A 70,551-nucleotide genomic window follows, 5' to 3' on the forward strand; every position below is an offset into this window, starting at 1 on the left:
TGAACAGCACTCCCAGCTGTGCCCCGAGACAGAGAGCAGCAGCTGGGATCTTTCTGGGTGCGCCTGCACGCGAGACCTGCCATTTCAAACTCATGGAGAGGAGTACTGAGGCTTGAACTTTGAAAACAGGAGTTGGAGCTAGTTGTCTAGAGCAGCTGGGCATCACCCTTCTGATTTGGAGCAGAAAAGATATCATTTGAGAAAGAATAGCCAGACTTCCTTGCTTCTCTCTCCTCTTCTTCATCCGCAGAGGAATTAGGTGACCTGCACTTCACAGGGCACCAAGGCTCACTGAGTGTCCCTCTACTTCTGCAGGCAGCTGAATGAGCGAAGAGTGAATTCACGCTTTAGAGAGCAGCGAAGATCATCTTGCCATGAAACCGTTCACAGATGAAGATGTAGAGATCTACATCCAGAGCAAGGTAAGGAAGGCTCTATCCATCCAGATTTTCTGTCTCACACGCTAGGTGTTGATTCCAAAGGGTGCCAAACTTGACAGTTAGTTTGCTCGCTTGCTGTCTTCACCTCAGAGGCAAGCTTGAGTGAAGTTTCATGAGAGCTGCATTTCCAATGAGATTTCCAGGTTTCTGTTGCAGAATGTTACCAGGGATCATCTCAGCTGCTAGCCTAATTTTTCAGTGTGCTCGGAGCTGGGGATCTTTAGCCTGGAGAAGAGAAGGCTCAGGGCTGACCTCATTGCTGTCTACAACTACCTGAAGGGAGGCTGTAGCCAGGTGGGGGTGGTCTCTTCTCTCAGGCAAGCAGCAAGAGAACAAGGGGACACAGTCTCAAGTTGTGCCTCTAGGGGAGGTCTAGGCTGGATGTGAGGAGGAAGTTGTTGGCAGAGAGAGTGATTGGCATTGGAATGGGCTGCCCAGGGAGGTGATGGAGTCGTCGTCCCTGCAGGTGTTGAAGCAAAGCCTGGATGGGGCAGTTAGTGCCATGGTGTAGTTGATTGGCCAGGGCTGGGTGCTAGGTTGGCCTGGATGATCTTGGAGGTCTCTTCCAACCTACTTGATTCTATGATTCAGATGTTCTGAATTTTTGCTCCTGGTCTGGAATTCCAGATGTGAGTCTAAGTGTTCCATCTAAGGAAAGATGTTTGCCTTTTCCCCATGCCCTGTGGTCTTAGCTTGCCAGAAACAAGCCCAAAACTACATATTGAATTGCCTCTAAGAAAGATGTGTGTGGAGCTTAGAGACAGATTATTGTTAGACTTCACCCATCCGTCTGTCACCTTGCTTTCTCTATATGCCATGACTGAAATAACATCTCATTAGCACATGCAGGCTGGGACTATATTTTCCATTTTGTGAGAGATTCCAGAAGGTTTTTTCCCCATTACGCAATGAAGTAAAGCAGAATAAAATCATGAATGGAAAAAAATTGCTGTCTAATAAAAGTAGCTCTAAGTGAGCCATAACAATTTCTTTTAAGGCTGACACGTTTTATCACGGTGCTTAGGTAGATCCTATTTTATAGTCCTGCTTTCCTCAACACAATGCAAGGCAGTAAAGTGAGAAATCATTTCAAAATGGAAAACAGTAATGATTCCTTTTCTGTACAGGATGAAATCCTCCAGTGCCACAAAAAGGGATGGTGAGAAAGGTTTGTTTTATCTATGGAAATGTTTTGGTGACAAGTAGGTGCAATTCAGAGTGGTCATGAGGAGGAAGTTGTTCAGCATGAGAGTGCTGAGAGGCTGGAATGGGTTGCACAGGGAGGTGGTTGAGGCCCCATGGCTGGAGGTGTTTAAGGCCAGGCTGGATGAGGCTGTGGCCAGCCTGCTGTAGGGTAGGGTGTCCCTGGGCATGGCAGGGGGGTTGGAATTAGATGATCCTTGTGATCTCTTCCAACCCTGACTGATTCTATGATTCTAATTCTGTGAGAGCTCTCATTTTTACCCATGTACTTTTTGTGCACTCTGCGTAAGTAGTTCTGGATGAATAAGTAATGAGGAATAGGTTTGTGAGCTTCATTAACAGTAGCTAAACCTCCTTCTCACTTTGGTAAATGTGTAAGGACCTTTCATGTCCTTTACTTGTGTGATTCCTTTGTTCCTACTGTTGAAAATTTCAACAGTTCCTACTGTTGAAAATCCTTGCTCAGATTTTGACCAACCCTTTATGCTCCATTCATCTTTAGTCCTAAGTGAAGATTCATGTTCATCCTACATTTTTCTGGGTTGTCCATAATTCACCTCAGCCCTTTGTGATGGTTTGGATGTTACCTGTCCCCCCCTCCCTCCCCCCCTACTTAAGAAGAAAATCACCCAGACTAGATTCAGCAGCTCTGGAAATTGATCAAGCTTTATATTTACAGCTTAGCACAGTATACAAGCAGGTATTTACTATATATATAGACATATACAAGTTAAAAAGGTAATAGAGAAACTCAGCAGCCCTCCCAGAAACCAGAGTCCCCAGGAAGGGCTCTCAACCACCCTTCCACCTTCATCCCACCCCTCTAACTTACCCCAGACTTTGCCTTACATTCAAAGATGAGTTTGGGAGGTCAGCCAGGCAGGTTAGGAAGCAGAAAGATTAGTTAGCAAGTTAGGGAGAAAAGTGCATGCTGCCAGAGCCCAGAGAGAGACTCTGTTATCTATGTTTGTGTTCTTGTTCTTATTCATCTCAGCAAGCCTATGAGTGCAGCAGACATCACCATTGTGTCCTTTTCACAGCCTATCATCTAATTCCTCTCACCAAAATATCCCAGCTAGGCTCAAACTAGCACACCATTCCAAGAGTCAAATCTTGCATTGAAATAATTTACAATAAATAATCATGTTACCAATTCTTGAACTGAGGAACTGTGCGTTAAGTCAAACAAACACCTAGTCCCCAGCCAGACTGGCTTTGGACAGATACTTTCTCACCATCTAGGAGTAGATTCTCATCTGTACTTCAGATATGAAGACAGTAAGGATACTTTTATCATATAATAAGGCCATCTAAATGCTGCCACATACACTTACAACTTCACTAGAGCACAGACAGCTCTTGGAACAGAGCATATCCTGGGTGGTTAGTATATGCAGGAGAATAACTGAAAATACACTATCAAATTGCTGAATCACAGAATCAGCCAGGTTGGAAGAGACCTCCAAGATCATTCAGTCCAACCTAGCACCCAGCCCTATCCAATCAACTAGACCATGGCACTAAGTGCCTCAGCCAGGCTTTGCTTCAACACCTCCAGGGACATTGACTCCACCACCTCCCAGGGCAGCCCATTCCAATGCCAATCACTCTCTCTGGCAACAACTTCCTCCTAACATCCAGCCTAGACCTCCCCTGGTGGCACAACTTGAGACTGTGTCCCCTTGTTCTCTTGCTGGTTGCCTGGGAGAAGAGGCCAACCCCACCTGGCTACAGCCTCCCTTCAGGTAGTTGCAGACAGCAATGAGGTCAGCCCTGAGCCTCCTCTTCTCCAGGCTGCACACCCCCAGCTCCCTCAGCCTCTCCTCACAGGGCTGTGTTCCAGGCCTCTCACCAGCTTCATTACCCTTCTCTGGACACATTCCAGTATCTCAGCATCTCTCTTGAACTGAGGAGCCCAGAACTGGACACAGCACTCAAGCTGTGGCCTGACCAGTGCAGAGTACAGGGGCAGAATAACCTCCCTTGTCCTACTGGCTACACTCCCCAATCCAGGCCAGGATGCCATTGGTCTCCTGCCAACCTGGGCACTGTAGCTGACTGATAATAATTTTTTCTTTGTAATGAACTCTTTCCCTGTCATCTGACAGTATTGGCATGGAAATATCAATTAATGCTTAGCAGTCTTTGGTGTTTACCAGCTCTGTCTTGTGGCCACGGGAATGGGCTGCCCAGGGAGGTGGTGGAGTCGCTGTCCCTGGAGGTGCTGAAGCAAAGCCTGGCTGAGGCACTTAGTGCCATGGTCTAGTTAATTGGCCAGGGCTGGGTACTAGGTTGGAGTGGATGATCTTGGAGGTCTCTTCCGACCTGGTTGATTCTATGATTCTGTGTGGTAAGTTGGTTGTAACAAAGAGAATGAGAAATGATCTTCCCAGGGCAGCACAGGCAGGAATGTTTCAGGAGGCCTTAAGCTGATTGTCTCTTTGCTGAGGGCAGCAAAGACTGGAGTTACCTGTAATTTGATGTGTCTTTCTTGGGGCCGACAGGTGGAACCGCGACATTGTCTGGTTTCCAAAGCAGTAGAGGAGGTGCAGAAAATCATCCAGCAGCTGACTGCAGAGATCAGCTATAAGGCCACGCGGTTCCAGGCTATCTCCAACTCTGGCATTCATAATGACAATATTAAGGTATGAACAAGAGCACTGATAAACTCTCAGGTGGCTTCTAGGTAATCAGTAAGTGATTTCTGCATTGTGTAAGTGTGGTATGGACAGGGACCTCACCCACAACACCACAGCTGGTGGCATGACACTTCACTGTGAAAGTACTGAGACAGGAGAATAGTGAAGAGGTGATTGGCTAGAATCAGCACAGCCTCACCAAGGGCAAATCCTGCCTGACAAACCTGGTGGCCTTCTATGAACAGGTCACAACATTAACAGATGAGGGGCAAGCAACTGAGGTCATTTATCTGGGCCTGAGCAAGGCCTTTGACACTGTCCCACACCACATCCTGGTCTCCAAGCTGGTGACACATGGGTTTGATGGGTGGACCACGAGATGGATAAAGAACTGGCTTGATGGCTGCACCCAAAGAGTGGCTGTCAATGGCTCCATGGCCAAGTGGAGGCCAGTGACAAATGGAGTCCCTCAGGGATCAGTCCTGGGACCAGTCTTGTTCAACATCTTTATCAGTGACATGGACAGAGGCATTGAGTGCAGCCTCAGCAAGTTTGCTGACGACACCAAGCTGTGTGGTGCAGCAGCCAGGCTGGAGGGAAGGGATCCATCCAGAGGGACCTGGACAGGCTGCAGAGGTGGGCACAAGCCAACCTCATGAGGATCAACAAGACCAAGGGTAAGGTCCCACATCTGGGTCAAGGCAATGCTAAGCACAAATCCAGGCTGGGCAGTGAGTGGCTGGAGAGCAGCCCTGAGGAGAGGGACTTGGGGGTGCTGCTGGTGGATGAGAAGCTCAACATGAGCCAGCAGTGTGCACTTGCAGCCCGCAGGGCGAACCAGAGCCTGGGCTGCATCAGGAGAAGTGTGGCCAGCAGAGCAAGGAAGGTTGAGCAGGTCGTCTACTGCATTCTGCTGAGACCCCACCTGGAGTACTGCATCCAGTTCTGGAGCCCCCATTGCAAGGACGAGGAGATGCTGGAGAGTGTCCAGACAACGGCCACAAGGGTGGTGAGAGGGCTGGAGCAGCTCGGCTATGAGGACAGACAGAGGGAGCTGGGGCTGTTGAGCCTGGAGAAGAGGAGGCTCCCAGGTGACCTTCTTGTGGCCTTCCAGGATCTGAAGGGGGCCTACAAAAAAGCTGGGGAGGGACTTTTGAGGCTCTCAGGGAGTGACAGGACTAGGGGGAATGGAGCAATGCTGGAGGTGGGGAGATTCAGAGCGAATATGAGGAGGAAGTTGTTGAGCATGAGAGTGGTGAGAGGCTGGAATGGGTTGCCCAGGGAGGTGGTTAAGGCCCCATGGCTGGAGGTGTTTAAGGCCAGGCTGGATGAGGCTGTGGGCAGCCTGCTCTAGGGTAGGGTGTCCCTGCCCATAGTAGAGGCATTGGAACTGGATGATCCTTGTGGTCCCTTCCAAACCTGACTGATTCTGTGATTCTCTACTTGTGGCTGCCTGAATCATGAGCACTTACGGACATCTTACAACTAGAGGAGCATCAGAGAGGGCTCTTTTTACAGCTGCTGCTTTTATGAAAAGCATCTATTGCCAGAGCTGTCAATCTGCAAGCAGAAGCCAAAGCTCTTTAGGAGGCAGAATGAAAAACTTGTGCAGCAGTAGCAAAAGATGCTTATGCCTTCCTAAACTATAACTCATATTTTTCACAGGTGGAAAACCTGTCAACTCACTTTAAAAAAAAATCAAAGCTCCTCTTTCTGCTGTGAATTTCACTAAGGTCTATCAGAAAAAATATTTTTTCTTGGTCATGGATTGGAACTTCTTTTTTTTTTTTTTTTCTGAGCAGAAATATGCTTATTAGTGGGAGAAATTGAGTGTGTTCTATTTTAGACCATCATATATTAAAATAGTGACATGCTGTCCCAGCTGTGACAGGAGACTGGTTATTTCTTGTGACTGATTCACACAGGAATGACTAGTATGAGAACAGAAGAAAAAAGTCCCAGCAGTGGCAACTGCAGATGAAAATGAACTAGTTCATCTGAGCCAGGTTCCATGCTCTGAACTATGTCAACCTTTGAATCAAAGAATCAATCAGGGTTGGAAGGAACCACGAGGATCATCTAGTTCCAACCCCACTGCCACGCCCAGGGACACCCTACCCTACAGCAGGCTGGCCACAGCCTCACCCAGCCTGGCCTTAAACACCTCCAGCCATGGGGCCTTAACCACCTCCCTGGGCAACCCATTCCAGCCTCCCACCACTCTCATGCTCAACAACTTCCTCCTCATGGGCACTCTGAATCTCCCCACCTCCAGCTTTGCTCCATTCCCCCATGTCCTGTCACTCCCTGAGAGCCTCAAAAGTCCCTCCCCAGCTTTTTTGTAGGCCCCCTTCAGATCCTGGAAGGCCACAAGAAGGTCACCTGGGAGCCTCCTCTTCTGCAGACTGAACAGCCCCAACTCTTTCAGCCTGTCCTCATAGCAGAGCTGCTCCAGCCCTCTGAGCATCCTCCTAGTCCTTCTCTGGACATGCTCCAGCATCAACATATCCCTCTTGTAATGGGGGCTCCAGAACTGGATGCAGTACTCCAGGTGGGGTTTCAGCAGAGCAGAGTAGAGGGAATTAGATAGCATTAGAATGCAACCAGTCACTGATCAAAACATAGCAAACATCTAAAAGCATGAGGTGACTTTTGCTGCTGGATGGGCACTGAGGTGGAGGCAGAATATAATCATCCAGTCTGCAATGTGGCTTTTGCTCCAGGAACTCCCCCACACATACTTGGATGTATATCTTTTCTGGAATTTCATGTATCCCAGGGCATGTGGACTGTGGATATGCCAGTAGGAATGACCACAGTGGTGTAAAACAGTGCCACATCCTGGTCCACGTGTTCCTTAGTGCCACAGTCTGCCATCCACCTCTCATACTGGAACAAACCTGCTTGGCTAATGAGGTCTGACAGGACCAGGGTCAGGGTTAAACTGCTGCTCTGGAGAACAAAGCAGAACAAAACCGAGGCAATCTATTCTGAGCAGTAATTTGATATTAGGGTAGGCTGAGCTGAACAACTTCTGCTTGGAAGAAAGCCTTGAACTGTATTTTCATTAAAAGTAATGGGTTTGTTATTCCTACTTAACTGAAACTTACTGATTCAAAGCTGTACATACTTGAGTCAGATTAAGAGAGGTTCGCCTTGCCCTCTACTCTGCCCTGTTAAGACCCTATCTTGGATACTCTGTTCAGTTTTGGGCTCCTCAGTTTGAGAGGGGCAGGGATCTGATGGAGAGAGTCCAGCAGACGATTAGGGGTCTGGAGGGCTGCCTTATGAGGAGAGGCTGAGGGACCTGGGGCTTTTTAGTCTGGAGGAAAGAAGACTTAGAGGGGATTCAATAAATGTTTATAAATATCTGAGTGCTGTTTGGGAAGGGAGGAACAGGCTCTGCTCACTTGCTCCCTGGGATAGGACAAGGAGCAGTGGGTGTAAGTTGCAGCACAGGAGGTTCTGCCTCAACACAAGGGGGAACTTCTTTCCTGTAAGGGTCACAGAGCACTGGAACAGGCTGCCCAGAGAGGCTGTGGAATCTCCTTCCCTGCAGACTTTCAAAGCCTGTCTAGATGTGTTTCTGTGTGATCTGTGTATGGTTCTGCTCTGGCAGGGGGGCTGGACTCAATGATCAGCTTGGGTCCCTTCCACGCCCTAACATCCTGTGAGCCTGTGAAACCACTGCTATAAATCTGTGCACTTCACACAAGGAGGGCCTGACTATCTTCATCCCCTAGGGATGGGGCAGCAGAGAACAGGTGTTGAAGAAAAGCCTGGCTGAGGCACTTAGTGCCATGGTCTAGTTGACTGGATAGGGCTGGGTGCTAGCCTGGCCTGGATGATCTTGGAGGTCTCTTCCAATCTGGTTGATTTTAAATGCATTCTATATGCAGGTTAATGAGAAGATGTTTTTTTCTTCTTGGGCCTCTTCTGCATCCGAAACAACAGAATCTTTAAACAGCATTGCTAACATAACCTAGAGGAGACTTGTGTCAAAGGAAAACCTGTGTATTAATTTTACTGTCTGGAATGTTTCCTTGTGTCAAAGGAAAACCTGTGTATTATTTTTCTGTGTGGAATTTTGCTGCTGACTCTCTGTTTTATTTTCCCCTGTCAGTTGAATCTGCAGTGGGTTTTCAGAACTCCTGGTTTAAAAGGAATTAGTTTAAAACAATTAGTACATAGTTTCTATGTTCTATACTGCTTGAGAAGCTACAAGCCCCCTTCTAAACATGCAGGCTTGAGTGGGGAATAGATAAGAAAAGTCTTTAGATATTCAGTGTTGCTGTGTAACATGGTGGGGAGGGGGGGGCAAAAATTCAATATCTTTAAAAACCTGGGAGAAAAAATGGGGAAAACTCCAGAATATTTTCTTGTTAACATTTTTAAGCATTTGTTTTAATTGTAGCCCACCATTTGTGCTGCTGTCCACAGTGCAGGGCTGATGAAAAAGCTGTGGAGGCTTTGGTAAGGTGTGATGAGATGGTTAGAGCCCAGAGTAGTTCCTAGAAGAGCACTGCCCAACACTGTTCAGCTCTGTAGTGGTGGGGGGAGGTGGGATTTTCCTCTAGCTGATGGCCTCAAAGGAAGCTTGCAGCTTTGCTCTCTGAACAAATGACATGGCACATGCTTTCTCTGTTCTGTGTACTTCTTGTTTCCTTCTCTGCTTCTCTCAGGATCAACCAGCTTTACTGGCCAAGTGGTCAGCTATGCTTCGGGGCAAGCGTCCATTCCACCCATCCATCCAGGTACAAAGCCTTCCTGTCACCTGCTGTCTGCCAGTCAGTGTGCCTGCTTCCTCCTCACCCACCACCTTCTTCAGACAGCTTCACCTGATCCTCTTGTGACTATTCCATCCCCTCTGCAAGGGACTTGCTTTTTTGCTTGTAATATAACCATTTTATCCCTACTCTAATGCTTCTACCTCCTTGGCATATCCTGAGCAGAACTACAGGAATGTATTTTGTTGGCCCAGCATAATGTAGGCAGGTTTTTAATACAACAAAATTGGCCAGCAGTTACACACCCCAGAATTTGATGCACCTCTTCAGAAGAAGACTCCCTGGGGGTCTCTGGCCTCCATATGATGTGCACATTGGTTGTGTGACAGAGCATAGGTGTGGGACTGGGATTTGTTAGGCTGAGAGGTTACCATCTACCCATCTTTAAAATGCCACCCCCAACCTTGTGGTTTCTGGTGGTGCCTGGTAAGCCCCAGCTGTAGGAGCCTTGTGACTTGTATTTCAAGGCACTCATGCAACACCCAACTGTAGAATCACGTTGGTTGGAAAAGAGCTTTAAGATCATGACTCTCATGATATTTTAGTGAGCAAGCTCAGGAAGTGTGGCATGGAAGAGCAGGCAGTGAGGTGGATTAGGAACTGATTACAAGATAGAGTTCAGAGGGTGGTGATCAACAGTGCCAGGTCCAGAATGAAGAGCTGTAACCAGTGGTGTCCTTCAGGGACCAGTGCTGGGACCAGTCCTCTTCAACATCTTCATCAATGACATTGATGAGGGCACAGACAGAGTCTGCTCAGCAAGTTTGCTGATGACACCAAGCTGGGAGGCTTGGCTGATCCAGCTGAAGGCTGTGTGGCCATCCAGAGAGACCTGGACAGACTGAGAGCTGGGCACAGAGGAACCAGATGAAGGTCAACAAGGACAAGTGCAGAGTCCTGCACCTGGGGAGGAATAATAAATTGCCCCAGTACAGGCTGGGAGGTGATCTGCTGGAGAGCAGCTCTGTGGAGAGGGACCTGGGAGTGCTGGTGGAGAACAAGTTAACCATGGCACAGCAATGTGCCCTTGTGGCCAAGAAGGCCAATGGCATCCTGGGGTGTATTAGGAGGAGTGTGTCCAGCAGATCAAGGGAGGTTCTCCTGCCCCTCTGCTCTGCCCTGGTGAGACCTCATCTTGAATCCTGTGTTCTGTTTTGGTCTCCCCAGTTGAAGAGGGACAGGGATCTGCTGGAAAGGGTCCAGCAGAGAGCTATGAGGATGATTAGGGCACTGGAGGGCATGGCTGATGAGGAGAGGTTCTGGGACCTGGGGCTTTTTAGTCTGGAGAAGAGAAGACTGAGAGGGGATTAAAGCAATGTTTATAAGTATCTGAGGGCTGGCCAGGAGTGGGGGGACAGGCTCTGCTCGCTTGCTGCCTGGGATAGGACAAGGAGCAATGGGTGTAAGTTGCAGCACAAGAGGTTCTGCCTCAACACAAGGGGGAACTTCTTTCCTGTAAGGGTCACAGAGCACTGGAACAGGCTCCCCAGAGAGGTTGTGGAGTCTCCTTCTCTGGAGCCTTTCGAGGCCTGTCTGGATGTGTTCCTCTGTGATCTGTGCTAGATTGTGTGGTCCTGCTGTGGCAGGGAGGTTGGACTCGATGCTCTCCTTGGGTCCCTTCCAACCCCTAACATCCTGTGATCATTGAGTCCAACTGTTAACATAACACCAGCACAGCCACTAAGTCGTGTCTGCACCCTTTTTTAACACCTCCAGGGATGCTGATACCAACCCTTCCCTTGGCAACCTGTTGAATGACTGATAACTCTTCCAGTAAAGAAACATCTGTGACTCTTTGCTTTAAAACCTGTTGTGTACAAGTCAGCACCTTGCTATAGGAAGGGATGGCTGTTTTTATCTGAACATAATGTAGCCAAGGCAATGAGATGAGCTGTAGCTGCATGAGAGCTGTTGTATCTTTTCTTCATGGAGCATTAGACCTTGTTCCTGAGGTGCTCACAGTTTTTCTCAGCCATACCAAACCTGACTTGTACAGGTCAGCTTGACCTGCAATTTGATGCTTCCACATTCCTCCTGCATTTAGGCAGTTTATGTTTGACAAAAGAAAGGCTGTCTTCTGTTTCCTCTGCCATTTCTGTGCCTCTTGCTGGCCATGTTTTGTATTTCAGATGTCTTGTCAAGGAGCATAGACCAGCTGCTCCCTGTGGGGAAAGGAGCTGGGAGGGGAGCATGAGAACATGGCAGCACCTGCCCTATGATCCCTGAATAGAGGCCCTAGGGAGAGCAGCTGGGGTCAGCCAAGATTCTGGATCATCAGGCAAGTTTGTGCTGATGAGGCAGGTCTAAGATCAAACCAGGAGCACTCATTGGTGTCAAGATCAGGCCCTGCAATTGTAACTGCAGTCAGATGCAGCCTACTGATCGCCAGGCAAGTCCAGAGTGGCCAGCTTGATCTGAAGTCAGAGGAAACAGGTACAAACCTGAACATGAGACATTCCATCTAAATTTGAGGAGTAGCTTCTTTGAGGGTGGTAGAGCACTGGAACAGTCTGCCCAGAGAGGCAGTGAAGTCTCCATTGTAGAGTCATTCAAAACCCACTTGTGCAACCTGCTCAAGGTCAGCCTGTTTTGCAGGGGTGTTGGACTAGAGAATTTCCAGAGATCTGTTCCAACCCTCACCATTCTCTGATTCTGTGACAACAAGGTCTATGGCCAGGCACAGGCATAGCTCTCACACAGCTGGAGACCAGCACTCCTATGATGTAGCCCAACATTGAACTGAAACAGAGGTCCTACGCCCACAGGCATAGGTAGAGTCCCCAGAAAGACTACTTAGGGCCATTAAATGTTGTTAGTGCCCTGAGGGCTCTGGCACTTTTAAATCAGCTAAGCTACCAGGAAGGCTAACAGAATGTGTTGGATTATTCCAGAAGAGGGACAAGTGAGCTTCATTCAGCTCCGGTGTGTCCACCCTGCAGCAACAGCTGTCACTTCACATCCTGCTCCTACCGCAGCTTCTCCTTGTTAATGCCAATGTAAGTTAGGCTCAGTAGCAAGTGGAGTTGAAAAGCTTCTGAGTCAACACAGTAAAAGTCTGAAAAGAGTTTGAACACCCTCACTGAATGTCCTCATCACCACATGCTTCCAAAGTAGTCTTTGGATGTGTCTAGCTAATCCCCTGGGTCAATAGGAAGGTTTCATGGTCTTGGTGTCACCTTATTCACTCTTTGCAAGTACTGATTCAGCGCTAGTTGTATTGGGCATGAGAAGAAACTTCTCAACTGAAAGGGTTCTCAAAGACTGGAACAGGCTCCCCAGTGAGGTTGAGTCGCCATCCATGGAGGTGTTAAAAAGACTCAGAGGTGTGGTGCTCGAGGCACATGGTTTAGCACCAGACTCACTAGAGTTAGATGGTGGTTGGATTTAATCGTCTTAAAGATCTATGAAAATGGTCATCCTCAAAAATAAGGCCAGTTACTGTCTTGAAACAGACCAGCTTCTGTGTTTAATACCCAGCAGTTACTATTTCCATCTTTACACTGTTGCTGTCTTCTGCTTAGCAGGAGATGCAACTTCACACTGTAGGGCTGGCCGAGAGTGCCACTGCCCATGGAGGCTTGGGCATGTCACGTCACTTGCCTCATGCCTCTGTCTTTTCAAAGGCAGTCATGCAGAGTGAAACATTTGTACAACTACCTGAAGGGAGGTTGTAGCCAAGTAGGGGTCAGTCTCTTCTCCCAGGGCTGGATGGGTGGGCAGAGGCCAATGGGATGAGATTTAACAAAGCCAAGTGCAGGCTTCTACACTTTGGCCACAACAATCCCAAGCAGCACTACAGGCTGGGGACAGACTGGCTGGAGAGCAGCCAGGCAGAAAGGGACCTGGGGGTACTGGTAGAGAGTAGCTGAAGATGAGCCAGCAGTGTGCCCAAGTGGCCAGGAGAGCCAATGGCATCCTGGTCTGGCTCACTATCAGTGTGGCCAGTAGGACAAGGGAGGTTATTCCGCCCCTCTACTAAGCACTGCTCAGGCCACACCTTGAGTGCTGTGTCCAGTTCTGGGCTCCTCCATTCAAGAGAGATGTTGAGATACTGGAATGTGTGCAGAGAAGGGTAATGAAGCTGGTGTGGGGCCTGGAACACAGCCCTGTGAGGAGAGGCTGAGGGAGCTGGGGGTGTGCAGCCTGGAGAAGAGGATGCTCAGAGGTGACCTCATTGCTGTCTCCAAGTACCTGAAGGGAGGCTGCAGCCAGGTGGGGGTTGGTCTCTTCTGCCAGGCAACCAGCAACAGAACAAGGGGACACAGTCTCAAGTTGTGCTGGGGGGAGGTCTGGGCTGGTTGTTGTGAGGAAGTTGTTGGCAGAGAGAGTGATTGGCATTGGAATGGGCTGCCCAGGGAGGTAGAGTCACCATCCCTGGATGTGTTGAAGCAAAGCCTGGCTGAGGCACTTAGTGCCATGGTCTAGATGATTGGATGGGACTGGGTGCTAGGTTGGCCTGGATGATCTTTGAGGTCTCTTCCAACCTGCTTGATTCTGTGATTCTATTCTATGATGAAATGAGTGGGCCAGAGCCTTGTTTTACTCGTAGCTGTAGGGGACTTTGCCAGAGATCAGAAAAATGCACTTTTTCCTTAGTTGCTACTGTTGAGTTCTAGGCTTAGCTCTAGTAGCTGTTCTGAGGTAGTAACTCCCATTATTCTGTTGCCTCTTGCTGGATTTCAATTCTTCCTCTTTGGTGCTCTCCCGCTCCTTGGAAGCTGCTGTTTGTTGCACCTCCTGCAGCTGTGCGCTACAAACAACAAGGAATAGGCAAAACCATGTCAGGTGTTATTGCAAATCAGTGAGCTTGCTTCTTGTCTTCTGTGGGCCATGGCTGTCACATCAGACTCCTAAGACAATTGTCCTTTAGTTTGTGTACCTCCAAAGAAACCCTCAGACAGGCATGCAGCTGGTCCTGGCTATGTTCAGTTGTTCCCACTGTACCATGGCTTTTCCTTCTCTCCAAAGCCCACACTTTTACCTGTACTTCCTTAGCTCTCTTTACTTCAGGCTCACAGATCTGCCCTTGTCTCCTCTCTCAATCTCTCTGAACTCTCCTAGGTCTTAGCACCCAGCCAATTCCTCATCACAGTCCCTCTGCGTGGCCTGACTGGCTACAGGGAATGCCAGGTACGGCACTGGCGTTATTACACCGTGCGTGGAGCCAAGCTCCTCTCCTCCGTGCGAGACCCTGAGGAGCTGCATCAGTGGCTGGAGGTGGAGCAGTTCTCAAAAAGCCTTCAGCAGTGGCACGAAAAGGATGTGAACGTCGAAGGTGATCTGGTTCCAGCCAAAGTCCTTATCGTCTTCCGGGAGCTGGTGGAGAAGTCAATTATCTCCTGTAACCTTTCCAGTGAGTTTGGTGGGGAGAGGTGTAAAGAGAACTGGTTGTCTTCTGCAGCTGAGAGAGGGGGAACCATCATGCACTGAGTTTTTGTTTAGCTCATGTGGTCAGAAGTTAAAAACCAGCAAACCTTTCCAAAGTGTGCTAGTTTGAGCCTAGCTGGGATGTTTTGGTGAGAAGAATTAGATGATAGGCTGTGAAAAGGAAACAGCGGTGATGTCTGCTGCACTCATAGGCTTGCTGAGATGAATAAGAACAAGAACACAAACATAGATAGCAGAGTTGCTCTCTGTCTCTGGGGCTTCATGAACTTCTCTTGAACTTATTGCCTGACTAATCCATCTGCCTGCTGATGCCCCAGACTCACCTTTGAACGTAAGGCAAAGTCTGGGGTAAGGTAGAGGAGTGGGAGGAAGGTGGAAGGGTGGTTGGGAGCCCCTCCTGGACACTCTGGTTTCTGGGAGGGCTGTTGTGTTTCTGTATTACTTTTTAACTTGTTTATTTCTGTCTGTAGCTGTAGATATTATAGATACTTGCTTGTGTATTGTGCTAAGTTGTAAGTATAAAGCTTCATTCAGTTTTCCAGAGAGGCTGAGTCTAGTCTGGGTGATTTTCTTAAGGGGGGGGGATGGGGATGGGGACAGGTAACACCCAAACCATCACACAAAGTCAAGGAGCATTTAGCCCCACTGCATTGATGCATGTAACCTGCACTGAAGATACAGTTAAGTGGTCAAACATTGGGATAGGCTGCCCAGGGAAATGGTGGAGTCACCATTCCTGGAGGTGCTCAAAGAACATGTGGACGTGGCACTTTTGAGACATGGATTAATGGGCATGGTGGAGTTGGGTAGATGGTTAGACTTGATCTTAGAGGTCTTTTCCAACCCTAATGATTCTATTAAGTAGTTCTTTGGCTCTTCATATCTGAGTCTGGAGAAGAGGAGGCTCCCAGGTGACCTTCTTGTGGCCTTTCAGGATCTGAAGGGGGCCTACAAAAAAGCTGGGGAGGGACTTTTCAGGATATCAGGTAGTGACAGGACTAGGGGGAATGGAGCAAAGCTGGAGGTGGGGAGATTCAGACTGGAGGTGGAGAGGAAGTTGTTGAGCATGAGAGTGTTGAGAGCTTGGAATGGGGTACCCAGGGAGGTGGATGAGGCACCATGCCTGGAGGTGTTTAAGGCCATGCTAGGTGAGGCTGTGGGCAGCCTGCTCTAGGGTAGGACATCCCTGGGCATGGCAGTGGGGTTGGAACTTGATGATCCTTGTGGTCCCTTCCAACCCTGATTGATTGTATGATTCTGTGATTCTATGAGATGTTGCTTCTTTCTTAAAAATTGGGGTGAGATGTCCATCAGCATCACCCTGACAGACCTACCAAGATGCAACTCTGATTTTCAGAACATTTAGAAGTTTGTTTGTGTGATGGTTTGGGTGTTACCTGCCCCCCCCCCCCCCCCCCCACTCTTATGAAAATCAGCCAGACTAGACTCAGCTGAGCTGGAAATTAGAACACAGCTTTACATTTACAGCTTAGCACAATATACAAGCAGCTATTTACAATCTATACAGCTATAGACAGAGATAGACAAGTTAAAAAGCAATACAGAAATACAACAGCCCTCCCAGAAAACAGATTCCCCCTCCTGGGATCACCTCCCAACCACCCTTCCACCTCCTTTCTACCCCTCTACCTTACCCCAGACTTTGCCTTACATTCAAGGTGAGTTTGGAGGATCAGCCAGGGGGGTTAGGAAGCAGAAGGATTAGTCACACAGACAACATGCTGGGGAGAAAATTGTAGGCAGCCAGAGCCAGAGAGCAACTGTGTTATCTACATTTGTGTTCTTGTTATCCATCTCAGCAAGCCTATGAGTGCAGCAGACATCACCATTGTTTCCTTTTCACAGCCTATCATCTAATTCCTCTCACTAAAATATGCCAGCTAGGCTCAAACTAGCACAGTCTGAGGAACAATTTTTTCTACTGCAGCACCTGAACTATGTCTACACTATTAAGGAAGAGAGTATAGGAAAATTTAATGCAGGACAGTTGCGTAAGTCTGAGGTGAAAGTGCTTGAAGAGTTGTGTAAGGCAGATAATGTTCTGGGGGATCATCTTGGAGGTATCTTCCAACCTGGTTCTGATTGTATGAAACCTTAACTGGTTGTGGCTTTCCAGCATGGTGTAGTGGGAACTAAGTAAAAGCAACAGAACAAGGGGACACAGTCTCAAGTTGTGCCGGGGGAGGTCTAGCCTGGATGTTAGGAGGAAGTTCTTGCCAGAGAGAGAGATTTGCATCCCTGGAGGTGTTGAAGCAAAGCCTGTCTGAGGCCCTTAGTGCCATGGTCTAGTTGACTGGATGGGCTTTGGTGCTCGGTTGGACTGGGTGATCTTGGAGTTCTCTCCCAACCTGGTTGATTCTATGATTCTACTTAAGCAAAGTTGGACAAGTAGTCTTTTCCCACTCCCCAGGCTCCACTAGTCCTGTTCAAAAGAACAGAACTCAGCAAGTTACCTTTCAGTAGCAGTGGTGATCCCTCCATGAGCAACCCCAAAGTGTTCATAGCTGCAACATCTGTAGCAAGATGCTGCCTTAACAGTTATCCTCAAGCTTAATTCTTAGCATCCTAGAGGCATGTGATACACTTCAGCTAACAAGCATTTGGATCAGTCCAAGCTGAATAGTCTGTATCCAACTTCTCATGTTAAGGTCCTGTGACAAGATCTAATCCAGATAGTGGTGACTTTTCTCATAGCATGTGCCTGATCCCATTTTATAATCAGGTTCCTTGCCTGGTGAATGTGGGGCAGGCTGTGCATGTAGTCTACCTGGACTGCAGCAAAGCCTTTGTCATCGTCTGCCACAAGAAGCTCCTGTCCAAGCTGACAGCTGGTGGCTTGGACAGATTCACTCTGATAGGGGTCAAAAGCTGCCTGGAGGGCTGGGCCCAGAGAATGGTGGTGAATGGTGCATCAGTAAGTTTGCAGATGACACCAATCTAGGAGCAGGTGTGGATCTGTTGGAGGGTAGGAGAGCTCTGCAGAGGGACCTTGCCAGGCTGGATGGGTGGGCAGAGACCAATGGGATGAGATCTAACAAGGCTAAGTGCAGGGTTCTGCCCTTTGGCCACAACAACCCCAAGCAGTGCTACAGGCTGGGGACAGAGTGGCTGGAGAGCAGCCAGGCAGAAAGGGACCTGGGGGTGCTGGTAGAGAGTAGCTGAAGATGAGGCAGCAGTGTGCCCAGGTGGCCAAGAGAGCCAATGGCATCCTGGCCTGGATCAGGAAGAGTGTGGCCAGTAGGACAAGGGAGGTTATTCTTGCCCTGCACTCAGCACTGGTCAGGTCACACCTTGAGTGCTGTGTCCAGTTCTGGCTCCTCAATTCAAGAGAGATGTTGAGATACTGGAATGTGTCTAGAGAGGGGTGACAAAGCTGGTGAGGGGCCTGGAGCACAGCCCTGTGAGGAGAGGCTAAGGGAGCTGGGGGTGTTTAGGCTGGAGAAGAGGAGGCTCAGGGGTGAGCTCATTGCTGTCTACAACTACCTGAATGGAGGCTGTAGCCAGGTGGGGCTTGGTCTCTTCTGCCATGCAAGCAGCAAGAGAACAAGGAGACACAGTCTCAAGTTGTGCTGGGGGAGGTCTAAGCTGGATGTTGTGAGGAAGTTGTTGGCAGAGAGAGTGATTGGCATTGGAATGGGCTGCCCAGGGAGGTGGCGGAGTCACTGTCCCTGGAGGTGTTGAAGCAAAGCCTGGCTGAGGCACTTAGTGCCATGGTCTAGTTGCTTGGCCAGGGCTGGGTGCTAGGTTGGCCTGGATGATCTTGGAGGTCTCTTCCAACCTGCTTGATTCTGTGATTCTGTGTTTCCAGGATGATTTTTCTCTGCAGCAGTCTGATGTGGGTCTCCTGTATCCCAAAGAAATGGGAGCCATTTCCACTCATCTGATAGCACACTGAATTTTAGTTACAGGAGGAAACATTTGAAGTCCAGCTCAGCTGCATCACTGCATTCTTCCAGGAAATATGTTTGTTATTACAGAAAGGTTGATGGCAATGAAATTCTGCCATTGAGGTTCACAGGAAAGAGCAGATGGAATAGGCTTGCATCTGAGGGTTTAGTTGTATGAAAGGGATTGTGCTAAAGTGAAAAACCTGATGCTGTGTCTAGCAGCAGTACCTCAAGTTGTAGAGCCACTACCAAGGGACCTGGGGAGCGACGTTTGGGCTGATGATTCAGCTGCCTGTTTTTTGTAAGGCCAGCTGGAAGGAAATTTACACAGAGGAGATGAGCTAAGATGGAATCAGGAGATGTAATTGCCATTTTTATTCCTTTCTGTGAAGACTGAACTTCACCACACAGCACAACTAAACTTACAGAAAAACTTCCCTGGTTTCTTTGCTTCCCTACTTTTGAACTCTTTGAGTGCCAGCAGAACCAGAGGTTTGAGGTGTCTCACTCTTCATGGGTGGAAAACCAGGAGCCCAATTCCAAAGCCAGGCTTGGAGATGCTGTGATTGTATTTAAATGCTGACACATCAGCTGCTCTAATACTTTTCAGGTGTTTGGGAGTCCTCCTGTGGGGCTTGAGAGCAGTATGGTTCTTGCTTTGGTGTCAGACCTGGCTCAACAGGTTTTTAATATGCAGATTTTACTGAGTGTTATCAAGTTCTCATTGGGAAGTGCTCCATTATTTGCAAGGTAATTCACCTCTGTGCTTCCTGGAGGAAGCTACCTGAAGGGAGGCTGTAGCCAGGTGGGGTTGGTCTCTTCTGCCAGACAAGCAGCGACAGAATCAAGGGGACACAGTCTCAAGTTGTGTCAGGGAGGTCTAGGCTGGATGTGAGGAGGAAGGTGTTGGCAGAGAGAGTGATTGACATTGGAATGGGCTGCCCAGGTTGGTGGTGGAGTCTCTGTCCCTGGAGGTGTTGAAGCAAAGCCTGCCTGAGGCACTTAGTGCCATGGTCTAGTTGATTGGACAGGGCTGGGTGCTAAGTTGGCCTGGATGATCTTGGAGGTCTCTTCCAACCTGCTTGAATTTATTATTCTCTTCTTTCACCAAGGAGACTTCTTTTGTCCAATCCCTACAGAACTTACTCTTTTTGCCAGTCCAAGCAGTTAGCCCTTTCTGTATGACTGCTTTGCACAACAGGGCATGAATTCCAGCATTGTCTTCTGTGGAATTGCATCTCCAGAAATAAAACTTTGGAATATTCCACAAAACATTCTGAATGACTGCCAATAGTAAGTCATTTGGTCTGAAGGAATAAGGTGATCTTTAGACATGTTCATCTGGTCCCTTCTAATTTGCAGTGGGCTCCTTGTTGAGCTGTGCCATTAGAGATATCAAGTTGTGCCAGTGGTCTATCTAGGCTGGTCCTAGGATTTAAGAGGACCCACAGATTGAAACAAAAGCAAGGTAACTGAGTATAAAATTGAATCAGAATCAACCAGGTTGGAAGAGACCTCCAAGATCCAATCTATCACCCAGCCCTGGCCAATCAACTACACCATGGCACTAAGTGCCTCAGACAGGCTTTGCTTCAACACCCCCAGGGACGGCAACTCCACCACCTCCCTGGGCAGCCCATTCCAATGCCAATCACTCTCTCTGGCAACAACTTCCTCCTAACATCCAGCCTGTAGTTGTTCTTCCTTCTCCTTTCTGTTCATATTCTCCAGAGTAAATTAGGATGATGACCATTAGGAAGACATTCTTTACTGTGAGTGTGGTGGAACATTAGAACAGGTTGTCCAGGGAGATGGTGGAGGCCCCATCCTTGGAGACATTCAAAGTCAGACTTGAGGGGGCTGTGAGCAGCCTGGTCTGGTTTGGGATGTTCCTGTTTACTTCAGGGGAGGTGGACTAGGTGACCTTTAAAGGTCCCTTCCAACCCAATGCATTCTATGATTTGATGATAAGTTTTTCTCTTGTATTCTGCTTAAAGCACTGAAGAGAAACTGTTTAGACAGAAGAATAGAACTGCAAGGCTCTAGACAGCATCTTTCTTGGCTTGTGGAAGAGAACCTTGTCTTCTTTTTTTATCTTCTCTTGCTCTTCCTTCACAGGTAAAGTGACTGTGCTGGAGAGCTTCAGCTCAGTGGTCCGGGTGGCTGTGGAAACATCAGAATCCCAGGTGGAGGTGGAGCTGGTCCCTGCTGTGGAGATCCCAACTTGCTGGCCTGAGAAAGCCCAGTGGCCTCGTTGCCTTAAGCGTTGGCCTTCCCAGGAAAAAGTGCAGTGCATCAAGGTGAAGAGGTTTTTAAACCCACTATTGACTCTGTGCCAGAATTTACCTCACGGGTGTCTGGCAGTGACTTTCCAAGTGAAGGACTGCATGGTGGTGGCAGGCAGCAGCACAGTTGGAAGAGATATTCTCTAGAGAAGCAACATTTCAAAGTATCCTGACAGATTTTATTGGGATTTTTTACCCCCCTTATTATGGTTTAACCACAGATGGCAATTGAGCACCTTGCAATTCACTTATTCCCCCCACCCAGTGGGATGGGGGAGTGAACTGGAAAAAAAGAACCAAAGCAGAAGTAAAGCTTATGAGTTGAAATAAAGACCATTTAACAGGGCAGACAAGGGAAGGAAAACAGCTATAGTAATAACAGTTATTATTACAGAACATAGAAACCAAAGTGATGCACAATACCACTGCCTACCACCTGCTGGCCAGTGTTCAGCTGATTCCTCAGCTGTGGTGCCTCTGGTTGTGAGCAACCCATGAGCCATCTATGTGCCCTTGTGACCAAGGCAAATGGTATTCCTGCCTTAGGATGAATGCCCAGCAGGTCAAGGGAGGTGCTTCTGCCTCTCTGCTCTTCTCTGTTCTGCCCTCTGAGGCTGCATCACAGGCCCTATGAGGAGAAGCTGAGGGAGCTCGAGGTGTTTAGCCTGGAGAAGAGGAGGCTCAGGAGTGACCTCATTGCTGCCTACAACCTGTAGCCAGGTGGGGGTTGGTCTCTTCTGCCAGGCAACCAGCAGCAGAACAAGGGGACACAGTCTCAAGTTGTGCCGGGGGAGGTCTAGGCTGGATATTAGGAGGAAGTTGTTGCCAGAGAGAGTGATTGGCATTGGAATGGGCTGCCCAGGGAGGTGGTGGAGTTGCCATCCCTGAAGGTGTTGAAGCAAAGCCTGGCTGAGGCACTTAGTGCCATGATCTAGTTGACTAGATAGGGCTGGGTGCTAGGTTGGACTGGCTGATCTTGGAGATCTCTTCCAACCTGGTTGATTCTATGATTCTGTAATCTGGAGTATTGTGTCCAGTGCTGGGCTCTCCAGTTCAAGATGGACAGGGAAGTACTGGAGAGAGTCCAGTGGAGGGCTGTGAAGATAATGGAGGGACTGGAGCATCCCTTTTATAAAGAGAGGTTGAGAGCCCTAGGGCTCTTCAGCCTAGAAAGTACCAAGAGGGTATAAGTATCTAAATGGTGGAGGTCAATAGGATGGAGTTGAGCTCTTTTCAGTGGTGTCCAGTGGTGGGAAAAGGGGCAACAGGTACAAACTAGAACACAGGAGGTTTCACTCGAACTTAAGGAAAAGCTTCTTTTCTTTGAGGGTGTCTGGCCAAGAAGGCCAACAGCATCCTGGCCTGGATCAGCAATGGTGTGACCAGCAGCAGTAGGGAGGTGCTCATGCCCCTGCACTCAGCACTCATGAGACCACACCTGGAGTACTGTGTCCAGTTTTGGTCACCACAGTATAGGAGGGACATTGAGGTGCTGGAGCAGGTGCAGAGAAGGGCAATGAGGCTGGGGAGAGATCTGGCAAACATCACCTATGAGGAGCTGCTGAGGGAGCTGGGCTTGTTTAGTCTGGAGAAGGGGAGGTTAAGAGGGGACCTGATTGCCCTCTACAGCTACCTAAAAGGAGGTTGTAGTGAGGCTGGAGCTGGTCTCTTCTCCCCAGTTACTAATGATAGGACAAGAGGAAATGGCCTCAAGTTGTGTCAGGGGAGGATTAGGTTGGCTGTTGGGAGGAAGTTCTTTTCTGAGCAGGTGGTCAGGCACTGGAACAGGCTGCCCAGGGAGGTGGTGGAGTTGCCATCCCTGGAGGTGTTTGAAAGGAGAGTGGATGTGGCACTTGAGGCTGTGGTGTAGTGATGAAGGCTGCTGGGATGAAGGTTGGACTGGATGATCCTGGTGGTCCTTTCCAACCCTAGCGATTCATGGTGATGAGATGTTGTGCTGAGGGATTTGGTTTAGTCAAGGACTTGTCAGTGTGAAACTAATGATTGGACTCCATGATCTTGAAGGGTTTTTTCCTTTTCTTTCCTGAGCAGGTGGTCAGGCACTGGAACAGGCTGCCCAGGGAGGTGGGGGAGTCACTGTCCCTGGAGGTGTTGAAGCAAAGCCTGGCTGAGGCACTTAGTGCCATGGTGTAGTTGAATGGACATTGCTGGGTGCTAGTTTGGCCTGGATGATCTTGGAGGTCTCTTCCAACCTGATCAATTCTATGATTACTAGCACTGCTGGTGCTGTACCTGAATCTCCTGGGAATAATAGCGTTCAGCACACAAGGAAATAAACCAAAGCTGCATGCCAGAAATCAAACTGCCTGTTTGTTTAGCTAAGAATTAGGATGGGAGCATGATTCTTGTTTACTGGCTCTGGTAACCCCATTTGGAACACGCTTTGTGAGATGTCATGCATCCTTTTTTGCAACATCTCTCTGCCTTGCTCAGAGAATTTTGGCTCTGATCTGAAGTCACACTTACCCCTTTTGTTCACAGTCTCTTGGGTTTGACCTTTTGGCCCGCTCCAATTATCACTGGCAGCTGTGCTTCTCCCGTGCTGAGCACATACTCATGGAAGGACTTGATGAAGATGGTGGTTGTCGCATGAAGTGCTTCAGGGTCATGAGGCAGATGAAGGAAGATGTCTGGTGTGCTGGAAATAAGCCTGTCATCACAGCTTATCACCTTCAGGTAGGCATCACTATGATACCCAGATACAGTCTCAGTATCTGTTGCCATGGCTTCTGTGCACTACTGTCAAAGTACCACGGTGTAAATCACTGTGGCATCTACGTGGATTCTGAGGTGACTTGTCAGAACTGCTGTACCCTTTCATTGCTTTAAATGGCAAGAAGTTCAGTAAATAGACATTCCAAGATACTAAAACCTGGAGAAACGTTATGATTGCAGCAGCATAAATCATGTTAGAGTCAAAGTCTCTGCTCCCTTTCAATTTCTTATGGGTAATATTGCCTTTGACTGGATCATTTCCTCCTGCTTCTTGACTATCCCAGCCATGGATATCCATTTATCTGTCTGGAGGAAAATTGTGCCTTTGTGGACTTACACCAAACAAAATTCTCTTGGGTGAATGTTATTTCATGAAGGAGGTGCAGGCTGCAGTTCTGGTATTGTTTCACCCAAGATGGGAAGAGAAGAAAGAGATTAAGGGGTGGTAGGATTCTCCCTGTGCATACTTCAGGATTCAAGATGGCTCAAAGTAATATTCATGAAAGAAAGATAGAAGGTTCTTCTCTGACTGTCCCCATGTCTGGCAGCATGTGGACTACAGGCAGCATGATTTATGAGACAGCAGAACAACTCTCTTTTCTGGGCCTCTCTCTTCTTGGAGCCTCTAGGGAATGGCTTCTCTTCTCCCACCTTGAAGCCTCCAGCTACTAACTGTTTGCTATCCTGAAGAGATGCAATGCCAAGAGTTGAGGAGGCTGATTATAGCTTAGCAGAATGCAGAGCTTCCTGGTGCCTGTACGAACAACCTGGTGGGAAAACCTGTCCTGGGTAGGAGAAAGTAGGAAACCATTGAACCATTAGTAACAATCTCTTTCTCTGGCTTACGAAGAAGAGGAGCAAAAAGTGCTGTTGCATGGACCCTTGATCGAGGTAAAAAGCTCTTTAGAAGCTCTTCAGTTCTTTACATGTATTTCAGGCTTTTACTGCACAAGAGGAGTGGTTTACCAGGCAGAAGGAGTGCTGCAATACTGCTAATGTAAAGGAAACATACAGAAAAAACAAGTGACAGAAACAGTCAGTGAATAGACTGAGGTCATTTACCTGGACCTGAGCAAGGCCTTTGACACTGTCCCACACCACATCCTGGTCTCCAAGCTGGTGACACATGGGTTAGATGGATGGAGCACCAGAGTGGCTGTCAACGGGTACATATCCAAGTGGAGGCCAGTGGCAAGTGGAGTCCCTCAGGGATCAGTTTTGGGACCAGTCTTGTTCAAGATATTTGTTGGTGCCATGGAGAGAGACATTGAGTGCAGCCTCAGCAAGTTTGCTGACAACACCAAGCTGTGTGGTGCAGCAGCCAGGCTGAAGGGAAGGGATGGCATACAGAGGAACCTGGACAGGCTGGAGAGGTGGGCACAAGCCAACCTCATGAGGATCAACAAGGCCAAGTGCAAGGTCCTGCATCTGGGTTGAGGCAATGCCAAGCACAACTCCAGGCTGGGCAGTGAGTGGCTGGAGAGCAGCCCTGAGGAGAGGGACTTGGGGGTGCTGCTGGTGGATGAGAAGCTCAACATGAGCCAGCAATGTGCACTTGCAGCCTGGAGGTCCAACCAGAGCCTGGGCTGCATCAGGAGAAGTGTGGCCAGCAGGTTGAGGGAGGTGATGCTCTCTCTCTACTGCACTCTGCTGAGACCCCACCTGGAGTACTGCATCCAGTTCTGGAGCCCCCATTACAAGAGGGATGTGGAGGTGCTGGAGTGTGTCCAGAGAAGAGCCACAAGGATGATGAGAGGGCTGGAGCAGCTCTGAGGACAGACAGAGGGAGCTGGGGCTGTTGAGCCTGGAGAAGAGGAGGCTCCCAGGTGACCTTCTTGTGGCCTTTCAGTATCTGAAGGGGGCCTACAAAAAAGCTGGGGAGGGACTTTTCAGGATATCAGGAAGCAACAGGACTAGGGGGAATGGAGCAAAGCTGCAGGTGGGGAGATTCAGAATGGATGTGAGGAGGAAATTGTTCATCATGAGAGTGGTGAGAGGCTGGAATGGGTTGCCCAGGGAGGTAGTTGAGGCCCCATCCCTGGAGGAGTTTAAGGCCAGGCTGGATGGTTCTCTGGTCAGCCTGCTCTAGAGTGGGGTGTCCCTGGGCATGGCAGGGGGGTTGGAACTGCATCCTTGTGATCCCTTCCAACCCTGACTGATTCCATGATTCTATGCTAAACCAGCAGCTGAACAGAAGCTTAGTGTTGGGTTTCTTCACATTATGAGGTTCCACCTGTTGGAGGTATCTGACAATTTGAAAAGACTCCACATGAAAAAGGCCCTTTATGACAGAGGGAATCCTGCCCCAGAGACGTTCTGACAGCCTTAGAGGACCAAGCAAGCACACTTGTTAAGCTTACCTCCAAAAGAATTAAGTCCAAGACCAGGAAGTCCAGAAAGTCTTAGGCACGCTTTGAAAGCTAACTCTATGCTTCTGATAGGCAGCTGGTAGTAAGGGAAGGGTCAGTAGATGCTGGGCATGGACGACCTGTGTGGCACCTGACTGGAAGTGCAGGCCTATTTCCCTTGCCTCCAGAAACTGCATTGCAGCTGCTGCCCATGGATCTTGCTGAAGCAGTATTAGTGTAACGAAAAGGTAACTGCTCTGCCAGTCTCCAAGGAGTAGCTCTTCCAGGATTACAGCTTGAATTCCTCACTATGTCTTGTGTGCTCTGGCAACATTACAAAAGTCTTTCTGGTTCTTGCAGCTGTGAATTAAAAAAAAAACCTGTCCACTTTTCCAAAGCTGTCTGGGAAGAAACTTGTCAGCAGTATAGAATCACAGAGTTGTTTTGGTTGGTAAATGTAAGTACCTTGAGGAAAGTCTTAGAATCAGAGAATCAGTCAGGGCTGGAAGGGACCACAAGGCCACAAGGATCAGCTAGTTCCAACCCCCCTGCCACATCCAGGGAGGCTGCCCACAGCCTCATCTAGCCTGGCCTTAAACACCTCCAGGGATGGAGCCTCAACCACCTCCCTGGGCAACTCAGTCCAGGCTCTCATCGCTCTCATGCTGAACAACTTCTTCCTCATGTCCAGTCTTGTCTTACAACTAGTGTGACCAGCAGGATCTCTACTCAGGACCACAGAATTGTCAGGGTTGGAAGGGGCCTCAAGGATCATCTAGTTCCAACACACCTGCTATGCACAGGGACACCTCACACTAGATCAAGTTGCTCAGAGCCTCATCCAGCCTGGCCTTAAAAACTTCCAGGATGGGGATTCCACCACCTTGCTGAGCAACCTGTTCCAGTGCCTCACCATCCTCGTGCTGAAGAACTTCTTCCTAACATCCAATCTGAATTTACCCACTTCTAGTTTTGCTCCATTCCCCCTGGAACTATCACTACCTGACATCCCACAAGGTCCCTCACCAGCTTTCTTGGTATACCCCCTTAAAGTGTCCAGAGGAAGGTGATGAAGCTGGCGAGAGTTCTGGAACACAGCCCTGTGAGGAGAGGCTGAGAGAGCTGGGGGTGTGCAGCCTGGAGAAGAGGAGGCTCAGGGCTGACCTCATTGCTGTCTACAACTACCTGAAGAGAGGCTGTAGCCAGGTGGGGGGTTGGTCTCTTCTGCCAGGTTGGTCTCTTCTGCCAGGCAACCAGCAGCAGAACAAGGGGACAGAGTCTCAAGGGAAACTGATGGAGCAGGTTCTCTTGGGGCCAATAACTGCGCACCTGAGGGATGGCAAAGAGCTCAGGTCCAGCCAGCATGGGTTTAGGAAGGGCAGATCCTGCCTTTCTAACCTGATCTCCTTCTATGATCAGGTGACCCGCTTGGTGGATGTGGGGAGGCTGTGGATGTGGTCTATCTGGACTTCAGCAAGGCCTTTGACACTGTCCCCCACAGCAAACTGCTGGCTAAGCTATCAGCCCATGGCTTGGATGGCAACACTCTGTGCTGGGTTAGGAACTGGCTGGAGGGCCGGACCCAGAGAGTGGTGGTGAATGGTGCCACATCCAGCTGGCAGCCAGTCACTAGTGGTGTCCCTCAGGGATCAGTGCTGGCCCCCATCCTCTTTAACATCTTCATAGATGATCTGGATGAGGGCATGGAGTCAGTCATCAGCAAGTTTGCAGATGACACTAAGCTGGGGGCAGATGTGACTGAGTTGGAGGGCAGAAGGGCTCTGCAGCAGGACCTTGTCCGCCTGTACAGATGGGCAGAGTCCAATGGAATGGGGTTCAATAGCTCGAAGTGCAGGGTGCTGCACTTTGGCTACAACAACCCCATGCAGAGATACAGGCTGGGGTCGGAGTGGCTGGAGAGCAGCCAGACAGAGAGGGATCTGGGGGTACTGATTGATACCCGCCTGAACATGAGCCAGCAGTGTGCCCAGGTGGCCAAGAGAGCCAGTGGCATCCTGGCCTGCATCAGGAATGGTGTGGTCAGCAGGAGCAGGGAGGTCATTCTGCCCCTGTACTCTGCACTGGTTAGACCACACCTCGAGTACTGTGTTCAGTTCTGGGCCCCCCAGTTTAGGAGGGACACTGAGATGCTTGAGCGTGTCCAGAGAAGGGCAACGAGGCTGGTGAGAGGCCTTGAGCACAGCCCTACGAGGAGAGGCTGAGGGAGCTGGGATTGTTTAGCCTGGAGAAGAGGAGGCTCAGGGGTGACCTTATTGCTGTCTACAACTACCTGAAGGGTGGTTGTGGCCAGGAGGAGGTTGCTCTCTTCTCTCAGGTGGCCAGCTCCAGAACGAGAGGACACAGCCTCAGGCTGCACCAGGGGAAATTTCGGCTGGAGGTGAGGAGAAAGTTCTTCCCTGAGAGAGTCATTGGACACTGGAATGGGCTGCCCGGGGAGGTGGTGGAGTCGTCGTCCCTGGGGCAGTTCAAGGCAAGGTTGGATGTGGCACTTGGTGCCATGGTCTAGCCTTGGGCACTGTGGTAAAGGGTTGGACTTGATGATCTGTGAGGTCTCTTCCAACCTTGGTGATACTGTGATATTGTGATACTGTTTTGCTGGGGGAGGTCTATGCTGGATGTTAGGAGGAAGTTGTTGCCAGAGAGAGTGATTGGCATTGGAATGGGCTGCCCATGGAGGTGGTGGAGTCACCATCCCTGGAGGTGTTGAAGCAAAGCCTGGCTGAGGCACTTAGTGCCATGGTCTAGTTGATTGGCCAGGGCTGGGTGCTAGGTTGGACTGGATGATCTTGGAGGTGTCTTCCAACCTGATTGATTCTATGATTCTAAGGGAGGGGCAACTGATGTTGTCTACCTGGGCCTGAGTAAGGTATTTGAGTCTGTCCCATATGACATCCTGGTCATGTGGAAAAACACAGACTGGATGGATGGAGCACTGCTGGATAAGGAATTGGCTGGATGGTCACACACAGAGAGTGGTGATCAAGGGCACAATGTCCACCTGGAGACCAGTGCCAAGTGACATCACTCAGACGTCAGTGCTGGCATGAGTGCCACTTAACATCTTTGTCAGTGACATGGATAGAGGAATCGAGTGCACCCTCAGCAAGTTTGCAGATGGCACCAAGCTGTGTGGCACAGTCAACTTGCTAGAGGGCAGGGATCCATCCAGAGAGACCTGGACAGAATGGAGAGGTGGGCCCAGGCCAATCTCATGACATTCAACAAGGCCAAGAGTAAAGTCCTGCACCTGAGTTGGTGCAATCCCAAGCACAACTCCAGTCTGAGTAGTGAATGTCTGAGAGCCAGCCCTGAGGAAAGGGTCCTGGGGGTCTGGGATGATGAAAAGCTCAACATAAACCTGCAGTGTGCATGTGCAGCCCAGACAGCAACCATGTGCTGGGCTTCAGTAAGAGCAGTGTGGCCAGCAGGGCAAGGGAGGGGATTCTCCCCCTTTACTCTTCTCTCCTCAGACCCCACCTGGAATACTGTGTGCAGTTCTGGAGCACCCAACACAAAGAGGACATGGAACTGTTGGAGCAAGTCCAGAGGAGGGCCATAAAGATGATCAGAGGGCTGAAGCAGCTCTGCTGTGAGGACAGGCTCTGAGAGTTGGGGCTCTTCAGCCTGCAGAAGAGAAGGATTTGAGGAGATCTTAGAGTAGCTCCCAGTATCTGAAGGGGGCCTACTGGAAGGCTGGGGAGGAACTATTTACAAGGTCTTCTAATGACAGGACAAGCGGCAATGGATTTAAAGAGGAGATTGAAACTGGATGTTAGGAAGAAGTTCTTTCCAGTGAGGGTGGTGAGACACTGGCACAGGTTGCCCAGTGAGGTTGTAGCTGCTCCCTCCCGGGAGGAGTTCAAGGCCAGGTTGGATGAGACCTTGAGTGACCTGTTCTAATGGGAGGTCTCCCTGCCTATGGCAGGGGGTTGGAACTGGCTGATCTTTGAGGTCTCTTCCAACCTAAACCATTAAAAAAATCCCAATAAGCCTTGAACTACCAGAGGCACTCATTACATGAAAGACATTTGGGTGCTGGAATGGGTCCGGAGGAGAGCAACAAAACTGATGAAGAGTCAGGAGAACAGGTTTTGAGTAGGAGCTGAGGAACTGGGTTTGTTTAGTCTGGAGAAAAGGAGGATAAGGAGAGAGCTTCTCCCTTTCTACAACTACCTGAAAGAAGGTTGGAGGGAGGAGGAGGAGGGGGTCACTTCTCTCTCGTAACAAGGAGAAATGCCCTCAAGTTGCACCAGGTAAGGTTTAAATTGAGCATTGGAAGAAACTTTTTCACTGAAAAGATTCTCAAAGACTGAAACAGAGTCCCCAAGGAGATGGAAAATCCCAATCCCTGAAGGTTTCAGAGGAATAGAGATGCGGTGCTGAGGGACATGGATTAGCACCAGGCTTGGCAGAGTTAGAGATCAGTTGGACTCAGTGATCTTAAAAGGTCTTTTCTAACGAAAATGATTCTATGATTCAATCATAGGAAACACAAGTAACACTGTAAGAGCAGTAATCACAGGCATTCTGCTGTTTCAACTCTGGGTTTCTCAAATGTCATGAAATAAATGTAGGGGCAATAGAGCATTGCACATGCTGTAGGTATCACACGCCAGAAAAAAACAGGCTGCACTCGATCCAAAAGCGTGTGCAGGATAAGAGTGGTAGCATTTGGAAGTGACCTCTGGAGGTCACCTGCTAAAGCAAGTTTGCCTAGAGCAGGTTGCACAGGAACACATGCAGGAGGGTTTTGAAAGTCTCTTGAGAAGGTGACTCTGCAGCCTCTCTGTGCAGCCTAGTCCTGAGCTCTGTTACCCTCAAAGTAAAGGAGTTTTGCCTTAAGTTCAAGTGAAACCTCCTGTGTTCATTTGTGCTTATTGTGCCTTGTCCTGTTACTGGATGCCACTGAAAAGAGCCCAGCCCTGCCCTCTTGACTGCCACCCTTTAGATATTAGAGTCATAGAATCAGACAGGGTTGGAAGGGACCACAAGGATCATCTGGTCCCAACGCCTCTACCATGGGCAGGGACACTCTACCCTAGAGCAGGCTGCCCACAGCCTCATCCAGCCTGGCCTTAAACGCCTCCAGCCATGGGGCCTTAACCACCTCCCTGGGCAACCCATTCCAGGCTCTCATCACTGTCATGCTCAACAACTTCCTCCTCACATCCACTCTGAATCTCCCCACCTCCAGCTTTGCTTCATTCCCCCTAGTACTGTCATTCCCTGTGAGCCTAAGAAGTCCCTCCCCAGCTTTTTTGTAGGCCCCCTTCAGATCCTGGTAGGCCACAAGAAGGTTGCCTGGGAGCCACCTCTTCTGCAGACTGAACAGCCCAAACTCCTTCAGTATGTCCTCACAGCAGAGCTGCTCCAGCCCTCTCATCATCCCTGTGGCCCTTATCTGGATGCACTCCAGCATCTCCATATCCCTCTTGTAATAGGGGCTGCAGAGGTGGATGCAGTACTCCAGGTGGGGTCTCACTAGAGTAGAGTAGACCTGCCTCGATCTGCTGGCCACACATATTGATAAGATCCACTCTCAGTCTTCTCTTTTCCAGGCTAAAGACCCCCAAGTGTCCCACCCTCTCCTCATAAAACAGGTGCTTCAATTCCCTCATCATCTTCATGGCCCTCCACGAGATTTTCTCCCTGTCTCTCTTGGACTAGAGAACCCAGAGTTAGACACAGTATTCCCTGTCTGTCTTCACCAGGGCAGAGTAGACCGGGAAGACAACCTCCCTCCATCTGCACCTGCAATAGTCACTTGGAATCTCAGTCTAGGGCTGTAAATCTGTGAACAGCATCAGCACAAATACAGCTGAGTTAACACATAATGATGCTGATCTGTTTATTACCTCCCTTCTTGCACCTACTGGCTCCTACACCTGTACAACCTGCAGGTGTTCAAAAAAAGCCTGGGTGAGGCACTTAGTGCCATAGTCTAATTGATTGGACAGGGCTGGGTAATAGGTTGGACTGGATGATCTTGGAGGGATCAGTGCTGGGGCCAGTCCTCTTCAACATTTTCACCAATGACATTGATGAGGGCACAGACAGAGTCTGCTCAACAAGTTCGCTGATGACACCAAGCTGGGAGGCTTGGCTGATCCAGCTGAAGGCTGTGTGGCCATCCAGAGAGAATTGGACAGACTGGAGAGCTGGGCACAGAGGAACCAGATGGGGTTCAACAAGGACAAGTGCAGAGTCCTGCACCTGGGGAGGAATAATAAACTGCAGCAGTACAGGCTGGGAGGTGATCTGCTGGAGAGCAGCTCTGTGGAGAGGGACCTGGGGGTCCTGGTGGAGAACAAATTAACCATGGCACAGCAATGTGCCCTTGTGGCCAAGAAGGCCAATGGCATCCTGGGTTGTATTAGGAGGAGTGTGTCCAGCAGATCAAGGGAGGTTCTCCTGCCCCTCTACTCTGCCCTGGTGAGACCTCATCTTGAATCCTGTGTTCAGTTTTGGGCTCCACAGTTTAAGAGAGACAGGGATCTGCTGGAGAGGGGACAGTGGAGGGCTAAAAGGATGATTAGGGGACTGGAGGGCATGGTTTATGAGGAGAGGCTGAGGGACCTGGGGCTGTTTAGTCTGGAGAAGAGAAGACTGAGAGGGGATTTGATAAATGTTTATAAATATCTGAGGGCTGTTTGGGAAGGGGGGACAGGCTCTGCTCACTTGCTGCCTGGGATGGGGCGAGGAGGAATGAGTGTAAGCTGCAGCAAACGAGGTTCTGCCTCAAGGGTCACAGAGCACTGGCACAGGCTCCCCAGAGAGGTTGTGGAATCTCTTTCTCTGGATATTTTCAAGGCCTGTCTCGATGTGTTCCTGTGTGATCTGTGCTAGATAGCATTGTTCTGCTATGGCAGGGGGGTTGGACTCGATGCTCTCCTTGGGTCCCTTCCAACCCCTAGCATCCTGTGATCCCTTCAGCCTGATCGATTCTACGATTCTAGAACAGGCTGTTTTCTGCAGCCTAAAATGCCTGGGATTTCTACAGAGCCTCCTGCCAGACGATGGCAGATAGGCCAAGACCATTGTCCTTGTGCTTCTCCTGCAGTCAATGAAACGGAGTTCTTCTGGGGAGTGATCCTAAGCAAGCACATCTGACCTGTCCTGCTTCATCCCTAGATGCGTTGTCTCCGTCACAGAAATGTTAAGACCAGGAGACAGCAACACAACTCCTCTGATTTCTAAGGCTGTCAACCACTCACCAGCAGAAGTGCCTTAGTAAGCTGTGTGTGATCCCTCAGCAGAACCTCTAACACCTCTTCTCTCCCATCTGCTTCTTGCAGACAGTGCTATTCTGGACGTGTGAAAAATACCCACGCAGCAAGGATTGGCGCCGCTTCCCCGAAGCCTTCCTGCGGCTGGTGCAGAAGCTGCACAAGTGTGTCAGCCAGCACTTCCTCAAGCACTACTTTGTCAAGAACACCAATCTGCTCAAATATGCCAACACCAGTGACCTGGACCTGGTGGCCAGCAAGCTCGCCCTCTTCTTGGAGAACCCCGGCTTCTGCCTGGACTAAGCCAGGAAAAGGCGTCCTCGCCCCGCTCCTGATCCAAACCCCCACCTCCTCCCGCCCCACCTGTGCTAGCTCTTCTTGTCCTTCCAGTAGATGCTGCAGCTGGCTTTGGGAGACAGTTGGCACATGCGGCGCGGAAGAGAAGCCTCAAGCTGGCAGCAGTGGGTGGTGAAAACTGATGGGGAGGTATCACTTGATGCCCAGCTGATCTAATTTGCTTTCAACAGTGACAGTCTGCCCGGAAGCTACAGCCAGCAAAACCCAACTTTCCTTGTCAGTCAGAGCAGGCAACTGCCTTGTTCTCCATCCCTAGCCGTGTGGCACCTGAGCAGAAGGACAGTGCAAAGAAGTCTCACTGTGCTGCCTACTGGCTGTGTAACCTAGCATAAGGATTGTTGTTGCTGCCTTCTTCCTCACAGGCCAGAGCAGAGGAACGTTTCTGAAGTGCACTGTAGCTGGAAGCTTGCTCAGGGGCACTTTGATGCCTCCATCTTCAATTTAAACGGGATGCTGCTCCTGTGTGAAGATAACTGTGTCACTAGGCTCAATGGAAACAGGAGGGGGAGCAGTGGTTTGTGCTTCCTCCTGATTTGTCTCTCCTCCACTTCCACTTTTCTTCCAGTTGCTTCAAATATGTTTTCCTCACGTTTCCTTTGTCAGTTGTGTTAGTCCCAGGCAACCAGCAAGAGAACAAGGGGACAGTGTCCCAAGTTGTGCTGGGGTAGATCTAGGCTGTATGTTAGGAGGAAGGTGTTGGCATAGAGAGTGATTGGCATTGGAATGGGCTGCCCAGGGAGGTGGGGGAGTTGCCATCCCTGTAGGTGTTGAAGCAAAGCCTGACTGAGGCACTTAGTGCCATGGTCTAGTTGACTGGATGGGGCTGGGTGCTAGGTTGGACTGGATGATGTTGGAGGTCTCTTCCAACCTGATTGATTCTATGACAGGTAGAAGACAAAATACCAGACTCCCCTGAGCTACAGGGCATCCATTAGCCTCCAACTCAAGCTTGTGGCCTGCTCACACACCTAGGAGCCTTGCAGCAGCTGTGGATATAGCAGTACCCTGGACTACCATTTCTAACCCCTGGAGTAGCATTACCTGTGACAGCAATGCGTTTTCTCTTCCCGACATACATGTCTGCTGTGCCTCTGGTCAGTCTGAGCCCCAAGAGAGAAAAACCTGCAGGAGCTGGCAGGTATGCAAAAAAATTCCACGAAATCTACCTTTTCTAAAAGACAATTTGAGGGCTGAGTATGCATCAAATAAGGACAGGGCTGGATGATAGGTTGGACTGGATGATCTTGGAGGTCTCTTCCAACCTGGTTGATTCTATGATTCTACATCATGCAACCTGGGGCTTTGCCAGAGCAGAATTTCACTCCCACCCCTAGCTTGATCCAGCAGGCTGGAGGTGGAGCAGGTCTTTCCCTAGTTGTTAGCAGCCATGTATTTTGGAGCAGTGTACAGAAGGAGAACGTTTTTCAAAGCCTGTTAGCTCCCAAACCCAAGCAGTGCTTTTAACATTATAGAAGTTCAGAAAGAAAATCAGTTTTGATGTTTCAGTGCTGGGCCCCATCCCCATCCTCTTTAACATCTTCATAGATGATCTGGATGAGGGCATGGAGTCAGTCATCAGCAAGTTTGCAGATGACACTAAGCTGGGGGCAGATGTGACTGAGTTGGAAGGCAGAAGGGCTCTGCAGCGGGACCTTGACCGCCTGCACAGATGGGCAGAGTCCAATGGGATGGGGTTCAATAGCTCCAAGTGCAGGGTGCTGCACTTTGGCCACAACAACCCCATGCAGAGATACAGGCTGGGGTCGGAGTGGCTGGAGAGCAGCCAGACAGAGAGGGATCTGGGGGTGCTGATTGATACCCGCCTGAACATGAGCCAGCAGTGTGCCCAGGTGGCCAAGAGAGCCAGTGGCATCCTGGCCTGCATCAGGAATGGTGTGGTCAGCAGGAGCAGGGAGGTCATTCTGCCCCTGTACTCTGCACTGGTTAGACCACACCTTGAGTGCTGTGTTCAGTTCTGGGCCCCCCAGTTTAGGAGGGACATTGAGATGCTTGAGCGTGTCCAGAGAAGGGCAACGAGGCTGGTGAGAGGCCTTGAGCACAGCCCTACGAGGAGAGGCTGAGGGAGCTGGGATTGGTTAGCCTGGAGAAGAGGAGGCTCAGGGGTGACCTTATTGCTGTCTACAACTACCTGAGGGGTGGTTATGGCCAGGGGGAGGTTGCTCTCTTCTCTCAGGTGGCCAGCACCAGAACAAAAGGACACAGCCTCAGGCTGCGCCAGGGGAAATTTAGGCTGGAGGTGAGGAGAAAGTTCTTCCCTGAGAGAGTCATTGGACACTGGAATGGGCTGCCCGGGGAGGTGGTGGAGTCGCCGTCCCTGGGGCTGTTCAAGGCAGGATTGGATGTGGCACTTGGTGCCATGGTCTAGCCTTGAGCTCTGTGGTAAAGGGTTGGACTTGATGATCTGTGAGGTCTCTTCCAACCCTGATGATACTGTGATACTGTGAAAAGAGCTAAGTTCTGGAGTGAGTCTGATGAACGTCAAGTGCAATGCTATGAAATCTCTGAAGCTGAACCAAAGTGGGTCGATTTTGTTTACTCCTTACACCTACACGGGAAAATCACAAAGTATCTCCTTTGCCAAGGGAGGGGGCAAAGAGGATTTGCAGCCCATCCTCCAGGGAATTGCTGGAGTGGGTGGCCTGCAAAATGAGGATTCGTGGCAGAGCATCTCCCCCTTGTGTCAGATTGTGGTCTGACATGCATGGCTTAGCATGGAAACAGAGAATCAGTCAGGGTTGGAAGGGACTACAAGGATCATCAAGTTCCAGCCCCCACTGCGGACATGAGAGGTGATCATGAATGTGCTGTAACTCAAGGAGGCGATGGAATGCTTTCCAGGGAAGGAGTTTTATTATTTAAGTATCATAGAATCAGTCAGGGTGGGAAGGGACCACCAGGATTATCTAGTTCTAGACTCCTTGCCATGCCCAGGGACACCCTACCCTCGAGCAGGCTGCCCACAGCTTCATCCAGCCTGGCCTTAAACACCTCCAGGGATGGGGCCTCAACCACCTCCCTTACAAAAGTCCAGTTCCAAGCTAGTAGTGAACCAAAAAGAAAACACAGCTCAAGGAAATAAATTCCTTGCAAAATGAGCTTCTATGGGAATTAACATCTGCTTGCAAATTGCTGTGATCCTCTTTTAAACAGATAAGGACACAGGGCTGGGAGGGATCTCATCAGCCATCAAACCCAACTGGTACTCTTTATGCTCCTTTCTCCTAAATGAACAGAGATAGAATCATAGAACAGTCAGGGTTGGAAGGGACTACAAAGGTTATCCAGTTCCAACCCCTTTGCCATGCCCAGGGACACCCTACCCTAGAGCAGGCTGCCCACAGCCTCACCCAGCCTGGCCTTAAACACCTCCAGCCATGGGGCCTCAAACACCTCCCTGGGCAACCCATTCCAGGCTCTCACCACTCTCATGCTGAACAACTTCCTCCTCACCTCCACTCTGAATAACCCCACCTCCAGCTTTGCTCCATTCCCCCTAGTCCTGTCACTCTCAGAGATCCTCAAAAGTCCCTCCCCAGCTTTTTTGTAGTCCCACTTCAGATACCAGAAGGCCACAAGAAGGTCTTGCAAAAGATCTGTGTCACGTGGCTTGCCACAGACTCAAGTCCTACAAAGCACAAGCAGGACAGAAAGTGAATGTGGTGAAGGGAGCACAGTGGTGCTGGGAGGCCAACACGCCCTGCTCCAGTCTCTTGCTTCAAGGCACTCAGATAAACACCTCACTATGGAACCTTTGCCAGCACTTCAGGCCATGGTCACATCACAGCCTGTCCCCCTCAGGCTGGACGATGCCTTCTTTCTCTGCATGCATGCTGTACTTTGGGTTTGTACCCCAACACATCTCCTTTTATGATCAGGTTCCCTGCCTGGTGAATGTGGGGCAGGCTGTACATGTAGTCTACCGGGACTGCAGCAAAGCCTTTGACACCATCTGCCACAACAAGCTCCTGGCCAAGCTGGCAGCTCATGGCTTGGACAGATTCTCTCTGATATGGGTCAAGAACTGGCTGGAGGGCTGGGCCCAGAGAGTGGTGGTGAATGGTGCCACATCCAGTTGGCAGCTGTCACTAGTGGTGTGCCCCAAGGATCAGTGCTGGGCACAGTCCTGCTCAATAACATTATCAATGATCTGGACCAAGGGATTGAGTCCAGCATCAGTAAGTTTGCAGATGACACCAATCTAGGAGCAGCTGTGGATCTGTTGGAGAACAGGAGAGCTCTGCAGAGGGACCTTGCCAGGCTGGATGGGTGGGCAGAGGCCAATGAGATGAGATTCAATAAGGCCAAGTGTAGAGTTCTGCACTTGGGCCACAACAACCCCAAGCAGTGCTACAGGCTGGGGACAGAGTGGCTGAGAGAGAGGAACCAGGCAGAAAGGGACCTGAGGGTAGCTGAAGATGAGGCAGAAGAGTGCCCAGGTGGGCAGGAGAGCCAATGGCATCCTGGCCTGGATCAGGAAGAGTGTGGCCAGTAGGATAAGGGAGGTTATTCTGCCTCTGTACTCAGCACTGGTCAGGCACCACCTTGAGTGCTGTGTCCAGTTCTGGGCTCCTCAATTCAAGAGAGATGTTGAGATTCTGGAATGTGTCCGGAGAAGAGCAACGAAGCTGGTGAGGGGCCTGGAACACAGCCCTGTGAGGAGAGGCTGAGGGAGCTGGGGGTGTTTAGGCTGGAGAAGAGGAGGCTCAGGGCTGACCTCATTGCTGTCTGCAACTACCTGAAGGGAGGCTGTAGCCAGATGGGGGTTGTTATCTTCTGCTAGGCAACCAGCAACAGAACAAGGGGACACAGTCTCAAGTTGTGCTGGGGGAGGTCTAGGCTGGATGTGAGGAGGAAGTTGTTGTCAGAGAGAGTGATTGACATTGGAATGGGCTGCCCAGGGAGGTGGTGGAGGCACCATCCCTGGAGGTGTTGAAGCAAAGCTTGGCTGAGGCACTTAGTGCCATGGTCTAGTTGATTGGATGGGGCTGGGTGCTAGGTTGATCTTGGAGGTCTCTTTCAACCTGTTTGATTCAGAACTTATTCAGAACTTATATTGGAAATTCATTTCCCCCCACCCCGGAGTAAATTTACCACAATTAGTCAGAATTTTGGAAGTTAAATTAAATCATATTTACAAAGGTAGACTGAATCTGAAAGCATGAAAAGCAGTAAACACATAAAGAGTGTATTTAGGTGTTATTTGCAGTTCAATAACAACACAATACTGCCTCATACAGCATTTCAGATCTCTCATTCCCTGGGCACAAAGAGGTCCAGAGAGCTGTACTGCAACCAGCTGCTTTCTCTACCTTCCCTACCCTGTACCTTAGAAACCAAATCAAGGCCTTCCAGGATCTGAAGGGAGCCTACAAAAAAGCTGGGGAGGGACTTTTGAGGATCTCAGGGAGTAACAGGTCTAGGGGGAATGGAGCAAAGCTGGAGGTGGGGAGATTCAGAGTGCCCATGAGGAGGAAGTTGTTGAGCATGAGAGTGGTGAGAGGCTGGAATGGGTTGCCCAGGGAGGTGGTTGAGGCCCCATGGCTGGAGGTGTTTAAGGTCAGGCTGGATGAGGCAGTGGGTAGCCTGCTTTAGGGTAGGGTGTCCCTGGGCATGGCAGGGAGGTTGGAACTAGATGATCCTTGTGGTCCCTTCCAACCCTGTCTGATTCTATGCTTCACTCTGGCACCATGCAAGGTCACGGAGAAGCCTCCTTAAAATTTTTGTCTCCTTCTCTGGGGAGTTTCAAGACCCATGTGGCTGCATTCCTGTGTGACCTTCAATAAATCATGTGGCCCTGCTCTGGCAGGGGGTGAGACTGTATCAGGACTGGCCTGGATCAGGAAGAGTGTGGCCAGTAGGACAAGGGAGGTTATTCTGCCCCTGTACTCAGCACTGGTCAGGCCACACCTTGAGTGCTGTGTCCAGTTCTGGGCTCCTCAATTCAAGAGAGATGTTGAGGTACTGGAAGGTGTCCAGAGAAGGGCAACAAAGCTGGTGAGGGGCCTGGAGAACAGCCCTGTGAGGAGAGGCTGAGGGAGCTGGGGGTGTTTAGGCTGCAGAAGAGGAGGCTCAGGGCAGACCTCATTGCTGTCTGCAACTCCCTGAATGCAGGCTGTAGCCAGGTGGGGGTTGGTGTCTTCTGCCATGCAACCAGCAACAGAACAAGGGGACACAGCCTCAAGCTGTACCAGAGGAGGCCTAGGCTGGTATGTTAGGAGGAAGATGTTGCCAGAGAGATTGATTGCCACTGGAATGGGCTGCCCAGGGAGGTGGTGGAGTCTTCGTCCCTGGAGATGTTGAAGCAAAGCCTGGCTGAGGCACTTAGTGCCATGGTCTAGTTGATTGGCCAGGGCTGGGTGCTAGGTTGGACTGGATGAGCTTGGAGGTGTCTTCCAACCTGGTTGATTCTATGATTTTCCAACTACAGTGCTTCTTTGAGTGCAAGCCTGACTGGGTGTGCTGTGGCTCTTTGTGAGGCATTTTTTTGTGCTGGTGATGGGGAAGTTGCACAGAAGGTCTCTGATAAAAAGAAAACAACCTTGCCAAGCATATTTGGTTGAATTTCTTACCACAATCAACTTTCTGCAAATAGCTTTTAGCATATACATTCAGCCCAACTGCAAAGCCATGCCATTATCCCAAGGTTTTTTCCTCCAGAAGAAAAGGAGCATCACCTTGTGTTCTGACCACAGAATAATTGTTTTCTATAGATTTCATGGTTTGAATTTTTCTTCTATAACAATGAACATCTTGACAAATGCAGCCTCCCCTGGGGTACCTTAAATTTAATCAAAAGCTCTGCCTGTGTTCAGAGTATCTCAAAGGAATGTGATGACTGCTCATTCCCCCTCTTTTTGATTGTTTTCATAAGTATTTGCTGGCTCCCAAAGGCACTGCCAGGGAAAGAAGAATTCTTGACTTTCATAATCAACTGGGTCAAGGCAATGCCAAGCACAAATCCAGGCTGGGCAGTGAGTGGCTGGAGAGCAACCCTGAGGAGAGGCACTTGGGGGTGCTGCTGGTGGACCAGAAGCTCAACAGGAGCCAGCAGTGTGCACTTGCAGCCTGGAGGGCAACCAGAGCCTGGGCTGCATCAGGAGAAGTGTGGCCAGCAGGGTGAGGGAGGTGATTCTCCTTCTCTACTCCACTCTGCTGAGACCCCACCTGGAGCACTACATCCAGTTCTGGAGCCCCCATTACAAGAGGGATGTGGAGATGCTGCAGCGTGTCCAGAGAAGGGCCACAAGGATGCTCAGAGGGCTGGAGCAGCTCTGCTGTGAGGACAGACGGAAGGAGTTGGGGCTGTTCAGTCTGGAGAAGAAGAGGCTCCCAGGTGACCTTCTTGTGGCCTTCCAGGATCTGAAGTGGCCTACAAAAAAGCTGGGGAGGGACTTCTGAGGATCTCAGGGAGTGACAGGACTAGGGGGAATGGAGCAAAGCTGGAGATGGGGAGATTCAGACTGGTTGTGAGGAGGAAGTTGTTGAGCATGAGAGTGGTGAGAGGCTGGAATGGGTTGCCCAGGGAGGTGGTAGAGGCCCCATGGCTGGAGGTGTTTAAGGCCAGGCTGGATGAGGCTGTGGGCAGCCTGCTCTAGGGTAGGGTGTCCCTGCCCATAGTAGAGGCATTGGAACTGGATGATCCTTGTGGTCCCTTCCAACCCTGACTGATTTATGATAATCTCTTTATGGTTCTCTAGGACTTTCTCCTTACCTCTCTGTTTTGCTTTCTCTCCTTCTCTGAATTATTGTCTTTAAAACAAGAAGGAGCAAACAGTGTCTGGAGGGGAACTGTCCTGCATGCACATGAAGCACAGCTCTGAAGATCAACAGACACTCCCAAAGCATCCACATAAGCAAAAGGGGGATACATTGAAAGGTGTGTTTGTGAGAAGACATGGGGTGCAGAGAGTGTCTGCAGAAATGCTTTGTTCAGGAGAGATGAAACTGAAGCTCCGAGGGAGTGCTGACTGACTCGTGGCTGAGTTCCTGAACACTGTGGCCTTTGCACAAGGTGATGGGGCTTGAACAGTGCTAACTGAGGGTGCTTGAAATAGTTCAAGGTAACGTGTTGCCAGCTGCTGCTTGGGCAGGAGAGGTGTATATGCCTCAAACGGGACAAGAGGTGCTGAAATCAGGGAATCGAAGAATCATTTCTGTGGCAAAAGATCACCAAGTCCAACCATTATCTAACTCTGCCAAGGCTGTTGATAATCCATGCCCCTCAGCACCACATCTCTATATCTCTGAAACACCTCCAGGGATGAGGATTCAACCACCTCCCTGGGGAGCCTGTTCCAGGGTTTGAAAACTCTTTTAGTGAAGAATTTTCTTCTAATATCCAATCTAAATCTTCCATGGTGCAACTTTCTCTCATTTTCTCTCATCCTATCATGTTACTCAGTGGAAGGGACCAACACCCACCTCACTCCAACCTTCTTTCAGAGAGCTGTAGAGAGTGACATGGTCTCCCTTCAGCCTTCTTTTCTCCAGACTAAAGAGTGACAGTTCCCTCAGCTGCTCCTTAGAAGACTTGTGCTTCAGACCCTTCACTAACTTCACTGCCTTTCTCTGGACCCTCTCCACCACCTCAGTGTCTTCCTTGGAGTCAAGGCCCCCAAACTGAGCACAGTATTCAATGTGTGATCTTACCAGTGCTGAGTACAGGGGAACAATTCCTTCCCTTGTCCTGCTCATCACACTACTGATACAGGCCATGGTGCTGGTGGTCATCTTGCTGCCTGAGCACACAGCCAGCTGTCAATCAATGCTACCAGGTCTTTCACTAGTCAGCAGCTTTCCAGTCACTCTGCCCCAAGCCTGGACCCAGCTCTTGGCTTTGTTGATTCACTGGAGCACAGCCCTGTGAGGAGGGGCTGAGGGAGCTGGGGGTGTGCAGCCTGGAGAAGAGGAGGCCCATTGCTGTCTCTACCTACCTGAAGGGAGGCTGTAGCCAGGAGGGGGTTAGAAAGGGTTGCCCAGGGAGGTGGTTGAGACCCCATCCTTGGAGGTGTTTAAGGCCAGGCTGGATGAGGCTGTGGGCAGCCTGATCTAGGGTAGGATGTCCCCGCCCCTGGCAAGGAGGTTGGAACTAGATGATCCTTGTGGTCCCTTCCATCCCTGACTGATTCTATGATTCTATGGTCTCTTCTGCCAGGCAACCAGCAAGATAATAAGGGGACAGTGTCTCAAGTTGTGCCAGGGGAGGTCTAGGCTGGATGTTAGGAGGAAGTTGTTGCCAGAGAGAGTGATTGGCATTGGAATGGGCTGCCCAGGGAGGTGGTGGAGTCGCTGTCCCTGGAGGTGTTGAAGCAAAGCCTGGCTGAGGCACTTAGTGCCATGGTCTAGTGGATTGGCCAGGGCTGGGTGCTAGATTGGCCTGGATGATCTTGGAGTTCTCTTCCAACCTGGTTGATTCTATGAGTCTCATACAATAGGTCTCAGGCCATTGATCCAGCCTGTCCAAATCCCTTGGTAGAGGCTTTCTACCCTCCCGCTTAATGTCATCTGCAAACTCCTCACTGATCATTGATAAAGCTATTCAAGAGAACACAAAGATGTTGAAGAGAGGACTTGTGGTGGGTGCCAAGGGCTTTCTTTACCACTGCGAGGCATTCTCAGTCCTCAACGCCAACAGTACTGCCCTGTCTAGCAGAAAGTTTCATGTGAAGTGTGTTGCTCTGTTGCCACTTAAAACCTGAGTGTTTTTTAGTCACTAGAGGGCAATGTCTCTCTCAAACACGGCAGTAACGCCAGGATCTCACTTGCTCTTCAGATCAGCATCTTCTTAGTCACCACCGAACTTGAGACAAATGAAATCCACTAATTTAAAGTTAATTTCTATTGCCAAAAATGAGAGTGCAGAGACTAGGGGAGAGATTTCTAGCTAACGGCAAGACCTGAACCCGTCCAAAAGCCAGAATACTGATCTGTTGTTTCCTGCAGCAAACGATGGGCTTCCAGTAACTGCCTCCCAGCAGTATGGGGAGAGCATTGACAAGCAAAGTGCAGGCTGCAAAGGAGAGAACGTGCAGGAACAGCTGCTGCCCTGCTCCATCAAAGCATATGGCCAGTAGGACAAGGGAGGTTATTCTGCCCTTGAACTCAGCACTGGTCAGGCCACACCTTGAGTGCTGTGTCCAGTTCTGGGCTCCTCAATTCAAGAGAGATGTTGAGATTCTGGAATGTGTCCAGAGAAGAGCAACGAAGCTGGTGAGGGGCCTGGAGCACAGCCCTGTGAGGAGAGGCTGAGGGAGCTGGGGGTGTTTAGGCTGGAGAAGAGAAGGCTCAGGGCTGACCTCATTGCTGTCTACAACTACCTGAAGGAAGGCTGCAGCCAGGCAACCAGCAACAGAACAAGGGGACACAGTCTCAAGTTGTGCCAGGGGAGGTCTAGGCTGGATGTTAGGAGGAAGTTGTTGCCAGAGAGAGTGATTGGCATTGGAATGGGCTGCCCAGGGAGTTGCTGTCCCTGGGGGTGTTGAAGCAAAGCCTGGCTGAGGCACTTAGTGCCAGGGTCTAGTTGACTGGATAGGGCTGGGTGCTAGGTTGGCCTGGATGATCTTGGAGGTCTCTCCCAACCTGCTTGATTCTATGATTCTATGATTCTATGACTGGCCAGGGCTGGGTGCTAGGTTGGCCTGGATGATCTTGGAGGTCTCTTCCAACCGGTCGATTCTATGATTCTATGATTCTCTGACTCTTTACCTCTCTAAGTCTCTAACCCACTGTAATGCAATTTTAATCTGATGTCTGACACAAACATCAAATTCCCTGCAGATCTAAGTGACAGTTTCCCAGGGGAAGGAATAGAAAAAAACCTGAACCATCAGTGCACCTGCCTCTGAGGACTCGTGTGCCTTGGTCATAGCTTCACAGGGCCCTCTGTAAAAAAAAAAGGAAAGAAAGACTGAGCTTCTCCTTTTAGCTATCTCCAAGCTTTGAATGAGCTTCAATGATATGCCCTTCCCTCTCTCCATCAGGCTGGTCCATGGACCTGCTGAGAAGTCAATGTGATCATAACTCCCACCTATCTACTCCTTTTTCTCCTTCTGCTCCCCCCACCCTCAAGACAGATTTTCTCCCAACAGGTTTTCTGTTGCCACCCATTTGGCTCTGGTATGGGAATTATCATTTCTGAGTTCATGTCACAGTGGTGCTAGGTCGACAGTTGGACATGATGAAGCTCTTTTGCAACCAAAACGATTTTATCATTCTGCATCACAGGATGCAGGTGTACACAGAGGCTGGGTTAGATCACCTACTCCCCCCCACTCCTGTCTTTAGTTTGGAGTGATGCTCAGCAACGAGGCTGGAATACCTTGCAAACTATGCTCCCAGTGGGAGCAGCTTGGCCCCTCTGAGCAAAAAACTGGACATGGGCAGTGACAAATAGCAGACTAATTCTGCTTTCATACTAAATAATTGGACTCCCTACCAGTGCTGGGGTTGGTGGTTTTCAGGATAAATTTCTTCATTATGAAATTTCAGGAGAAAAATATTCATTATAAATGTATAAAATATTGTTATTATTACTACTACTACTATTATTACCATTATTATTAGTTTATATATTATGATATATACTATATTATCTTATTATAGGTACTATACTATCTTATTATATATAGTATATATTATATATAATACAGTATAATAATGTCATTAATACATTTATTATATGTTATTACATTTTATTATGTTCTGTATTATTCCATATAATCTGTATTATTATAGAATGTATTATATATTATACAATATGTTGTAAATTACTATATATTATTTTATTATATATAATGATTGTTGTTGTTATTGTTATTATTATTATTATTCCCACACCCCCAGGACTGTCGTCTGAGGCAGCATCACATGAGACAACGACACAGCACCAATGTTCAAGACACAGTTTAAGACTCTGCTCACCTCACCAGGCCCAAACTTTGCTATAACCACAGGAGGCGTGTGGTGCCCTTGATGTCTTTGGGGTCTGACTTCTCTGACTGGAGGAGGAGGAAGTGCAGCCTCAAACTAAACTAAACAGATCCAGGCAGCAAATGTATTTTAGCCTCTTCTGACCCAAGCTCTCGTAGCACAAAGATGTGGGAGATGCCTTTTCTCACTACAGAGGTACTTACTAGTTCTGCTCTGAGAAACACCATCCGTCTGAAAGAAAGTACAGGATCAGAGCTTGGCTCTGAAAGCATCTCCTGGGTGGGTGATGAGGAATGCACAGATGCTACCAGGGGCCAGACCTGTGGAGAAGGCAGAATGTGTTTTGCACAGGAAAGAGTCTCTAATTTACCCTTGCCACCCTCACAATTAGAAATTATGAGGAAATGCATCGAGGAAAGAATTAATCAGATTAAAAGGCTTTGTAGTAATTAGAAGAAAAAAGAATGGCATCTTCTCAGGCTCCCCTGGGTGGTGGTAATTGTACCAACTGCACAACTGTGCCTGGTGCAGCTTGATGTTTTCTGGAATAAAAAGCTGAATATCTTCTTGTTTCCTTTCTTAGACCAGCCAGTCTTGGGATCAGGCACCTACACTGGCCAACAGCACACAGAAGCCTCCTTCAGCCTGGAAGAACACCACTTCATATACAGGACAGTCCAGTGCCTGATCCTAAGCCATAGCCATGTTGCATCTGGCCCATCACATTTCTTGCCATTACACAAGAAGATAAGTACCATCTCTTTCCCAGCAACTCAGACAGCTAAAACATCATCAGTAAGTTTGCAGGTGACACCAATCTGGGACAGGTGTGGATCTTTTGGAGGGTAGGAGAGCTCTGCAGAGGGACCGTGCCAGAGTGGATGGGTGGGCAGAGGCCAATGGGATGAGATTTAACAAGGCCAAGTGCAGGGTTCTACACTTTGGCCACAACAACCCCAAGCAGCACTACAGGTTGGGGACAGAATGGTTGGAGAGCAGCCAGGCAGAAAGGGACCTGGGGTGCTGGTAGATAGTAGCTGAAGATGAGGCAGAAGAGTGCCCAGGTGGGCAGGAGAGCCAATGACATCCTGGCCTGGATCAGGAAGAGTGTGGCCAGTAGGACAAGGGAGGTTATTCTTGCCCTGTACTCAGCACTGGTCAGGCCACACCTTGAGTGCTGTGTCCAGTTCTGGGCTCCTCAGTTCAAGAGAGATGTTGAGATTCTGGAATGTGTCCAGAGAAGGGCAACAGAGCTGGTGAGGGGCCTGGAACACAGCCCTGTGAGGAGAGGCTGAGGGAGCTGGGGGTGTGCAGCCTGGAGAAGAGGAGGCTCAGGGGTGACCTCATTGCTGCCTGCAACTACCTGAAGGGAGGCTGTAGCCAGGTGGGGGTTGGTCTCTTCTGCCAGGCAACCAGCAAGAGAACAAGGAGACAGAGTCTCAAATTGTGCTGTGGGAGGTCTAGGCTGGATGTTAGGAGGAAGTTGTTGCCAGAGAGAGTGATTGGCATTGGAATGGGCTGCCCAGGGAGCTGGTGGGTTGTTGTCCCTGGAGGTGTTGAAGAAAAGCTTGGCTGAGGCACTTAGTGCCATGGTCTAGTTGCTTGGCCAGGGCTGGGTGCTAGGTTGGCCTGGATGATGTTGGAGGTCTCTTCCAACCTGGTCGATTCTATGATTCTGAATCTTTTGTAGCAATTGCAGGCAAGCTTAGACCCATCTGCTTCTGCACTGCATCCTAGCAGCAAAGCCCAGGTCATAGTCCCTTCTGATACCAGAAACTGACCCTGACACAGCCTGGGGATGTGAGGGGTGATACTGCATGCACTGTAACTCGAGGAAACTATGGAATGCTTTCCAGGATAGAAGTTTTTCTATTTCAATCATCCTTATCAAAGTCCAGTTCCAAGCTAGTAGTGAACCAAAAAGAAAACACAGCTCAAGGAAATAAATTCCTTGCAAAATGAGCTTCTATGGGAATTAACATCTGCTTGCAAATTGCTGTGATCCTCTTTTAAACAGATAAGGACACAGGGCTGGGAGGGATCTCATCAGCCATGAAACCCATCCAGTACTCTTTTTGCTCCTTTCTCCTAAATGAACAGAGATAGAATCATAGAACAGTCAGGGTTGGAAGGGACCACAAGGATCACCTAGTTCCAACCCCTCTGCCATGCCCAGGGACACCCTATCCTAGAGCAGGCTGCCCACAGCCTCAGCCAGCCTGGCCTTAAACACCTCCAAGGACAGAACCTCAACCACCTCCCTGGGCAACCCATTCCAGCCTCTCACTACTCTCATGCTCAACAACTTTCTCCTCATGGCCAGCCTGAATCTCCCCGGGCTGCAAGTGCACACTGCTGGCTCATGTTGAGCTTCTGGTCCACCAGCAGCACCCCCAAGTGCCTCTCCTCAGGGCTGCTCTCCAGCCACTCACTGCCCAGCCTGGATTTGTGCTTGGCATTGCCTCAGCCCAGATGCAGGATATTTAAAAGGGAGTTAGATACTCTGTCTCAGATCCTCAGGCAGGCAGAATGTTTTGGACCCACATGGTTCATTAGCAGCCTTCTTTGAACTCTCAGCTTAAACATGTTCCTAGCCAGTGTTGTCTGGTTTTGTACCAGTGCAGGCTCAAGCTGCAGCTCTCCCTCCATAGGTTTTGCTGTCCATCACAAGGGTCACCATAAGCTCCCGTAGCTTTAGCTGACCATGACTGGATACGCCAAAGTCTTTGGTCTCTCTTCTCTGATAAAACCTCTGTTCCAATCCTGCTCTGCACCTTTTCCAGGTGTAATTCATCTCAGCATGGGTAACCAGGGTGCTTTGCAGCATTGCAGATGGGGTCTCACTAATGCCTCCTGCAACAGCATGTCACATGTACTAATCCATGCAGCACATTCCCTGTACTGAAGAGGAAAATGTAGCCAAGGGTCAAGTTCCCTTAAAAAACAACTACAGCTTCAAAGCAGCAGTGACTGTCGTCAATGATTTCCTTTGCCAAACCAGGTTAGACCGGTTGAAAGCTTTGCCATGGTTCAATTGCCATGGAAGTTAACTCAATTCCCAAGGCTGTGAGCCAACAGATTCATCATCTCAGCGAGACCCAAGCTCAGGCTAGAATCAGTGACTGCTTCAGACTGATCCTCTCTCCCTTCCTGAAGTTGACAGCCATCTCTTGGCTTTATTTCCCCCATACTTCTTCTCCTCGAGTCAGTGGTAGACACCATCCCTCCTTGTAACAGAGACCTGGCTTTTTACCAGTAAGCTTGGCTGTTTCCTAGCTGTGTCATTAAAAGACCATAGTGTGGAGAGGCAACAGATCAGTGATCAGAGCTAATAGCAGCAAAAAGGATTAAATGAACAATAGGTCTGGAGAGTACTTTATGAATGCCATTAGCTGCCAAGAGGGAATTACGTTATGGCTGCACTTCTCGGGGGGAAGGGTGGGTTTTATCTAGGTAGGAAGGGGGGGAAAAATGTGTCTGATTGCATTTGGATTAACAGTGATATTGGTTTGCCATGTGATACCTCTCAGGCTGCTGGGTTTAGATCAGATGTAATAACATCTAACCAAAGACAAACTGTGCTCTCTGCCTTGCGCTCAGACCCACATGGCCCAAATGCTGTGTTTCTATCTCAGGCTTGCCAGTCAGGCACCATTCTCCACCGTGCCTGCTAAAGCACAGTTCTCCAACAAAACTCTTACAGACAGGGAGCCTCTCCTCTCCTCTCCTCTCCTCTCCTCTCCTCTCCTCTCCTCTCCTCTCCTCTCCTCTCCTCTCCCTCTCCTCTCCTCTCCTCTCCTCTCCTCTCCTCTCCTCTCCTCTCCTCTCCTCTCCTCTCCTCTCCTCTCCTCTCCTCTCCTCTCCTCTCCTCTCCTCTCCTCTCCTCTCCTCTCCTCTCCTCTCCTCTCCTCTCCTCTCCTCTCCTCTCCTCTCCTCTCCTCTCCTCTCCTCTCCTCTCCCTCCTCTCCTCCCCACCCTCTCCCCTCCTCACCTCCCCTCCCTCTCCCATCCCTCTCCCTCTCTCCTCTCTTCTCTCTTCTCCTCTCCTCCCCTCCCTCTCCCCTCCTCACCTCTCCTACCTCTCCCCTCCCTCTCCCCCCTCTCCCCTCCTCACCTCTCCTACCTCTCCCCTCCCTCTCCCCCATCTCCCCTTCTCTCCTCTCCCCTCCTCTGCTCTCCCCTCCCTCTCCTCTCCCCTTCTTCTCCCCTCTCTCTCCCTCTCCTCCCCTTCCATCCTCTCTCTCCTCTCTCTCTCCCCTCTCTCCTCTCGTTAGTTGACAAGCATTTCCTTGCAGCCTGCACACCATGGCCAGGAGATGGGACTGGCCAGGCAGTGCCTCTGTTTGCAGTATCTCCCCTGCCTTTCATTCAATAGCAAACATTGTCTGATTAAAGCACCCAGCTTGGCAGCTGGGGCCATTTGTTCTTGTGTGATATGAGGGATCGTAATCAGATTAAGGCTCAGGATCATATTGTGGAGGGAGAGATTAGGCTGGAGAATACAGAGAAACTTTAATTTGATCTGACAGTGCAGGGTTGTCTCTGCTTGGGGTGGTGAGGGGTGTATAAAGCAATTGCAGAGGCTCAAGCTGGGGAAGATCTTTCACTGTCTCCTTCCTCAATTTTGAGTGGAAGGGATTTAGCAACCACTTTGAAATATGAGGTAGCTCTGCAGCTACTAGCACAGGTTTGAGGTAGCTCTGCAGCTACTAGCACAGGTGTAGGCTGCTCTGTTTCCCAAATGAGGGCTTGAGTTGAGGGTTTGCATGTGGAAGGAAAACCCATAGGATTCAAACACTGCCAGAAGCCAAAGTACTGAAGTGTAATGCTTGCTTCTGGCAGGGGGGATGCCCTTGACACTAGCCACTTAATTCTCATTATCTCTGTGCTGGAGGCCCAGACCTTTGAGCTGAGCCTCTTTTTCCCAGTTCCTTCCCACTCCAGCACATTTAGCACTGTGTCCTAGGAAGTCCTTCAGTAGTCTGAGGATAGTAGGCACCCTCCAAAAGATATCAGGAGCCCCTCAGTGTAAATATACCAGCTAGAAATCATAGAATCATAGAGTAATAGAATTGACCAGGTTGGAAGAGACCTCCAAGATCATCCAGTCCAAACTAGCACCCAGCCCTGGCCAATCAACTAGACCATGGCACTAAGTGCCTCAGCCAGGCTTTGCTTCAACACCTCCAGGGACAGCGACTCCACCACCTCCCTGGGCAGCCCATTCCAATGCCAATCACTCTCTCTGGCAACAACTTCCTCCTAACATCCAGCCTAGACCTCCCCAGGCACAACTTGAGACTGTGTCCCCTTGTTCTCTTGCTGGTTGCCTGGCAGAAGAGACCAACCCCACCTGGCTGCAGCCTCCCATCAGGTAGTTGTAGACAGCAATGAGGTCACCCCTGAGCCTCCTCTTCTGCAGGCTGCACACCCCCAGCTCCCTCAGCCTCTCCTTTATGAGCACTTCTGAGCAGATTTGGCCAGTATTAAAAGCAGCAATAAGTTGGCAGGTTAGGAAAGGCAGTTTGTGCCACATCCAGTTGGTAGCTGTCACTGGTGGTGTGCCCCAGGCATCAGTGCTGGGCCCAGTCCTGTTCAATATATTTATTGATGACCTGGATGAGGGGATTGGATCCAGCATCAGTAAGTTTGCAGAAGACACCAAGCTAGGAGTAGGTGTGGATCTGTTGGAGGGTAGGAGAGCCCTGCAGAGGGACCTTGCCAGACTGCAAGGGTGGGCAGAGGCCAAAGGGATAAGACTGAACAAGGCCAAGTGCAGGGTTCTACACTTTGGCCACAGCAACCCCAAGCAGTGCTACAGGCTGGGGACAGAGTGGCTGGAGAGCAGTCAGGAAGGAAGGGACCTGGGGATACTGGTAGCTAGTAGCTGAACATGAGCCAGCAGTGTGCCCAGGTGGCCAAGAGAGCCAATGGCATCCTGGCCTGGATCAGGAAGAGTGTGGCCAGTAGGACAAGGGAGGTTATTCTTCCCCTGTGCTCAGCACTGGTCAGGCCACACCTTGAGTGCTGTGTCCAGTTCTGGGCTCCTCAATTCGAGAGAGATGTTGAGATACTGGAATGTGTCCAGAGAAGGGCAATGAAGCAGGTGAGGGGCCTGGAGCACAGCCCTATGAGGAGAGGCTGAGGGAGCTGGGGGTGTTTAGCCTGGAGAAGAGGAGGCTCAGGGCAGACCTCATTGCTGTCTACAACTACCTGAAGGGAGGCTGTAGCCAGGTGGGGTTTGTCTCTTTTGCCAGGCAACCAGCAACAGAACAAGGGGACACAGTCTCAAGTTGTGCCAGGGGAGGTCTAGGCTGGATGTTAGGAGGAAGTTGTTGTCAGAGAGAGTGATTGGCATTGGAATGGGCTGCCCAGGTTGGTGGTGGAGTCTCTGTCCCTGGAGGTGCTGAAGCAAAGCCTGGCTGAGGCACTTAGTGTCATGGTCTAGTTGATTGGCCAGGGCTGGGTGCTAGGTTGGAGTGGATGATGTTGGAGGTCTCTTCCAACCTGCCTGATTCTATGATTCTATAATTCTAAATGAAGCAGACAACTGTCACAATTTCAGTGGAGATAAAAATGAGACTATAATTTTCTTTTCTTTAGAACTCTAGCTAAGACAATTGTAAGCTCTCTCCCACACTTACTTGTCCTGGAATACACTTAATGAATGAATAATGTATTCGCTCATCAGCTTGATCTTTTGCTCGGATATTGTACTCTCTTCCTCTCCTTTGTCTGCTCTCCATTCCCTAGAGACTTCTACGGCAGAAGCCTGGCATAGAAAGATGTTCGGTTTCATTGTGCCTCCTGAAACTTAACACCATGCAACCCCCTAGCAAAACCTCAGAGCAATGTAGGAGATCCTGATCTAAACAGCTGGAAAGCTGCCAAAGCTTTTCCAGCCACCCAAGATGACTTCTGGATTGATGAGGAGGCACTTAGAGGGGACAGTAGATGGATGAGAAACTCACATCCTGATCCTTATCAGTGCTACAACCACGCAGACCACTAATGGCATCTTCACAGAATCATAGAATCAATGAGATTGAAAGAGACCTCCAAGATCATCCAGTCCAACCTAGCACCCAGCCCTGTCCAATCAACTAGACCATGGCACCAAGTGCCTCAGCCAGGCTTTGCTTCAACACCTCCAGGGACGGCAATTCCACCACCTCCCTGGGCAGCCCATTCCAATGCCAATCACTCTCTCTGCCAACAACTTCCTCCTAACATCCAGCCTAGACCTCCCCTGGCACAACTTGAGACTGTGTCCCCTCGTTCTGTTGCTGGTTGCCTGGCAGAAGAGACCAACCCCCCACCTGGCTACAGCTTCCCTTCAGGTAGTTGTAGATCTTCCTGGTTTGGGATGATGAAGTGCCAGCACCCATGGGATGGCAGTGCCAGATGCTCAGTATATGGCTCCGAGGACCTTGCACCCAACATTTACAACCAAAGAAAGACACCAGTAAATTGTCTTCCCTTCCTGCTGCCTGACAGAATCTGAGACAGGGCACTTGCACAACAGGAAAGTATAAATCTAGCTGTGACACTCCTTAATCTTGCAACAGCAGAGAAGGGTGCTTGTGCCTCCACTAAGGCCAGCCAGAGCCCTGGGCTGCCCTCAGGACCTCTGCAAAGAATTTTGACTTTGAGGAACCTCCCATCCTCATGAGGAGTTCAGGAAGTTGCTCCAGAGGCAGAGCCATTCAGCAGCACTTGGAGGTTTTTCTGCTCAGCTCACAGTAATAGTGGAAGTGGAGCAGAGACAGAAATGCCTTGAGTGTAGTGGCAGTCTGAGCTGTGTGAGGTGAAAGCACCTATGTGCCCGCCACAGCTGCTCCCTTTGTGACATTACACAGTCTCAAAAGCATTCCTGATAGTGAAAAAGGCTGCTCTCAGCAAAGGAATCACAGGTTTTAGGAAGTGCAACTCCAAAGGAGGCCCACAAAGATGCTCAGAGGGCTGCAGCACCTCTGCTATGAGGACAGGCTATGAGAGTTGGGGCTCTTCAGCCTGCAGAAGAGAAGGCTTCAAGGAGACCTTCCAGTATCTCAAAGGGGCCTACAGGAGGGACTATTTACAAGGTCTTGTAATGACAGGATGAAGGGTAATGGGTTTAAACTGGCAGAGGGAAGATTCAAACTAGATGTTAGGAAGAAGTTCTTTACAGTGAGGGTGGTGAGACACTGGCATAGGTTGCCCAGGGAGGTTGTGGCTGCTCCCTCCCTGAATGTGTTCAAGGCCAGGTTGGATGAGGCCCTGAGCCACCTGCTCTAGTGGGAAGTGTCCCTGCCTATGGTGGGGGGTTGGAACTGGCTGATCTTTGAGGTCATTTCCAACCTAAACCACTCCACGATTCTATAAGCAATATGCATACAGAGTCACAGAATGGTTGGGGTTAGAAGTGACCTCTGGAGATCATCTGCATTGCACAGAAATGTGTCCAGGTGAGTTTTGAAAGTCTTCAGAGAAAGAAACTTCAAAACCTCTCTGAACAGCTTGGTCCAGTGCTCCAGCACCTTCCCAGGGAAGATGTTTCTCCTTATATTGAAGTGAAACCTTCTGTGTTCTGGTTTGTACCCATTGCCCCCTTGTCCTGTCACTGGGCACTACTGTAAAGAGCCCAGTCCCATGCTTATGACCTCCACCTTTTAGATATTGATAAGCATTGATAAGATCCCCTCTCAGGCTCTCTTTCTTACCTAAAGAGCCCCAGGTCTCTCAGCCTCTCATACAAGAGAAGCTTCAGTGCCCTAATCACCTTTGCATCCCTCTGTTGGACTCCCTCCAGTAATTCCCTTTCTCTCTTGAACTGGGGAGTCCAGAATTGGACACATTACTCCAGGTGTGGCCTCACCAGGGCAGCGTAGAACCTCCCTCAACCTGCTGGCCATGCTCTTCTTAATGCACTCCAGAATACCACTGGCCTTTGGAGGCCACAGTGCTGGCTCATGGTGAGCTTGGTATCGCCCAGAAGTCTCAGTAATACAGCATACAATTACATCATTTATGTACCACCCTAGCCAGACCTGGGCTGTGTTTTCCTCTGTCACTCTGCAGGCACACAAGCTCCATGTATTGCAGAGCCCAATCTCTTCCTGTCTCTGCACCCAGCTGGAGCCAAGGTCAGTGCCTCTGAAAGCTTGGTGCAAAGGGCACTGCTGAGAGAAGTCTGACCCCATCAAACATTGTCCTCCCATTACCCTGATGACCTTTTCAGATAAGGCTGCCTGTGCCCAGGTGCTGTCTCTTCTTGTATTAAAAGCTTGTAAAGGCAGTGACCTACCCTGCAGAGCTGTCCCAGTCTTTAATATGCCTCTTGGAGATGCTGCCACACGTGAACCTTTCTGGAAACGACTTCAGTTAGGTTTCAGCAGGCACTGAGAGAAGGGAAACTGAGGCACAGCAGTGAAACGTCGTCAGAGCTGATGAAATCAAACCCCATGACACACAGAGACTTAAGGACTGCAAAAAGGAGAGAGCAATGCCTGAAAACGTGGGGTGCCAATGTCCCACCAAATTAAAGTATTTCAAGAGCTGCTAAAAAGACTTCATAACAAGAAAGAGAAGACCTGAGGTGGTCTTTGCTTTGCCTGCTGCATGTTCAACAGCCACATGTAGAGCCAGAGTGATGGAGGCTGCGACGTCAGTGGGTTTGGACAGGAAGGCAGCTGGGGCATGGAGGAAATAGCAGCTTCTTCAGGCAGCTTCTTCAAGCAGCTTTGGCAAAGCTGATAACATGAAGGCAGCACGGAGAAGCTGTAGCAAGTGGTTGCTTGCTTTTGCTAGGATTTAATGAAAGCAAAGCTCTTCCATGTGAAGTGGAGGATCTCATCTCCGTGTTACAGTATTTAACTTTGCCCTTTTACTCAGGAAACCCCAGCAAAGGCCATTCTCAGTTTTCTCCAACTGAATCCCCTTGAATCATAGAATCAACCAGGTTGGAAGAGACCTCCAGGATCATCCAGTACAACCTAGCACCCAGCCCTGGCCAATCAACTACACCATGGCACCAAGTGCCTCAGTCAGGCTTTGCTTCAACACCTCCAGGGACAGCGACTCCACCACCTCCCTGGGCAGCCCATTCCAATGCCAATCACTCTCTCTGCCAACAGCTTCCTCCTAACATCCAGCCTAGACCTCCCCTGGCACAACTTGAGACTGTGTCCCCTTGTTCTGTTTCTGCTAGCCTAGCAGAAGAGACCAACCCCCACCTGGCTACAGCCTCCCATCAGGTAGTTGTAGACAGCAATGAGGTCACCCCTGAGCTAATCTCAACTAGATGACCTCCAGAGATCCCTTCCAACCACCACCATTCTGCAACTCATTTGCTTTGAGGTTTATCCATCTCCAAGTGCTTGTCTATAAATGGAATTACTTCAGAGTAGGGAGAAAGCACTCACTCTACTCCACACATGGTGTTACTTAAGCAGAGTAATTGACATGCAAATGCTGCCTGCATCCAAATTAATTGCTCAGCAAGGGCATACCCTGTGTCAGCAAGTCAACCCAACCCTTGATGATGTGACCTTTGAAGGCAACTTTCCATGGGACAAGCAGCCAAGGCACAAAGAGCTGTTGGTGTGACTCCCTGCTGGCACTCAGCAGAGCTTATCTCAGCCCTGGCAACAGTGCCAGGGCTGCTGCACCCCTGCAGTGTGCCAGCAACACCTCCCTCTGCCGTTCAATCCCAAAACCTGCAGTGGCCCCTGAGTGCAGCTGGGAAGAAGTGACTCCAGCAGGGATACCTCCACACATGCCCTTGCAGCACAGCCGACAGCTGCACCTGACATGAAAGGTTAGGAGAAATATGATGTTGGGGGGGGGCGCCTGGCTCCTACAGGTACACCCCACTCAAGGGAGGCACAGTAAAAAGTATGCTCCCTTCTGCAGCTGGCTGTTGACAGTGAGATGGGTGCCTCTTGTGAACATGCAGGCTGTCTCCAAGCACACACATCTCCTGTCCTACAAGGCAGATGTGTGATAGAATCATGGAACTGCCTAGATGGACAAGACCTTAAGATCATCAAGTCCAACCACAGCCTAACATCTCCCTGTACACCACTGTCTCCATGACACAGGCAGGTGTTTTGATCTACAAGGAGCAGTGGCTACAAACTGGAACATAAAAGGTTTCATCTGTGTCCAGTTCTGGGCTCCTCAATTCAAGAGGGATGTTGAGATATTGGAAGGTGTCCAGAGAAGGGCAATGAAGCTGGTGAGGGGCCTGGAACACAGCCCTGTGAGGAGAGGCTGAGGGAGCTGGAGGTGTTTAGGCTGGAGAAGAGGAGGCTCAGGGTGACCTCATTGCTGTCTACAACTACCTGAAGGGAGGCTGTAGCCAGGTGGAGGTTGGTCTCTTCTGCCAGGCAACCAGCAACAGAACAAGGGGGGACAGTCTCAAGTTGTGCTGTGGGAGGTCTAGGCTGGACGTTAGGAGGAAGTTGTTGCCAGAGAGAGTGATTGGCATTGGAATGGGCTGCCCAGGGAGGTGGTGGAGTCACTGTCCCTGGAGGTGTTGAAGCAAAGCCTGGCTGAGGCACTTAGTGCCATGGTCTGGTTGATTGGCCAGGGCTGGGTGCTAGTTTGGACTGGATGATCTTGGAGTTCTCTTCCAATGGGTTGATTCTATGATTCTATGATCTCAACTTCTTTACAGTGAGTGGGACAGAGCACTGGAACAGGCTGCCCAGAGAGGTTGTGGAATCTCCATCTCTGGAGACTTTCAAAACCTGTCTGGATGCGTTTCTCTGTGAACTACCCTAGGGGATCCTGCTTGGCAGGGAGGTTGGACTCGATGATCTCTAGAGGTCCCTTCCAACCTCTCAAGTTCTGTGATTGTGTGATTCTGAGCTGCAGACATGAGACCCGCAGAGGCGAAGTGTGTCCCAGTTGCAACCAGCATGGTGAAGATGCTGCAGGGAGCGCAAACATTTGGCCTGGCGCTGCTGTGAGTGACTCATGTCAGCTTGTTTCTTCCGCAGAATAACAGGCGTCATCAGCGGGGCAGGCTGAGGCTGAGTCACGGTGGCCAGAGCGGCTGTGTCCAAAGTGCTCTCTCGCCTTCGTGCGCAGCTGGAGCGCTGCCGCGGTCTCAAGTGGAGCTGCTGTGCGCTGGGCGGGAGCAGCAGCAGGCGCTGGAGCTGCGCCGCAGCCGTAACGGCATCGGATCAGTGTGCTGCGTGCTGCAGCGCGCCTGGGGACCTGGCTCTGAGCGAGAGGTTAAAATAATCCCTCCCTGTCCTTCGGGGGTTGGAGTGGGGAGAGAGAAGGGGGGGGTTGGTTGTCCGTAACGAGAAACATCAACTCGGACAGGGGGCTTCTGACCGAAGCGTTGCTTTGCTGCAGTTCTGCCAGACAGCGGTGAGGCAACTCGTGCCTGGTTGTTATCATTCTCCCTCCTCAGCTCCAGCACCGTGCACACCGTTTGCTGTCTTCCCCTCAGTCTGCACCCAGACCTTCTTCTGCATCCCACTGGGGTTCTGTTTGTGTTACCTATAGGGAGGCTTCAAAAGCTGGGTAGTTTCCTTCTTGACAATGATCTCTCTTCCTTTCTCTCTCTCCCTTCCTTCCTTCCTTCCTTCCTTCCTTCCTTCCTTCCTTCCTTCCTTCCTTCCTTCCTTCCTTCCTCCCTTCCTCCCTTCCTCCCTTCCTCCCTTCCTCCCTTCCTTCCCTCCCTCCCTCCCTCCCTCCCTCCCTCCCTCCCTCCCTCCCTCCCTCCCTCCCTTCCTTCCTCCCTCCCTTCCTTTATCTTTCTTCCTTTCCTTCTTTTCCTTCCTCCCTCCCTCCCTCCCTTCCTTTCTTTCCCTCTCCTTCCTTCCTTCCTTCCTTCCTTCCTTCCTTCCTTCCTTCCTTCCTTCCTTCCTTCCTTCCTTCCTTCCTCCCTCCCTCCCTCCCTCCCTCCTTCCCTCTCTCCCTCCCTCCCTCCCTCCCTCCCTCCCTTCCTTCCTCCCTCCCTTCCTTTATCTTTCTTCCTTTCTTTCTTTTCCTTCCTCCCTCCCTCCCTTCCTTTCTTTCCCTCTCCTTCCTTCCTTCTTTCCTTCCTTCCTTCCTTCCTTCCTTCCTTCCTTCCTTCCTTCCTTCCTCCCTCCCTTCCTTTCTTTCCCTCTCCTTCCTTCCTTCCTTCCTTCCTTCCTTCCTTCCTTCCTTCCTTCCTTCCTTCCTTCCTTCCTTCCTTCCTTCCTTCCTCCCTCCCTCCCTCCCTTCCTTTCTTTCCCTCTCCTTCCTTCCTTCCTTCCTTCCTTCCTTCCTTCCTTCCTTCCTTCCTTCCTTCCTTCCTTCCTTCCTTCCTTCCTTCCTTCCTCCCTCCCTCCTTCCCTCTCTCCCTCCCTCCCTCCCTCCCTCCCTCCCTCTCTTCCTTTTTTTCCCTCCCTTCATTTCCTTCCCTCCCTTCCTTTCTGTCCCTTCCTTCCTCCCTCCCTTCCTTCCTTCCTCCCCTCTTTCCCTCCCTCCCCTCCTTTATTTCCCTCCCTTTGCTTCCTTCCTTCCTTCCTTCCTTCCTTCCTTCCTTCCTTCCTTCCTTCCTTCCTTCCTTCCTTCCTTCCTTCCTTCCTTCCTTCCTTCCTTCCTTCCTTCCTTCCTTCCTTCCTTCCTTCCTTCCTTCCTTCCCTCTCCCTCCCTCCATTTCTTTCTTTGAAAAAGAAAAACCAAACATATACACACACCCCAAAAAACAAACAAAAGCAACAAAAAAGCAACCAACCAACACAGTCCTTTTCAGCTCGTACTGCTTTCTGCATCAAACCTGCATAACCACAGTCACCTGTACATCTCTCCTCTGCTTTTCATACTAAGTGTTACTTCTCAAAGCTCTTCAGGTGAGGAAGAGGTACTTTGTCCTTCATCTCAAATGCTAGGGAAGCCTCCAGATTTCTCTGCTGAGCAGCACTGCCAAGCACCCAGAGTTAGCAGTTACTCCAGTAAAATTCCAGAGCTTGGAGCCATATAATTATGAAAATCACCACATTTCATTTAAAAATAAATAATCAAGTGTCTTTCCAGGCCTGGGGGGGTGGGGGTGTGGGAAAGTGTGAAAAGTGAGCCTACAAGCCTCACATTTCTCAAACTAAGCAGCAAATAAAACCTCCTTTAAAAAATGCACAACAAATCTTGGCTTTTTTTTTTTTTTAGCCATCACCATGACACTTGAAAGTCTCACATATGACTTGTTTTTTAGTGTGTTTTATTCATTTATGTGTATATTTATATTTTTATATGCATATATATATATACACTACCTACCCACTTCCAACCCCTGAAAACTGAGGAGCTGGCAATAAAAAGGAGGTCATTAATCAACCCATCAAGGGACTCTGAAAATACAACCTGTGGCAATGTAGCTGAGCTGGACAGTGGTGCCAGGCTGGCTGTGTACATAGCCAGGGAAGATCTTTCTATATTTAAAAGGTTAATGTGGTGGTTAGAGCAGAAAAAATCAGACAAGTGAGTCCGTTAATTAGGAATAGAAAGCCTCAGTCCCTGCAGCTCTGCTACACATCACACTTTCTTCCAGACCGTGGCTTCCTCTCCTCTCTGGTTATTCCATCTTTCTTGTTCACCTTCTATTTGATTATGAGGTCTTGGAGCAAAGGCTTTCTTGTCTAAGCACAGCAGGGCAGTCAGCTTCCTTGTCCTTTCCTACTCTTCAAGTCTCCAAAAGCATTACTTGGTGATCTTTGTAAGTGGCACTGTTGCAAGTCCTCAATGTTAAGTGAGATGCCCTTGACCTCAGGGTGCCATTTAATAGCAAAGGATCACACGCTCACAGGATGTTAGGGTTGGAAGAAACCCAAGGAGATCATTGAGTCCAACCTCCCTGCCAGAGCAGGACAATACTATCTAACACAGATCACAGAGGAACACATCCAGACAGGCCTTGAAAGGCTCCAGAGAAGAAGACCCCACAACCTTTCTGGGGAGCCTGTTCCAGTGCTCTGTGACCCTTAGAGGAAAGAAGTTCCCCCTTATGTTGAGGCAGAACCTCTTGTGCTGCAACTTACACTCATTGCTGCTTGTCCTGGTGCTGGTGTTAGCAACCAGAAAAAAAGAATGTCATTTCTTTGAGGTATCTACTTCCAAGATTTCCCAGTACCCAGTGCCTTAGCAACTGGTTCCTGCTTACAACTACCTGAAAAAAAGCTGTAGCCAGGTGGGGGTTGGTCTCTTCTCCCAGGCAACCAGCAACAGAACAAGGGGACACAGTCTCAAGTTGTGCTGGGGGAGGTCTAGGCTGGATGTTAGGAGGAAGTTGTTGTCAGAGAGAGTGATTGGCATTGGAATGGGCTGCCCAGGGAGGTGGTGGAGTTGTCGTCCCTGGAGGTGTTGAAGCAAAGCCTGGATGGGGCAGTTAGTGCCATGGTCTAGTTGATTGGCCAGGGCTGGGTGCTAGGTTGGCCTGGATGATGTTGGAGGTCTCTTCCAACCTGGTTGATTCTATGATTCGATCATGTTCTTCTTGGGCAGCCTTGAAATATTTGACCTTCAAGATTTCAAAAGCAATGAGTTTAGTAACTTGTGAGTCTCTGTGGGACTTAAGGACCCATACCAGAATTTGGGAGAAGCGAGCCCTGCTGTGTTGTTTTTGGCCTGGTGTTTGAAGCAGGAAGTGCCTGAGGTCTCAGCTAAGCCAGTTTCCACAAATTCGGCCTAATTCTGGCAAATTCAGAGGAGTCTTGGAAACAACAGCTGGCTCTTACATGACCTTAATCACATGGAAGCAAGAGGGTGGGAAGAAGTCTGGTTCCAGAGTATTTGAGGATTTCCTCATTGCTGACAAGCTGTCCAAGTTTTGTAGAGCAAACACTGCACACATCTGTCCCAGCTGATCCTTCTCCCTGGTTGCCTGGGAGAAGAGGCACTAAGTGCCTCCTCCAGTCTTTTTATGAACACCTCCTGAGGCTCTGTGTGCAGTACCCACTTGGACCTGGACAAGCACCATGCAGAATCACAGAATTTCTTAGATTGGAGAAGCCCTTCAAGATCATGGAGTCCAATCATTAGTTTTACACTGACAACTCCTTGACTAAACCAAATCCCTCAGCACATCTCATTACTATGAATCACGAGGGTTGGGAAGGACCACCAGGATCATCCAGTCCAAACTTCATCCCAGCATCCTTCATGACTATACCATCGCCTGAAGCACCACATCCACTCTCCTTTTAAACACCTCCAGGGATGGTGACTCCACCACCTCCCTGGGCAGCCTGTTCCAGTGCCTGACCACTCCAGGGATGGCCTGTTCCAGCACCTGACCACCCACTCAGGAAAGAACTTCCTCCCAACAGCCAACCTAAACCTCTCCTGATGCAACTTGAGGCCATTTCCTCTTGTCCTATCATTAGTAACTGGGGAGAAGAGACCAGCTCCAGCCTCATTACAACCTCCTTTTAGATAGTTGTAGAGAGCAATAAGGTCCCCTCTCAGCCTCCTCTTCTCCAGACTAAGCAATCCCAGTTCCCTCAGCTGCTCCTCATAGGTCATGTTTGCCAGACCTCTCCCCAGCCTCGTCGCAAAGCAATGCACAGTGATACTGTTTCTCTATGCCTCCGTGTCAAGTGTCATTGGCTGGCCTTATCTAGTGCTCAGAAAGGCTTTATCTCTGCAGGCCAAGACCCATTTCCCTACTCTGATGAGACAGGAACAGGCTGGTTTGGGCTCAACAAAGGTTGGATTATGGATGTGCTTGAAGACCATAGTAGTAGGGGATATCACTCCATCACATGCCCACTGTATTGCTTCCCAAGGCTGCAATGGACTACAAAACCCAGTAACACCCTGAGGTGGTGATGATCTGCACCACCCTCACTCTGGCTGTCTTGAGTTGCTTCACAGCTAAGAAACCATCCTGCAACAGTTAGATGGTTTTTCATCCAAGGTCCGTTACACTTAATGTCAAGATCTGGACCATCTGCATGCAAAGATGTATGTAAATGTAATGTGATATAAATGTAATGTAAAGATCTAGCCCATCTGTAGAGATCTCTGCTCCACCTGCAGCCTCCAGACACTCCTTCTCCTTAACAATTCAGTGCCTTTAGATATGGAGAGTAAAGATGTGGCTTCTGTCAGCGGGGACTTTACCTCCTAAGTAGCAAGCGCAGCTCTCTCAGTGTGATACTGCTGCCCTCTCCCTCCAGTCTGGGCTTTCCTTGGAAGGTACTGGAGGCAGAAATACAGCTTTCCTCTCTGTGCTCTCCCTATAAAAAGCTGGGTTTAGCAAAGCTAAGGCCCTCTGGATTTGCTGTCCTGCTGTGATTGCTGGTGGAATTCAACATGGGGCATCAGGGGGCTTCCCAACGACTGCCAATGTGGCAGCTTCCTATGGCTGGTGGTTCTGAGCTGATTTATTGTCCATGGTTCCCTCTGTCCCACTACTGCTCCTGGCTGTGCTGACTCCTAGAGTGAAAGAGCTCATTGTTCTCCCTGGCAGGTATAGCCTTGCCAGGTATATCATGTCCTCATTAAGGCAAGGTTGCTTATCTCCTAACTTGCAGTGTGCCCTTGGTTCTGTTCCCATCCAACTCTACGAAGCAGCTGGGGACAGAGTCTAGATATGGAGAGCATGGGGGTGTGGACACATGCTCCTTCCTGTGCGCCTCCCCCTCACCAGCCTTCTGACCTGACAAACTGTCGTCTGAGGAAATTTAATTAGCAAGAAGCAAGTGGAAGGCAAAGGGACTTAAACAGGTGCTTAAGGGAGAGGCAAATACTGAGATAGATTTTCTTTACCCTTCCTCTGTGGGAAGTGAAGATGTCTCCTCTGCTGCTGTGCTTAAGAACACTCAAAGCTGCAGGCATCCCTCTCCTCCCTGGAATGGGTTGCCCAGGGAGGTGCTTGAGGCCCTGCCCCTGGGGGTGTTAAAGGCCAGGCTCTGGGCAGCCTGCTCTAGGGTAGGGTGTCCTTGCCCATGGCAGGGGGGTTGGAACTAGCTGATCCTTGTTGTCCCTTCCAACTCTGACTGATTCTATGATTTGGTGATTCTATGATAAAGCTCTTTCCTTTCTCTGTGTGCTGCCCCTGGGACACAAAACTCCGCAGAGCTTCTTCAGCTGCCAAAGCAAGCCTTCCTGCAAACACAGGAGAGCTGGGGTGGGGAGAAGAGGTCCAGACAGACCAGGCTGCTCTCCACTGGTGGGGCAGAAGCCAGGCATTGCTGCCAGGCTCTTCATGTGGTTTTATTGCTTTTACTGAATCCACACAAGCATCAGCAGTGCTGCAGGAGGAGGAAAAAACAACCACCCTTAAATTAGCATGCTAGCCAAAGGAAAAATAATCAGAGGGCTGGAGCAGCTCTGCTATGAGGACAGACTGAAAGAGCTGGGGCTGTTCAGTCTGCAGAAGAGGAGGCTCCCAGGTGACCTTCTTGTGGCCTTCCAGGATCTGAAGAGGGCCTAAAAAAAGCTGGGGAGGGACTTTTTAGGCTCTCAGGGAGTGACAGGACTAGATGAATGGAGCAAAGCTGGAGGTGGGGAGACTCAGAGTGGATGTGAGGAGGAAGTTTTTGAGCATGAGAGTGGTGAGAGGCTGGAATGGGTTGCCCAGGGAGGTGGTTGAGGCCCCATGGCTGGAGGTGTTTAAGGCCAGGCTGGATGAGGCTGTGGGCAGCCTGCTGTAGGGTAGGGTGTCCCTGGGCATGGCAGGGGGGTTGGCACTAGGTGATCCTTGTGGTCCCTCCCCAGTCAGGTCACCCCTGACTGATTCTATGATTCTAAAAGGTCAAACTGTGCTGCTCTCAGTACTGGTGGACCTCACAGGCTGGTCTGTGAGAGGGTGCCCCTGTGGGGAGGGTAGGAGACTGCAGACAAGGACACAATTGTGCATCCTGAGGTGCCCAAGCAAAGGAGTTAGCTACTGTGCGAGCTGATCAAAGCTGCGGGGGACAAAGGGCACCTAGATAGCCAGATGGGAAGGGGGGTGCCTCGTGTGCACCAGATCTGGGCTTGACACTGCCAAGTTTGAGCAGCACCCACTGACATCAGAGCCAGTGTCACCAGCTCTCTTGCCAGCCCAGTCTGCAGCCGCATTTGTGACTTCTGCTGCGGTAGTTTTCCATCGGGCAGCATGGGCAAGGCTGGGTATTTTCCAGAAGGTGAGACAGAACTGTTGACATCTTCCAGGCCACCCCCTAGTCGTCAGCTGGTGCAGCTGACTCATTTTCTTCTTGTTTTGAGGGCTGTGCCTACTCTCTGCCACTTCCTCTCTCTCCACCCTTGCATTTTACCCAAGCACAACCACTGCCTTGTCTCTCTGCACATGTGAATGCCATCAGCAATGCTGGCACCCCGAGGTGGCTGTGCCCACTTGTGTGGCATGTGTCACTCAAGAGGCAAGAGGCAGCTTGCTTCATCCCACTTCCCAGATACATCTCCAGAAACCTTGCTGGTCTTTCTGCCATCAGGGTCTCTCTCTGGCCTCTCTGCATCCTCTAATTTGCCCCATCAGGGTCATCTGCATTCTGCAAGCTGCCTGCAGCTGGCACAGCCTCCCTAGTCTTAGCTTAGTGCTTTTTGTTATAGCTCCTGCAGTGCCTTCACTGCAGCATGCTCCCTCCTCATCCTCCTCTCTGCCCCACCACACTTGTGGGCAAGGTGAGGAAGCTCTGAGCCGCAGGTGGCAATTCATCTGGCACGTGATGTGGTGGCTGCTAGCATGGTGAGGCAGGGGACAAAGTTTAGCCAGGGCTTTTGTGGAGGTCTTCACAAGCTAGGTCATGCAGGATGTAACATCACTCCTGTTTTAAACAGCCTTAATTGCTCATCCTGCATTTTTCTGAAACTGGGATATTTTTGCCTTGCATCTGTCTTTCCCAATCCCCTGCAACCTTCCCCTTTTGGCTGAGCTCTGGTGCACACTGGTACACACCCCCGCCCGACTCCCACCAGCCCCAGAGAGGTGGTAACCTCTGTCCGCCCTTGCCCTTGCCTCTATTGGAGGGTGAAGGAGAGCTGAAATGCTTCTTCAGCTTGGTGGCTTTACACCTCCGCGGGTACTCAGTCACAAGCAGCAGGCTTATCTCCGGATCTTTTCCATGAGAGCAGTGCAGTGGCAGTGAGAAGGTGGGCTGTCCCTCAGGCCTTTTCCAACAGGCTTTTCTCTCTCCTTTGAACTCCTTCTCCTCCTCCTCATTCCTCTTTCTCAGCTCACAGTGTGACTCCAGCAGACCTGGGAGCACACGCGGCTGGAACGCACATGTCTGTCCTGCTGGGCATGACAACAGGAGGCACTGGAGGGAGATGGCATAGAATTATAGAATCAAGCAGGTTGGAAGAGATCTCCAAGATCATCCAGTCCAACCTAGCACCCAGCCCTGGCCAATCAACTAGACCTCAGCCAGGCTTTGCTTCAACACCTCCAGGGACAGCAACTCCACCACCTCCCTGGGCAGCCCATTCCAATGCCAATCACTCTCTCTGACAAAAACTTCCTCCTAACATCCAGCCTAGACCTCCCCCAGCACAACTTGAGACTGTGTCCCCTTCTTCTGTTGCTGCTTGCCTGGCAGAAGAGACCAACCCCCACCTGCATACAGCCTCCCTTCAGGTAGTTGTAGACAGCAATGAGGTCAGCCCTGAGCCTCCTCTTCTCCAGCCTAAACACCCCCAGCTCCCTCAGCCTCTCCTCACAGGGCTGTGCTCCAGGCCTCTCACCAGCTTTGTTGTCCTTCTCTGGACATGTTCCAGTATCTCAACATCTCTCTTGAATTGAGGAGCCCAGAACTGGACACAGCACTCAAGGTCAGACCTAACCAGTGCTGAGTACAGGGCAAGAATAACCTCCCTTGTCCTACTGGCCACACTGTTCCTGAGCCAGGCCAGGATGCCATTGGCTCTCCTGCCCACCTGGGCACTACTGCCTCATCTTCAGCTACTATCTACCAGCACCCCCAGATTCCTTTCTGCCTGGCTGCTCTCCAGCCACTCTGTCCCCAGCCTGTCGTGCTGCTTGGGGTTGTTGTGGCCAAAATGTAGAACCCTGCACTTGGCCTTGTTAAATCTCATCCCATTGGCCTCTGCCCACCCATCCAGCCTGGCAAGGTCCCTCTGCAGAGCTCTCCTGTTCTCCAACAGATCTACAGCTGCTCCTAGCTTGGTGTCATCTGCAAACTTACTGATCCTGGACTCAATCCCTTGGTCCAGATCACTGATAATGCTGTTGAGCAGGACTGTGCCCAGCACTGATCCTTGGGGAACACCACTAGTGCCAGCTGCCAACTGGATGTGGCACCATTCACCACCACTCTCTGGGCTCTGCCCTCCAGCCAGTTCTTGACCCATATCAGAGTGAATCTGTCCAAGCCATGAGCTGCCAGCTTGGCCAGGAGCTTGTTGTGGCAGTCAGTGTCAAAGGCTTTGCTGCAGTCCCGGTAGACTACATGTACAGCCTGCCCCACATTCACCAGGCAGGGAACCTGATCATAAAAGGAGCTCAGATTAGTCAGGCAGGACCTGCCCTTCCTAAACCCATGCTGGCTGGGCCTGATCCCTTGCCCATCCTGTAGGTGCTGTACAGATGTCAGCAGAGATGCAGGCAGGGAGCTGCCGAGAGAGGCACAGGAGCGTAACTGAGCAGGGATATACAGACACACCTAGATGTGCATGGAGCCATTGGGCAAACCTGGGCAAGACCTGCACCTGGGGCTAAAGCAGGCAGAGACATCTGCAAATGCCTGGGAAGAGGAAAGCACAAACAAGCAGAGAAATCCCAGGCAGGTGAAGAGGGACAAGAACTGGGGAGAGTTGCAGAGGCACGTGGGGATGGAGAGTGGGCAGAGGCTGCTGTGCAGGACGTGAGCACAGGCGTATGCTCACGACACTTTCTCCCGAGGGAAAGAGTGAGCAGCTACAGAGTCTGGCCCCCTCCCTCCTTGCTGGCTGGATCCAGACCCTAGACAGCAGCTGCTTTCAGTGCTGGAACCCACCCGCAGCAGCCGAGCTCGTTTGTAGACAGTTTCCTGCCCTTGGCTGCTTTACAAAAGCTTGCAGCAAAAATTACAAGGAAAGAAGCCTTTTGAAGGTTGAATGCTGACCTGCACAAGCCCAGACCCGATGGCCTACAAATGCAGGCTCATTAATGCCTCCTCACATGAAGAGAGAAAGGGAAATTTTGGAGGCTGTCTCACAGCTGGAGTACTTGCTTGGCAGCTCCAATCTCTTGCTAGGGACTTGACCTAACTAAACCTTTTCTTCTTAGCTCCTTGATCTCCCCAGAGCATCTTTCCTCCCTCCTCCAAGAAGGAGAATGATAAAAATGATAAAATCCCTGTCTCCAACGTGAAGGTTTATGGAATCTCCTTGTAATAGGAGTTGCAGATGATGTGGGAGCTGTGAATGGGACTGCCCAGGGGTGCCCTGCCCAGAGTTTGCCTCCCATACCCCCTCCTCTTACTGCTCTGGCACTGTAGATGGGAAATGCTCTGAGCCACCATGGTCTGCTCATGGTCACTTCCTGGAGACAATGACTTTATTCCTTAGACCAGTGGATGGCTTTTGGCACAGAAGCCAAATCATTGAATGGAAACATCCTCCCTGCAAGCTGCAGTGACATCCTGCTATTGTTGGCACTGCTTGGCAGGTTTGTTCAGCTGCTTTGTACCAGTTGACATCTCCGGGCTTTCATTAGTGCATCGGTATCACTGTAAGGCACATGGGCTTCCTGACCTAGTGCCCAAGGAAAGCCCTCTTCTCCTGTTTACAGTCAGGATGTGAAAGTAAAGGAAGTAGAAATGCTACTCAGGAATCCACTCCGGGCTTTAATCACTACTGTCACTGCTAGAAGGCATGGGGAATGCTGAAAAATAATCACTGTGCTGTGTAATAGGATGCAGATGTTCAGGTTGTGATCTATCCAGGCACTGTGACCTACTGGCTACTGGAAGACAAGCCCTAATCAAAATTCAGGAGCTAGGAGGAGAAAAATTGCTCCCACTAACCTCCAAGAAACGGGGAAAATGTTTATGTCTGAGTAGTAGATGTACAGTGGCCCTGTTGGAGGTAGGACAGCTCCTGCTCTGTGGACAGTGCAGGGGAACCATGCTTGCCTCACCCTTGTTGTGGCATCACTGCCGAGGGGGACAAGAGTGAATCACTGCCTGGTGCTGGGGCTCACTCCCTGATCTCAGCTGCAAATGTGCACTGATGCTATTTAGGGTATACAGGGGAATCTTCATGTGCTGTGAGACATTCTCAGTCTCAAACAAAGGGCAGCCTGGGTCAACAAGAACTGGAGCTGGTTTGGGAAGGCCCCTAGCATGATGAGACAACAAAACATATGACTGTCTTGTGAACTGCAGGGTACTAAAGTACATACATGCATGTGTGTACATACAATATGTGTACACTTGCACCCCCCTGTCTAGCGGTGTGTGCTGATGCACCACCTCCTGGGCTGCATCAGGAGAAGGGTGGCCAGCAGGGTGAGGGAGGTGATTCTCCCCCTCTACTCCACTATGCTGAGACCCCACCTGGAGTACTGCATCCAATTCTGGAGCCCCCATTACAAGAGGGATGTGGAGATGCTGGAGCATGCCCAGAGAAGGGCCATGAGGATGCTCAGAGGGCTGGAGCAGCTCTGCTGTGAGGACAGACTGAAAGAGTTGGGGCTGTTCAGTCTGGAGAAGAGGAGGCTCCCAGGTGACCTTCTTGTGGCCTTCCAGGATCTGAAGTGGGGGGCTACAAAAAAGCTGTGGAGGGACTTTTGAGGATCTCAGGGAGTGACAGGACTAGGGGGAATGGAGCAAAGCTGGAGGTAAGTAGGTTCAGAGTGACTGTGAGGAGGAAGTTGTTCATCATGAGAGTGGTGAGAGGCTGGAATGGGTTGCCCAGGGAGGTGTTTGAGGCCAGGCTGGATGAGGCTGTGGGCAGCCTGCTCTAGGGTAGGGTGTCCCTGGGCATGGCAGGGGGTTTGGAACTGGATGATCCTTGTGGTCCCTTCCAACTCTGACTCATTCTATGATTCTGTGATTCTACAATGAAACTCTTTCCTTTCTCTGTGTGGTGGCTGCATATGTCATGCCCCGGAACACAGAGCTGTGCACAGCTCCTTCAGCTGCCAGAGCAAGCCTTCCTGCAACCACAAGAGAGCTGGGGTGGGGAGAAGAGGTCCAGGCAGTGCCACTGTAGATAGCTGTGCCATCTTGGCCTCCTTCTTCCCTCTCCTCCAGCCCTTGGCACTTCTGGCAGCATCTTTGCTGACCATTTCAGCTGAGGACCATTGAGCTACTCTGGGCCAGTGGGCAGGGCAAAACTGCAAGGAGAAAGAGGAGGCAAAGAGATGGGGGGGCCAGGAATCCTTTCTGCATCATTGAAATATAGAATTATAGAATCACAGAATCGCAAAACAGTTGGGGTTGGAAGGGGCCTCTGGAGATCATTTAGTCCAAACCCATTGCTGAACCAAGTTCACCTAGAGCAGGTTGCATAGAATCATAGAATCAACCAGGTTGGAAGAGACTTCCAGGATCATCCAGTCCAACCTATCACCCAGTCCTATCCAGTCAGGAATGTGCTCAGGCAAATTTTGAAAGTCTCCAGATTGAGGAGACTTCTCTAGGGCAGCCTGGTCCAGTGCTCCAGTCACCCCCAGAGGAAAGAAATTTCTCCTTAAGGTCAGTCAAAACCTCCTGTGTTCTAGTTTGTACCTGTTGCCCCTTGTCCCATTACTGGGCACCACTGGAAAGAGCCCAGCCCCATCCTCCTCATCTCCACCCTTTACATATTGATAATTTTTGAAAAGATCTCCACTCAGTCTCATCTTCTCCAGGCTAAAGAGCCCCACATCTCTCAGCCTCTCTTCACAACAGATGCTCCAGTCCCTTAATCATCCTTATGGCCTTTCACTGGACTGTCTCCAGTAGTTCCCAGTCCCTCTTGAACTGAGAAGCCCAGAACTGGACACATATTCATTCTCTTGGTACCCAAGCTCCCAGTAATGACTGATGAACCAACCAAAACCACCATCCAAGGAGCAGAGGCTCTGTCCCATCTGTACACGCATACTTGGCTCAGATGGCTCTGGCTGATCTAAAAATAGCAAAGTTAGATAAATACAGAGAACAGAGTTTACAAATCTCTGAGAGGGTGACAAACAGCAGTGCTTGCTAAGGAGGGGAGCTTTTTTTAACCTGAAGCCTTTTTTGCTTTGCCTTTCTGCAGACTCTTTCCCCCACACAGCATGAAAGGCAATTCACTTTGAAAGTAAAGTGAGCTGAAACGTCGAAGACTGTTTGACTGACAGCCTGAGTCTCAAGTCTGCTTTTTCACAGCT

General features: G+C 50.1%; 1 protein-coding gene across 1 annotated transcript; it reads left to right on the top strand.

The window, feature by feature from the left end:
* The first annotated feature begins 374 nt into the window (after positions 1 to 374).
* On the top strand, positions 375 to 33,284 carry MAB21L3 (mab-21 like 3). The gene is made up of 6 exons (XM_064143997.1): positions 375 to 422; positions 4,148 to 4,288; positions 14,131 to 14,422; positions 20,484 to 20,665; positions 23,153 to 23,347; positions 33,051 to 33,284. The coding sequence occupies exons 1-6, from the start codon at positions 375 to 377 to the stop codon at positions 33,282 to 33,284; spliced, it is 1,092 nt and encodes a 363-aa protein (XP_064000067.1).
* Positions 33,285 to 70,551: the final 37,267 nt, after the last annotated feature.

This window comes from Pogoniulus pusillus, chromosome 5 (genome assembly GCF_015220805.1).
Source record: "Pogoniulus pusillus isolate bPogPus1 chromosome 5, bPogPus1.pri, whole genome shotgun sequence".
Taxonomy (NCBI): Eukaryota; Metazoa; Chordata; class Aves; order Piciformes; family Lybiidae; genus Pogoniulus; species Pogoniulus pusillus.

Excerpts from the sequence above, each read along its gene's own strand:
- MAB21L3 (XM_064143997.1), top strand. The coding sequence starts at position 375 with ATGAAACCGTTCACAGATGAAGATGTAGAGATCTACATCCAGAGCAAG. Across the intron at positions 423-4,147 it reads AGATCTACATCCAGAGCAAG|GTGGAACCGCGACATTGTCT; the intron begins GTAAGGAAGGCT and ends TGGGGCCGACAG. Across the intron at positions 14,423-20,483 it reads TATCTCCTGTAACCTTTCCA|GTAAAGTGACTGTGCTGGAG; the intron begins GTGAGTTTGGTG and ends CTTCCTTCACAG.